At 48.1% G+C, this 56,704-nt stretch overlaps 5 protein-coding genes across 5 annotated transcripts; 3 read left to right on the top strand and 2 right to left on the bottom strand.

Annotated features, from left to right (window-relative positions):
• The first annotated feature begins 12,886 nt into the window (after positions 1 to 12,886).
• On the top strand, positions 12,887 to 14,579 carry LOC133913419 (uncharacterized). The gene has a single exon (XM_062356568.1). It carries the CDS (start codon positions 13,017 to 13,019, stop codon positions 14,325 to 14,327), a length of 1,311 nt encoding a protein of 436 aa, XP_062212552.1. The 5' UTR covers positions 12,887 to 13,016; the 3' UTR covers positions 14,328 to 14,579.
• A 7,329-nt stretch (positions 14,580 to 21,908) lies between these two features.
• Positions 21,909 to 23,663, top strand: LOC133913417 (uncharacterized). The gene is made up of 2 exons (XM_062356566.1): positions 21,909 to 22,084; positions 22,366 to 23,663. Exon 2 carries the CDS (start codon positions 22,380 to 22,382, stop codon positions 23,247 to 23,249), a length of 870 nt encoding a protein of 289 aa, XP_062212550.1. The 5' UTR covers positions 21,909 to 22,084; positions 22,366 to 22,379; the 3' UTR covers positions 23,250 to 23,663.
• A 2,373-nt stretch (positions 23,664 to 26,036) lies between these two features.
• Positions 26,037 to 28,391, bottom strand: LOC133913418 (cytochrome c oxidase subunit 6a, mitochondrial-like). Its single transcript, XM_062356567.1, has 4 exons — positions 28,201 to 28,391; positions 28,012 to 28,118; positions 27,878 to 27,920; positions 26,037 to 26,337 (listed from the first exon to the last, which is right to left on the bottom strand). The coding sequence occupies exons 1-4, from the start codon at positions 28,304 to 28,306 to the stop codon at positions 26,300 to 26,302; spliced, it is 294 nt and encodes a 97-aa protein (XP_062212551.1). The 5' UTR covers positions 28,307 to 28,391; the 3' UTR covers positions 26,037 to 26,299.
• Positions 28,392 to 30,404: 2,013 nt separating this feature from the next.
• LOC133913416 (L-type lectin-domain containing receptor kinase SIT2-like) lies at positions 30,405 to 32,602 on the top strand. The gene has a single exon (XM_062356565.1). The coding sequence runs from the start codon at positions 30,491 to 30,493 to the stop codon at positions 32,423 to 32,425; it is 1,935 nt and encodes a 644-aa protein (XP_062212549.1). The 5' UTR covers positions 30,405 to 30,490; the 3' UTR covers positions 32,426 to 32,602.
• Positions 32,603 to 39,506: 6,904 nt separating this feature from the next.
• LOC133913415 (L-type lectin-domain containing receptor kinase SIT2-like) lies at positions 39,507 to 46,510 on the bottom strand. The gene is made up of 2 exons (XM_062356564.1): positions 44,385 to 46,510; positions 39,507 to 41,531 (listed from the first exon to the last, which is right to left on the bottom strand). Exons 1-2 carry the CDS (start codon positions 46,328 to 46,330, stop codon positions 39,803 to 39,805), a joined length of 3,675 nt encoding a protein of 1,224 aa, XP_062212548.1. The 5' UTR covers positions 46,331 to 46,510; the 3' UTR covers positions 39,507 to 39,802.
• Between the last annotated feature and the right edge of the window lie 10,194 nt (positions 46,511 to 56,704).

The following is a 56,704-nucleotide window of genomic DNA, read 5'->3' as shown; positions in this document are numbered from 1 at the left end:
CAGGCGACATAGCGATATTTGCACCGCCATCTTTGTAAGGACATACTTGTACATTTCACACCTTGCCAACGCTATAAATACAAACCCTTGGCCCTCAGACCAGGGGGACCCATCCTTCTTTATCATCACATATCTAGTGTTCCTCCCTCTCCACTTCTTCTCCAAGCTTGACCACACTCCTATGAGTGTACTCTCGCCGCACTTGTTGGTGCAAGATATATTCTTACACCAATAGTGCGCCGTCCATAGGGATCTGAACATAGAAATACAAGGGGAGGTAGGACGCCAACGAAGACCACTAAAACGCTGGTGCAAGCAGACGCTTTATCGCCACACTCATGCAAGAATATGCATGGCAGCTGCAATCGGGCACTCTATGTGCCCTCGCCTGCTTTGTAGCTAGGCAGAACGGCCGCCCTTCGGCCAACGTCGACCCGATAGCCTAGGTTGGCACGGAAGCCCAAATCGATGTACAAGCTTTTCAGCAGTGGCATGGTGAGGACCTCACCGAACCCCAGGAGGTTGCGACTAAGGCCGCTACAAAACAGGCTGCCCTCCGGTGGTTCTAGGCGTTGGAGCCCAAGGGCACCCATGCCTGGGTCTAGCCCCTAGATCCCTCCTACGACGACGTACGCGGCACTTCCGTCGAGCCAATGTCCTCTGAGAGCTAGGTCATCCAGCAGCCTTCTCATCCCCCATGGGTGGAAGGAAGTTCAAGGGGACCAAAGGCTCCGGTGCGGGCAAATCCCACTGGCACTAGGGGCGCCGACCACATGCTCCGATACTATCAAATGAATAACATTGCATCTTGCACGGGGCCGGACATGGTCACAATACCGGTCACTGCGCTACCCTTGTAACCTTCCGGAGGAATACCTCGGGAGGAGGACATGACGCCTAGCGGAAGGAAAGGCTGGCAACAGGCGACCTAAGGGTCATGAGGCTGTAGCGGGCCTCCAGGCCAGAGGCTGAATCTTACCTAACTGAAACCTCGACTGACCTCACCGGACAGTTGCAACGTTTGGGAGGCTAGCTGTCCCGAAGGAGTGCCGGATTCTGGAAATAGGGCTCTGGATATTCCAGACTCCCGGGTAGCCCGGACCTTTCGACAAACAACCCCGGCCACGGCACCAACCCTTCCATTCCCTTTAGGCTACGAAGGTCCCCTGGCCGCTGACCTTGCGGTGGAGGCTCCATTTTGGCAAAGGTACGCTCGTTTACAGTCACCTAGCAATAGCTTATCCAGCTAGGTTATATGACAAAGTCGGCATACATTGGGAACAGCTAGCCTAGCCTATTAGAAAGTCGCTGCTACCGATAACTAATAGGCAGCAACAGGGCACTATAAAACCTAGGTCGCACCCATGCCCGGTAGTAGGTAGCTTTTACTCAAATTTGTTATCACTGTTCAACAGTAAAGTATGAAACTTAGCTTAAACAGTTTTTTCCTCCCTGAAAACACCATCCAGCATGCAACAGGAAAAAACATCTCCAGCAGGTCGACAGTGTAAGCCTCGACGCCGAAGGTGCAAAACCTTAAGTCTAAGGTTACATCTCAATCCAGCAATAGGTAGTAAGTCATGCCTTAGTTCGACACGTGCTAAAGAGTAGTTGTTTGACATAGTTACAACTTATGCTACCAATTGATTAGTTGCCAATACAAGTAGGGTACCAGACCTAGCTTAGGTCGCCCCTCTACCCGAACGGTAGACGGTAGAATTTAAAACATACCTCTACACCTAAAAGCGTTGTCTAGGTAGGAAACATGGTCTCTTGAGCAATGCTACATGCCTGGAGAGAAGCGGACCTGTCGGAGGATGAATTCCTCAAGCGAGGATCCGGAGAGACCCCCTTTGAGATTCGGTCGGGGGGGGGGGGTAATTCTGAATCTACCTCGTACGTGAATCTAATGCGAGTATGAGAGATGTAGATGGACGGATGATCGGCTGCTAGTGGGAGTAAATGCTCGAGGGATTTAGACAGGTTCAGGCCGCACAGGGCGTAACACCCTACTCCTGTGTGTATGCTATTAATGCTCTGGGAATGCCTTTCTCTGGATCTCTTGTGTTACACGATTTTTTGTCTAAGTCTAGAGCTTCGGTCTTCAAGTGCCGACCTCTAACTGTGTGCTAGAGCTTCTTCTTCTTCGATCCGTCAAAGCTTGTACTTCAGCTTGTCCGAGCTTCTCTGAGCCTTTCCAACTTCTAAAAACTTTTTTTCACCTTCTAAAACCTGTCTGAACCTGTTCTTCTCCGGGGTGCACCCCCCCCTTTTATCCTGTCGGGGGAGGCTTGGCGTGCCTAGAAAGGAGGGCACGAGTCACCATGAGCCATAAATGGAAAGCAAACATCATGGGGCTGCTGTTTGATGTTACAGGAGGTTGAAAATGCGCTCTTGGCCGGTCTTGTCGCCCATTATGCCACCTTTTAGCGGGTGCAGCAAGGAGGCCTACCGGGCAGCCGCCGAGCAACCCCGCGTGCCCACCCGGTTAGAGCAGGTCTGACACAGCAGGGCGGCAGGCGATATGTCTCGAGCCCGGCGACAATATCTCCAAGCCGCGCAGGGTGACGTGCGATGGGACCTGTCGCATTAAATGTCCCCACGCCTCCCTGTCAGGCGGTGGCAGGAACTGACAACAAGCGTGGGGGGGGGGAGTGGTTGGAAGTGACAGGCAACGCTCCCTCTTAAATGCAGCATCAGGCCTCTCACCAATTGACACTTCACCGCTGAGCCCTTGTGGGGTCCACCGGCAAGGGGCTTCTCAGATCCTCGGGGAACTTTGGGTGCTCGGGGACTACTGTTCATAGCCTCGAGCGCCCTCTCCCGGATATGTCTCTTCTCGCTCATCGGGGAACTCCGGGTACTCGGGAGCCACTGTTCATGGCCCCGAGCACCCCTCCCGGAATTGGCTCTTCTCGGGTGCTCAGGGAACTACGAGTACTCGGGAACCACTGTTTATGGCCCCGAGCACCCCTCCCGGAACTGTCTTCTCGGGTCCTCGGGGAACTCGGGTACCCGGGGACCACTGTTCATGGCCCCGAGCACTCCTCCTGGAACTGGGTCATCTTGGGCCTCGGGGAGATAGTCTCCGAGGGAAGGCGCCACGTGGCATTCTGCTGTCCTGGCCTCGGGATGCGGGGACCCCTGGTTCCCATGTCACCGATAGGACCCCTTTCGGTATTGCTACATGCCGGAGTGATGTGAACCCCCTCTGGCATATTTTTATACCAGGGTGACACAGCCTCTCCGGCATATTTTTATGCCAGGGTGGCACGACCTCTCCAGCATTGCTATATGCGTGGAGAGGAGCGGACCCCTTCTGACATTGCTACACGCCGGAGTGATGTGAACCCCCTCCGACATATTTTTATGCTGGGGTGACATGACCTCTCCAGCATTACTACATACCTGGAGAGGAGCGGACCCCTTCCGGCATTACTACATGCCGGAGTGGTGTGGACCCCCTCTGGCATATTTTTATACCAGGGTGACACAGCCTCTCCAGCATTGCTACATGCCTAGAGAGAAGCGGACCCCTTCCGCCATTGCTACATGTCACAGTGGTGTCGACCCCCTCCGTCATATCTTTAGGCCGGGGTGACACGACTCGATGACCATCGCGAGACTCCAGATGGCCCCGCCTCCAAATCCTCACCACGACTAAGGGCGAAGGGGGTCGCTGACTGTCCCCCTCGGCCCAGTGGTCAGCTTCACCTCCGGTAAACCGTCGCGAGACTCCGGATGGCCCCACCTCCAAAGCCTCGCCATGGCTAAAAGCCAAGAGGGTCGCAGACAGCCTGCCTTGACACAGTGGTCGGATTCACCTCCAGAAAACCGCCGCGAGACTCAGGATGGCCTTGCCTCCGAAGCCTCTCCACGGCTAAAGACCAAGGGTGTTGCAGACAGCTTCCCTTGGCTCAGTGGTCAGCTCCACCTATGGCAAGCCATTGCGAGACTCCGGATGGCCTCGCCTCCAAAGCCTCACCACTGCTAAAGGACAAGGGGTCGCAGATAGCCTCCCTCGGCACAATGGTCGGCTCCATCTCCGGCAAACCGTCACGAGACTCCGGATGGCCCCACCTCCAAAGCTTCGCCACGGCTAAAGTCCAAGAGGGTCGTAGACAGCCTCCCTCGGCCCACTGGTCGGCTTCACCTTCAGAAAAAGCATCGCGAGTCTCTGGATGGCCTCGCCTTTGAAGCCTCTCCACGGCTAAAGGCTAAGGGTGTCGCAGACAACCTCCCTTGGCCCAGTGGTCAGCTCCACCTCTGGCAAACCATCACGAGACTTTGTAAAAAGTCGAAGGGGTCGCAGACTGCCTCCCTCGGCTCACTGATCGGCTTCACCTTCGGCAACCGCCGCGGAACTCTAGATGCCCTTACCTCTGGAGCCTCACCACGGCCAAAGACCAAGGGGGTCACAGAATGCCTCCCTTGACCCACTCCTGGACTTCACCACCAGGCTCCGGACGGATTGCTTCGAGTCGGAAATTCGAAACAAATTTGGAACAGATTCTGTACCCGCCTGAGATAGAATAGAGAGCTCGCTGCTTCGGCTGCCAAAACAATGCGGCGGGCGAAGAGGCCAGGGAAGGCACCACTTGGGGGAATCAAAGGCATATAAATGTGTCTGGCCACCTATTCGGAGGATCACCCACATTCCAATCCATGAAAGACAATAAGCAGTTCTAGGGATTTATCTTCATTACTGATAACTTGCACATCCAAAAGATGTTTGCAAAGGAGGCATTGACAAACGAAAAATAGACCCAAAGGATGTTTCAATGGAGGCATTGACAAGCCGGAGGATGAGGAAGAGGACGGAGGAGGCTCCACCATGACTCCGTTTCCCTCCTCCTCAACCTTTTCATTCTTCGCCTCTACCCTCTCCTCCGAAGTAATCTCTCTCTCCGTGGAATCCCAGTAGACCTCCTATTCATCATTAGAGATGATGGTGGTCTCGACTGGAGCAACCGATTGAACCGGTGACCGAGACGTTGCAATGGGTGATGGCCCCCTCTGCAAGGAGGGGGCACAATGATCGCCGACTCCAACCCCGCAAACATCGGCACCAACCTTGCCAGCATGACCACAGAGTCGCTTGCACCTGGAGGTCCCACCACAGGCGGGGCTGGCACGGGCACTAAAGGTGACCTTGCCATCGAGAACATTGACATCTCTGACAATGAGGGGGAAGACGCCATACTCTAGAAAACCAAGGACAAGCACTCCCCTACTCAAGCCGCGAAGGATCAACTGGGTGAACCCTTATTTTTTAGCCAAACCAAATGGTTGCGGACCCCTAAGGAAGAAAGTGGAATCACCAGAGGTGTCGTTTTGCGGCAATGCCAATTACTCCCCTGAGGGGCCTGTGGCCACGCCCCGGCTAATTCCAGGCCATGTGGCATCATCTTGCGGTGGCACTCGGGCTTTTGCGCATAAGTCTCATCCCATTTATGAGACGAGCATCTTTCGGCGCATGCAAGAGTCATGGGTGCAGAGCTGCAAGCAAGACTATGCATGTCCCTGTCAGGCGCACCACCATTAACTAAAGGGCTTGTGACCGCACCCCGGCAGACTCATGCCCACATGGAGACACCCTTCCCACGCACACATCTCGTCGCGTTCATAAGCCGAGCCCCTTAAGGCTCATGCAAAATTCATGAGCGCAAGGCCCCAAGCGAGACTGCGCATGACCTAGTCAGACACACTGCCGTTTCCACGCGCCATCGGTACTTACGTCGAGGACAAAGAAAAAATATTGCCTCCATGCACGACCCCCGCTACAACGACTCAAGTGGCTAGAAGTATTACCATCAGAAAAGCTGAAGGGCTCATTTCGGCCACTGCACGAACTCCTAAACATAGTGCCTCTCCCAGCATCGCAACGGTCTTCGGCTTCAGCACCACCTACACCATCGAGCCTCTTCGTCCCCATCAGGCTCCGACATTGTCGCTCACAGTTATTACCAAAAGACTCCTATACGGATAGAGGCTATGACATGAGATATCTAGACTATAGGGCCGAGATAGAATTAATTCCTTCTACATCCGCTCACCCCCTCCTTACCTCGGGTCAACGAATGATGGGGTACTGTTAGGGGGAATACCCTAGCTCGTAGACATCACTAAAAGATCGCCCCCGAGAGCTCTGTTGGAACTCTTGGGTTTCAAATCCACAGAAGAAAGTCGTGGGCCCCTCCGGCTACTATCCCCAAGGCGGGAGAAGAAGCCATCCTCAGGGGGAGGGTGAGGGACTCAGCACTTTCAGAGCCACAGTCTCCTGGAGCCCAGCCTCTCGGAGCCTCAGTCTCCCAGAGCCCCGTCTTCTGGAGCCACAGCCCCCCCCCCCCGGAGCCCCATCTCACGGAGCCATAGCCTCCCGGAGCCCCAATCCCTCGGAAACCAGCCTCCCGGTACCCATCCTCCCGAAGCCCCGTCTCTAAAGACCCTCAGCACTCCTAGAGCCAGTCTCCCGGGGGCTAGTCTCCCGGAGCCATAGCACTCCCGGAGCCCCATTCTCCCGGAGCCCTCGACGCTCCCGGAGCCACAGCCTCCCGGAGCCCTAGTCTCCCGGAGGCCCGTCTCACGGAGCCATAGCCTCTCGGAGCTCCCGTCTCCTAGATCCCAACCTCCCGGAGCCACAGTCTCTTGGAGCTCCATCTCTCAGAGCCACGTCTCTAAAGAGACTCAGCACTCTCGGAACCACAGTCTCCATGAGCCCTCGACGCCCCCGGAGCCACAGTCTCTCGGAGCCCCAGACTCCCGGAGCCACAGTCTCTCAGAGCACCAGACTCCCGGAGCCTCGGTCTTCCGGAGCCCCGTCTCTCGAGCCACAGCACTTCCGAATCCCCAGTCTTCTGGAGCCCTTGACAGCCCCGGAGCCCAAGTTTCATGGAGCCCCGTCTCTAAAGACCCTCAGCACTCCCGGAGCCACAGTCTTTCGAGCTCTTGACACCCCCAAAGCCACAGCCTACCGGAGCCCAAGTCTCCAGGAACCCTCGACACCCCTGAAGCAGCACTCCCGGATCCCCAGTCTCCCAGAGCTCTTGACACCCCCGGAGAGCCACTACCTCCTGAAACCCGTCTCAAGGAGCTATAGCCTCCCGGAGTCCCAGTCTCCCAGACTCCAAATCTCGTGGAGCCCTGTCTCTAAAGAGCCTCAGCACTCCTGGGACCACAGTCTCCTGAAGCCCTAGTCTTCGAAGCCAGAGCCTCCCTGAGCCCTAGTCTCCGGATCCATGTCTCCTATATCCTAGGCTCCTTGGAACCCGAAGGGAGGGGCCGTCTAACCTGGAGAAATATCAACCAGAGGGAGCCCACTAGCTATCCTCCTCCGTCAAGGAAGTGAACTGCATTTAATGCAACACAAGTAAAAATCATCATGACATCTACAGTGCAAGTGAAGGCCATCCTGACATCTTGGTAGTGAGACGCCGCAATTGACGACTGGTTGTGCACCATGCCCTGGCCGCTCGCACCTTTGTGTCACCATAGTAGAAAATATCTTCTGATGAGGAGTAAGTACATTCCGCCTAGACCCAGGCAACATAACGATATTTGTACCGCCATCTATGTAAGGACATACTTGTATATTTCACACTCTGCTGGTGCTATAAATACAGACCTCTAGCCCTCAGGCCAGATGTAACCATTCTTATTTACCATCACATATTTGGTATTACTCTCTCCACTTCTTTTCTAAACTTAAGCACATTCCTAAAAGTGTACTCTCGCCGCACTTACCGCACTTATTCATACGAGACATATTCTTACACCAACACTGCACTTTGCCATGATCCATGCAATGCAGTGTAGGTTGATCGGTAACCAGGCGTGGCAAGAAATTTTGCTGTTGTGATCACGACTGGCCCTGCGGCGAGCCCTTGTTCAATCGCACACCTACAGCTTCTCCGTTTGCAGCAGTCCACAGGTCAGGAACCGGCGAGTGGCGAACGGCTTGTAGCCCGGGTGGCTAAAGCTCTCGGTCGATATCGATACAACCCGTGCTCGAGTCCGTTGGTGCGAGCCCCCACCCGTGCATGTATAGGTGGTGTGCGTGAGTTTGTACTTAAAAAAGGGAACCGGTGAGCGCCCGGGACAGTGGGAGCAACCCTGCATGGAGGTGGGGGTAAGATCATCCCTGACCACATTCCTTTCATTTCGTTTATTTTTCGGTTCTCTTTTTCAATCCTATTTCCTTTATTTTCTCTCGTCTACAACAGGTTTCCTTCAAAGGGAATCGCGAAGAGAAAGGAAAAGAAAATCTCGTCCTGAAAAGAATGACTCTAGAAATCCCGTCCTAAATAGAATTGTGAAAAAAAACTATTAAAACGTTAAAAAAAACAAAAATTACTTCACGACAAAATTTTCGTCCTTCGGGCGGCGCGGACGGCTCTGCTCGGCTCGGCTGGCACGCCACTGCGGCACGCAGGCCAGCCCGACGCGATCCGTCCAATTGCCGCGAAGAATTTTATTGGGAGCAAGTTGGAATCGATCTGAAGCGGACTAGCAGCCACGTAGGGCCCCAAACCGTCCCCACCTGGTTAGCTGTTGCCAGCCTGGACGAATGGACTCCGACGAAAAAGCACACGACTCTATTCCGAGTTCAGATGCCCTCACTGACCTCTGGGGTCCCAGGCTTGTCTGGGCCCACGGAGCTGGCAAGTTGAGGTGCCGGGCTTTCTCCTCCCTGTGGGCGAGCTGAGCTGGCTGGGAGAGGTCAGAGATCGGGATTAGTTAGTTAATGGCAATTGGGGGACGGAATAATGAGGCTGTTTATAATTGATGGATACGTGCAGGCCCCCCAACCGTGCACAGCACAGCATCCGCCTTAAACTTTTCCCCTTTTTCAAATTTAAAAATCACAATTAGGGGATGGAATAATGAGGCTGTTTTTTTTTAATACGATTTAGTTTAATAGTTACAATACTTTCTATATAAAAAATATGATATATTAAATACGGTTTCCGTATATAATTTGTCATATATGAATATACTTTTTGGTTGCAGGTTTTATATTTTTATATCATGTGAACAACAAATCGTTTAACGTGTGTGGTGGGAAAATAATGCGTTTAACATGTGTGACCAATATCGCCGTTTTTCTCTCCAAAGTCCAATGGACGGTAGTGACGAGAAAAGGATAATAATTAAAAATAATGGTAAATAAAGAAGTTTATTTTATAAATTAGTAAGTAGAAAATTAATTAATCTTCTGATAGCAAATAAGGAATTTTCTAAAATAATTAATGAATGAGAGCAGCCCCCCTACCGAGCACAGCACAGCATCCGCCTTAAATTTTTCCCTTTTTCAAATTTAAAAATCACATAGTCATACTTCCCCATGTCCTCCTTTTTTGTTGGGTGTTTTAACTCTAAGCACACAGGTTAAGGGACATTAAAACTGAGGAGACAACAAGCTAAAAAAAGAAGACCGTACTAGCCTTGCTCTTCCGCTGCAGGAAACAAAACGAGCAATCAATGTCGACTCTTTGCTGCATGCATAGAGAAAAAACACCAGCTGCATGCATAGAGGAAAAACACCAGCTGCATGCGAGCGTGAAGGGCAGTAATCAAACGGGGGCAAAATAGGAAGAAAGTGTTGAATGATTGCTTGGAAATGTGAAATCCTAAGACGCCCAACAAAGAAATGGGGGTTCACTGTCCAGTCTCCGTTCCAGCAGCGATTCCCATCGCTGCGCCTGCGCCCGTGCGTGCCGTTCATTTTCTTAATCCTCATCGGCACAGCGCTCACATGATAAATCGGCCACTCTGGATTAGTAATACCATACCAGTATTAAATTAAAAAGGACGAGTGGATGAGGGCACCAGCTGAGCCTGAGCAGAGCTGAGCTGTGGCGTTCCAGCATTGGATTCCTCGAAACATTCCGAGAGTGCAGCGCTCGTGCAGCTGGCCGTACCCGCGCCGCGCTGGCTGCTGGCTGGAGGGTTAAGAAACCGTCGGCAACCGTTCAAAAATCACGGTTACCGAATTTTTTAGTTCGGTCCGGTTTCAGAAGTCGAACGATAACTAAAATTTGAATTTAAAAAATTCGAAAAAATAAAAAAATTTAAAAAAAACTTAAAAAAAACTAGACACAATTCTAAGACTTTCTATGAAAAACAATTTCAAAAATAATGTCGTTTGCATCATATTCTATAGGGAGAAAGTTTGAAAAAAAAATGAAAAAATTGAAACGTGCAGCTCAATTATTAACTCACGTTAAGAAAAAGTGTAACATATAAACACATATTTTTCTTGTATAAAACGTATTTTAAGAGAATCTTTAAAATTGATTTCACTTTATTTAGAGTTTTATTAAATTCTCTATAATTTTTACAAAGTTCACAAACATAAAGTGAATATGTTAAGAAACAGCACTGTAATTAATTTTTTCATGTCTACTATTATTTTTTCTACGTAAATACTAGTATAAATAAGCTAATGAAAGTGGTTTCACTAATTTTTGAGGTGTGATGGGTCAATTATGAATTAATCTAGTCGCAACACATTTACACAATCATGCATGTTATGATAATTAATTCATGAGTTCATGTATTTTTAAAAGATATAGGATCATGTAAGAAGACTAAAAAATCAGTTTCATGATTTTTTTTATTAGCAAAGAGTAAACTATGCATTTAACTTGGTTTAACAAATAAAATTTCTCACAGAAAATTTTGAACTTTTTTATGAGTATAAATACTTTTATCATGTAGATCATATTACAAGGAAGCCAACAAAATTTGTTTCACTTGATTTTAAGCTCAGATGAATTAGTTATTGATTTTACAAGATTGAGCCCTTTTTAGGTTTTTTTTGTTGAACTACGCTAAAATTCGATAAAACCGCTCGATAAATCGAGAAAACCGAGCGGTTACCGACCCAAACCGCTTGGTAACTGACCAATTCAAAAATGCGAGAAAATCGCTCGGTAACCGATCAAAACCGAGCGGTTACCGAACAACTAAAATTGTATTTTTTTTTTCAAAATTCAAATTTTGCCAAATAAATTTTCTCCGAATTTTTTTAAATCTTTGACCGATAACCGCGGTTATCGCGTATTTTCGGTTACCGTCGGAGCTCGCTACATAAACCTTGCCTGGCTGTGCTGCACATGACAGCTCCGGCTCGCTGTTGCTTGCTGCTCGATCGGCAGAAATGGCAACTCGAGGCACCGGAGAGAGTAAAGAGACCAACGTGCCGCGCCTGCAAACTAAGCTGCCGTGGCACACGACGGAGTCAAATTACCATTAGTGCTGTTCTTGGACACAGCAGTATTACCAAAAGCTAGTAGTCTAAAACGTTAAGAACTGCTAATCCTGTGATTTGTCAAAAAATGGTTTCCTTTCACATTTTTTTAGATGGTATAATCAAGGACGCACGCGGCTTACACACAACACACGCATGCACATCCCCATACACACGCTCTAGAAAGAAACGAATGTCTAGTGTGCGTGAAACACATAGTACTACTTAAACGTACATAATATATCTAGGAACTCATCTTAGAAGTAAAACCATCTAGGTAATAAATTCCAAGTGGCAGAGTGAGCACCTGCGCCGAGCAGAGCTCAAGCACAGGTAGGCTCAAACACGCACCTGACATGCTTGCCAAACGACCTATGGCTCGTTCTTTGTTTCCTTGCGCCTTGAATATCATATTACCAAATATTACATATATAAAGGATACTGAGTTTATGCTGGTCGATCCATGTATCTATCGTATATCAGTCTCTATTATATAAAATATGAGTTCATCCCTACGTCTTTTCCTCCTACTCTTCTCACATCTAATTAAAATCCCTAAAATTTGATTAATTTATATATTTTTACCATCTACCTTCGTCCTCTAGGAAACTATTTTACTAATAAAAATAAATTAAGAGAGAAATTAGCAGATAATCTCGTTCTTTTTGGATCGTATTTAAAATCAAATTACGGTATCACTCCTGACGTATTTATTCAACGATGCTCCTATAGCTCGTACAAATCTTTATATCTTAATTCGTACTTAATATTAACATATTCAATATTTATATTTTTATTGTAACATGTGAATCTTTAGAGCACCAGAACTTTACATGTATCGATCGTTTCATGCTGAGTCTATAGAAAGTACGTTATTGATCTTCGAAGAAAAAAAAGTACGTTGTTTCCTTTGAGTTTTTTTTCCAACATTCCTAAGAAATTCATGTGTTACATGGAGACATTCTTGTGAGTGATCTTGTGTTAGGATTATACAATAGTTCTTTTTTGAAACCATGATTATACAATAGTTATTAATCTGTGGAGTTTGAACAAACGAATCCGACCGGCTGATTCGCACATCGTCTGCCAGCTGCAAAAGTGCCGCCCGGTTATTCGCCCAGGCCAGCACATCAAATCTATGGCCGTTACAAAACGGAAAAACTACAGCAACAGCAGTCGCCTCAGATCTCTCCACGTACTGGGCCCACACATCAAATTGACATGTGGGTCCGAGATGCAGTTCAGTTGTGGGCCCACCCCTTCTTATTGGCTGGTGGAGTACGAGTTGTAGCAAGCTAGCTAGCTGCAACCAAAAAGGAAGCCGCAACCAGCCGAGATCCCCACGCTCGCAGGCCAGGCCAGGGCACAGCGCAGCGTGCCCGTTCGGATCCGGCTCGGCTCCAGCTCGCCACCCCACGCAGGCGTCCCCACGGGCACCACCGCACCAGCTATGAAACCCACGCACCGTCACTGACACGGGGGCCTCGGTGGCCGGGCCCGCGGGCCAGTGAGCGATCCCGAACAGCAGCGAAAAAGTGGCCGTGCGCGGATTGGTGTCTCGCAGCCACGGCTCGCCAGGAGCCAGCCTGGCCCCGTTCCCCACCCGATTCTTATACCACCCGCCCAACTCTTCCTCCCTCACCCCCCTCACGCATCATCGGCCATCGCCCTCGCATTGCGCCCGTCGCCGCCAGTCCAAGCGGAGCAGAGCAAATTCCGCGCGGATTTCGTGAGGTGGGAGTGGAGGTGTGGTAGGAGAAGCGCCATGGACCCGTGCCCGTTCGTGCGGGTGCTGGTCGGGAACATCGCGCTCAGAATGCCGGTGGCGCCGCCGGCCGCCGGCGCCGGCGCGGGCGTCCACCCGTCCACGTCGCCGTGCTACTGCAAGATCCGGCTCGGGAAGATGCCGGTACAGACCGTTCCGGCGCCGCTCGTGCTCCTCTCCGATGGCGGCGAGCAGGTGCCGGCGTCTGGGGCCCTGGCCGCCGCGTTCCATCTGTCGAAGGCTGACTTGGAGTGGTTCAACGGGAAGCCGTCGCTGTTCTCGTCGCGCGGGGAGGCGAGCCTGAAGGTGGCGGTCTACGCCGGCCGGAAGGGGAGTACTTGTGGTGTCAGCTCCGGGCGGCTGCTGGGGAAGGCAACCATCCCGCTCGACCTCAAGGGCGCCGAGGCCAAGCCCGCGGTGCTGCACAGCAGCTGGATCTCGATCGGAAAGCGCGCGGGCAAGGGCTCGCCTGCGGCCGCGGAGCTCAGCCTCACCGTCCGCGCGGAGCCCGACCCGCGATTTGTGTTCGAGTTCGACGGCGAGCCGGAGTGCAGCCCGCAGGTGCTGCAGGTGCGGGGCAGCATGAAGCAACCGATGTTCACCTGCAAGTTCGGATGCCGAAGCAACAGCGACCTGCGGAGGCCGGGGATGCAGCCGGAGCGCGAGGGTAGCGCGGGGAAGGAGCGGAAGGGTTGGTCCGTGACGGTGCACGACCTGTCTGGCTCCCCCGTGGCGATGGCGTCCATGGTCACGCCTTTCGTGCCCTCGCCGGGGACGGACCGTGTGAGCCGCTCCAACCCGGGCGCGTGGCTCATCCTCCGGCCTGCCGGCGACGGCGCGTGGGAGCCCTGGGCCCGCCTAGAGTGCTGGCGCGAGCGCGGCGGCGCCGGCGCGTCCGACAGCCTGGGCTACCACTTCGATCTCCTCCTCCCCGGCGTGGACCACGCCGTCCCCCTGGCCGAATCCTCCATCCCGGCATCCAAGGGCGGCAAGTTTGCCATCGACCTTACCGCCGCGCAGCCCCTCAGCCGGGGCGGCACACCGGGGTGCAGCCCGAGGGGCAGCGGTGACTTCACCAACTGGCCGCTGGGAAACTACCGCGGGTTCGTCATGTCGGCTGCGGTGCAGGGCGAGGGGCGGTGCAGCAAGCCGACGGTGGAGGTCGGGGTGTCGCACATCGGATGTGCGGAGGACGCGGCGGCGTTCGTTGCTCTAGCAGCAGCCGTGGACCTGAGCATGGACGCGTGCAGGCTCTTCTCGCACCGGCTGAGGAAAGAGCTCTCGCACCTGCAGTCTGACCTGCTCCGGTGACCCGACCCGACCACCGGCTGCCGCCGCGACTCACGAGCAAACTGTACAGAAGTAGTTGAGGCAGATGTGTGCTTTAGTGTTTAGTTTGTTGGAGTTGTTCGATTCCGGTGATCGATTAGTTGATCAAGATCACCTTTTTTGTGAGCGCGATTGTGGTGTGGTGTGATTTTTTGGTTGGTTCTTTCGATTTAGCCATGTAGGGTGTCCTGTTTTTTGGATCTCTATAATTGAGAGCAATTTGTGATCTAGAAATGTGATTTGAGTGTGCTTGATTTTGTGTTCCGCAAGAACTTGGAAAGCTTGTTCTTTCTAAGCTCCATTTCCCTCTCCATGTCGCGGCAAATGCAGGGAAACAACAAGCTCTCCTCTGCTTTTGCTCGGAAAATTGCGGCCTTTTTAGGTGCATGCGACATTGCCTCGGCAAAGGGGTTAGTAGAGCGGCAGATCAACTCAAGCAACCGAGCTTGGGAAAAAGACCTTCGAAAAGAGAGGAGGAGCGTGAGAGGCAGGGCAAAAGGACAGTAGGAGCTGTGTCTGTGGAGGCATCGGGCATGGGAATGGCAGAGGGGAGGTGGTGGGGGAGCACGGCGCGTCGCCCTGCCCCTCCGGCGTGGGCTGGGCAGTGGGCACGCCCACCACTCGTTCGCTGGAGTGTGGACCGCGCGAGCCGGGCAGTGGAGTGTGGACCGCAGCAGACGCTAGTGAGTAGTCTAGTGCTGGGAGGATTGCCGCCCCCCGCCCAGCTATTCCATTTCCTTTGGCTGTCTGCTGCTGCCGCCCCCGCTGCGGTGGCGCTGGGTCCGCCCATTCCGGGCAAGAAGGAATCCAACGCAACCAGCTTCGGTACGATACTAGCTGGAGTACGAACAAATGAAGACAGCGAAGCGAAAGCATGATGAAGGGGTGGAACCAAAATCGTCATGTTTGTTTATGATGATCGTTTCTAAGAGTTATAAGTCAACCCCTAGCTATAAGAATAGTCTGTATCATATGACACAATAGCTAACATTTCTAATAAACTACTAGCTATATTGTTCTATTAATTTAATATATTTTCATATGTTATTGATATTAAAAAATCTACATACATATTGTAATACGTTATAGGCTGACTACATGTTAGTAATTAGCTTTTTCTCCTCTTCTTATATTAAACATTAACTCTCTTTCATATAGATAAAAATATAATATCAACATATTTACAGCTAGCTGATATGGATAGTTAAAGACACCTTAAGCATACATATGATGCGAGGACAGCATGACAGATAATCTTTAGCATGCATTGCCTTTTAGTTGCTGTTTATCCCTAACCGTCATACACACCACGCTGTACATTTTGTCTATTTTCGAATCCATCCCTTCGTGGAACTTTTAATTGACACTCTAGCACAGAGGAGGCTTAATTCTTCATGCCTTTTCTCTTCTCCATATCAACGGAAAGTCATCTGAGATGCGGATTGTTTAGGTGTAGAATTACTCACTGTTTGTCGTCTCTGTCAGTGCACGAAGACCTGCATCATTAGTTTTCAAAAACACATAGCCATGGCTCGTTATAATTCCCCGGAATAACCTGCTCCGTGCGGGAACGGCGACTGCCAAGGAAAACGATGCGTGCTTCCATGCCCTTGATCACGGAGAAAACGATGCGTGCGCTGGAGGCGGCCGACGGTCGACACTTCAAGGCAGCCTAATCTGACAACTAAGGTTTATCTGGTCCCTTGAAACACACCCAAATCACGACAGCTCACGCTCGCCTGTATCATCTTAGCTAGCGACCCACCCGTAACGAAGAAGCCGATGGAAAAAAAACACACCCACGCAATGTACAATAGACGATCGACGGGTCCCAATTCGGTCCGACTCCCGACAACAAGGTGCACTAAATACCGATTAAATTTTTATTTTTTAGTAATTCATTATATATTATATATAGTTGATATGGCATTTTTTAGCTTAACAAATAGATTTTCAAATCTCTAGACCAGTCACTATATTAGGTTTTTTTTTGTGGTCTGCCACTGGACAAAGATTTGACTCCACACGCCGTTTTGCAACTGACCATTCCACGGCCAGCGGCGTGCAGTACGTGAGATGACCAGGGCTTTCAAGCCGCGCTAGGGCAGCTTGGCATGCGACAAACATGCGCAGCAAATCGTATGGCTGTCGTCAGCCCCGTATCGCGTACACGTCTCTCGCCTCGGTCCCTCGTGCCGTACCTACGCAGGACCGTCTGTGCTGCTGTAAGCCGCAGCGGCCCCACACGGCCACCATAAAACCACCTTTTGGTGCGGGTGGCGGAGGCACCAGAACTTCATTCTACCGTTCAAATTCTAATACGTATTTTATAAATATATAGAGTTTTCAACAATATTATTTTAGATGGGATACGGATACATTCGTGTATATAAATATGGTGTGCTTATATAATGGTACGTATATGTCATCTTGTAATTATAAAAAAATATAATGATAAAACCACTTGCATCATAAGAATCATATATAGACACTAGTGAAGGTAATACATTCTGGGACAACCAATGAAGAAGTTAGTTTCGGAGAAGACTAGAGTCAAATGTCTAAGCAAACATCATGTATATATGCAAACAAATTGCTCTATATGGCATGTTCCATCTTCCATACCCTATTTTCAAGTTAGAATGCAAGATTTGAGGCATATCTTTCAGAAATTCAACTTTAATCTTCAGTTGTCTTTAAATTCATCAGTCAATAATCGTCATATCAATTTGAATTATGTACCTACAAAATAAAATGACAAAGCAATCAAAACATTAAGGGCTCAAATTAGTAACTGCTTTCACTATTTCAAATATCAGAACAAAGCAGACATTACGTTTAAGGGTATGTTAGGTTGCACATTTCTCCCATCCTTACCCAATGATTGCGTTGAATCTAGAAAAGAAGCTCTTTCAGTCATTTGGTTGTCTACATTCACTATTGCAACCTAGCCTAGTAGGTACAAATATACACTCTCATACTGACTCAAGAGTGAAGCTTGAGTCGAGCTTCACTATGCAGTCTAGCCCGACGGATACAGACTCTGCATCTACTCATGTAGATGTATCTATTTGTTAATGTCACAAAATCATCTTCATACAAGTAACTAATCACAATCTTAACTCTTGCATCCGCTTATACAGACGTATCCACTTGCCAATGTTACAAAATTATTTTCATACGAGTAACTAATCACAATCTTAATTTTGCATCCTTTTATGCAGACTCAGATTCAGTCAACCAAACAGAAACTCAGCTCCGCCTATCTTACAACCAAACAAACACTATTCTTTTCAATAAATATGACTTTACTTAATCTATTTCAATGCCAACTCTATAAAATATGGTCCGGAGAATAATCACACCTAAGTAGCAGTCTAAAACACAAAGTGAGAAGAGCACACACCAGACACCTGCAACTGCAATAAGAAAACATACAATAAAAATCGATCTACTCAGCACAAGCACTCAAACACTAGAGCCTAGCATTCAGCGTCTAGTTGTTCCCTGGCCACCATCGACCATCAGTGACCTTGACGCGATGCCACCTGACGACTCACTAGACCCACCCACGCAACAAGGCTTGCCGCCTCGGCTACAAGGGCAAGCATATAGATCTCTCCCAAAGGATATATAAGTCTTGTTGATATGTGTATAGTTTCTTGTACCGAAAAAGTAATTACCTAAACAAGTAGATGATAATTAAGTGAGATTTGATGTTCCAGACCTAGGCGGTGCTAACAACCTTAAAAAATGGGTAATACCTGTTTTTATAATAACATATGAATTGTAAAGAAACGATGAATTTCTGATGCGTCTTCTTTTGTAAAAAAAGATGTGCTTTCAGACCAATAATTTTTCTTGTTAGACAGAATTAACTGAGTGGCGTTAAGCAGTTTTAAGCCGCATTTGGATAGGGTTTTCTTCTTTTTTATGTTGAAAATTATGCAACAAACTTTTCAGAACTTCTAAAATTTCTGGCAATTCAAAGAGACTCATAGCTTCTCTATCAGCAGCATAGTAAAAATAAAGAATATTTTTTTTATTAAAAAGTGTGTCTAGCTCGCAAGATTAACAAACCGAACCTACTTTCTAACTGTTAACATAACAAGCCAAGCTGAGCTAAGCTGAGTCAGCTCATTATGATAACAAGCTAGATCGAGACGGACCGAGCCGAGGGCTCATTATCCAGGCCTAGTCCGGAGCCACACGCATCAAGACGGAGATGAGCCTACAAGGATGGCATCGAGGAGAACTGGATGGCGTGGTGCGGGCGCACAGCTAGTCAACTCCACAGCCCATGGGCACGGCCGCATGCGCTTGGTTATGAGGCCGTGCCGTCTAGTCTATTTAGAGTTTTTTTTAATATTTTTATATTTTTAATTAAAAATTTAAATAAATAGATTCCTCGTCAAAAAAATTGCACCAATAGACGCCTGCAGCAGAGGGCTGCAGCCCTCTGAGAGAGCGGTTAGGCCTCCTTACTATCCCCTGAGAGGGCGGGTGACCTAACCGCCCCCTCAGAGGGTGGCTAGAGCCTGCCCGTCCGCGCGGACCCCTTACCGCCCCCTGAGAGGGCGGGCTGTGCGCCCGCGCCACGCCCACCTCCCCACCTCCCCTTAGGGCAAAAATTGAGGGAAAATCCTCATTTTAATCAAAAAAAGAGAAAGCTCTGAAGAGGGAGGAGAGGAGAAGAGAGGAGAGGAGAGTAAGAGAGCGCGGTGAAGCCCTGCTGCATTTGATCCGCGGATTTGAAGATCATTTTTCGGTAAGTTCTTGTATATTTTTATTGTTGTTGATAAATATAGTAGCACTATACGATATAGGGTTTAGAAAATGCTGTATTTAGTAGAAAATTATCAATATTACTTACGACATGGTAGGACAACAATTAAATACAGAATATTATTTGTAGTATGATACTTTTGAATATGTAGATTGTACAGAGTAATAATTGTAGGGTAGCATTGTGTGATATAGGAATTAGCACTGTATGATAACGGTATGACCTAAGATTTAGGGTTTAGAAAATGTTAGTATACTGTGAATATTAATTCCAATATGATAGGATAGCTATTAAATGTGTATACATCAATAATTCTTCAAGATGAAATTCAATGCTCCTGCCAACTTCTAAGCGCTTCCACTCACTCTTTTCTTCAAGAGGGAATCCAATGCTCATGCCTTCCTCTACCATAAATTGTCCAACCTCCATACATTGATGCACCACTCATTTATCAGATCTCTCAAGTGCAATGTCTTCTTCAGCTCCACCAAGCGCACCAAAAAAACATTGGGGATTTTCATCCCTCAAGGGATCGAACCACCGATGTGCTTCTGTGGTGACCGTTGCAGGCTTCGCGAGTCGCAGAACATCTCATACACATATGGGCTGCGCTTCTTCATATGTGCTAACTACCAATATGACAAGCCTCAACACGGAACATATGAATATCCACTGGTATAGCAACAAATATCAGCCACATCTTTGTCGATTTCACATCTTGTTCTATTTGTTCAGTCCCCTCCACCGCTCTGTGATTTTATTCAATGGCTCGACATTGAGCAAAATGAGGAACAGAAGTAGTGGGTCGACATGACCATGAGGTGGAGAAGGGAAGCTTACACACGTCGGGAGTACGAGCAACAGCAAGAGGAACTTCGCCTGAAGCGGCAGGAAGAAGAGCGCATGAGGAAGGAAACACACGACCATACCGCGGCTCAAGCTCGGGAGGTTGAGAGGGCAAGGAAGTGGGAGAGAGCCCATCGCGCTAAGGCGGCATGTCCCGATGCTCTGCGAAAGGGAAAATATCCTAGGTGCACTCAGTAGAGAGTATCTAATGTAAATCGACATGTTTCCACTCCCTAAGGTATGTTATGATTAGGAGCGACGCACTAATAAGTAGGTCTTTAGGAGCAATGCACTAATAAGTAGGTCTTTGTGCGAACCGTATATGCCACCTTTTTTTTTCTCGTCATGTCGTTGTGGTTACAGTCTCGTGTAATGTTTTTCACCATATGTTTAATCTTATGTTTGTCGCTATTCGCAACCTCATACCCACGTAATATGCTACGAGTGCTTCACATATACAATTTATTCACAAATATTGATTTTTTATCCTCCTAATAATACGTAATCTACTCCAAATTCTCGCTGACTCAGTATACCATTTTCAGTACTCCTCAACCATTTTAATTCCAAATTTTGCAAAATCCCTATTTCAAATTTTGAGCAAATACAGTAAATTTTGCAACTTTTATAAAATAATATGTCATAACCGCCCCTTGAAACGGCGCCAAGGCTGCTAACCACCCTCCTACTGAGCGGCAGGCCTTCCCGCCCCCTCAGAGGGCGGTTAGTAGCCTTGCCGCCCTCTGAGGGGGCGGTTAGGCCACCCGCTCTCTCAGGGGACGGTAAGGAGGTCTAACCACCCTCTCAGGGGGCTGCAGTCCTCTCAGTGGGCTGCAGTGTCTATTTGTGCAATTTTTTCGATGAGGATTCTATTTATTTAAATTTTTAATAAAAAAATAAAAAAAACTCGTCTACCTATCCAAACAGGTCGTGACTGCTTCGTCGTACACTTCGAGCGGCCCTTCGCGTCGTGGATCCCCCCACTGTCCTCGCTCGACGATGACTTTGCAAGCACAGGCTAGCCCATCCAAGGTCCATCAGCATCCAGGCCCATGTCTTCACGGCCCATGTTACCTTACTAGGCGTCCAATTGAAAATAAAAAAATTACAAAAAAGACATTCTTTTGAAAAAATTACAAAAAAACTATTATTGCCAGTGGGTTTAAAAAATAAATATATCACCTATCCAACGGGTGACATGTTAAAAAATAAAATACGCCGTGTTCCATTGCTCTCAAAATCAAAGCAATATTGAAATGGTCATGAGATTTTTTGAAAAAAAAAGTTGTATATTTTTATTTTTCAAACCTATCATCCGTGGGAAGTGTAACATGTACCTGTTGTCTTTCCAAGATATGATAATAGCTTATTTTTGCATTTTTTAAATAGACATCTATTTTTTATTTTCGAAATATAAAATAAAAAATTCACCCGCGAAGTACAGCTTGGGGAAGGTATCGTTTATCCAAGCAGCCAAGAGATCATGGTCTTTTCACTTGTGGAGCTGAAAGCTGTGACATGCCATTAACAACTCGCATCGAGGCCACGAAACAGTGGCCTCTCTTGCTCGGCGTCATGGCGGCCACATGACCGCCGGTGCAGCACCACCACCGCACCACCCGCGCTGCCTGCTTGGACAGTTTGACCGAGACACGTCACACGATCTGCTGCGTCGCGTGCCTGCTCAGATCAACAACGCCTGTCGAGAGGAGTGGCTCTGACACTCACCTCGCGATCAGGTGGGCGATGGCGAACATAGGCGCTAGTACCGCTGGTTTTACTCTGACCGTCGTCTTGGCTTTGTTGCAATTTATGCTCCGTACCTCTCTCTCTCTCTCTCTCTCTCTCTCTCGCTCTCGGCATTCATGGTGCCTTGGTGGTCTTCGTCCTCTCAAGTCCTTCCGAAACCGACAGCGCAAGAGAGGCAGCACTAATTAGAGCGTAAACTCGTGAAGGCGGTTTCACTTCAGGTTTCGCAGCGGCAGTGCCCTTGCGAAGAACAGCAAGGGACGCTGTAGCTTCTTCCTCGCATCCGCAGTTCCGCACCGCGCAGTTCTCCCTCTGCAGCGACCCGGGAAAATAAGCTTCCGGGAGTCCTTTCCCTCTGGTAAACACTCTCTCTTGGTGATTTTGTTTCTTGCAACTCTATGCTTCATATTTTCTTTTTCACTTGAACATAGCTGTAGAAGGAGGTGCACTTTCCATACTTCCTTGTTCTCCTGTACTCCTGTTTAATAGCCTGAACATTGTTCATCCTGTAACTACTAATTCACCTTCACAGAAAATTGATGTTTTATATGCTCGGCAATTCTCTTGCCATCCTTTCCAAAAAACGAAAAATTGATGTTCTTAAAATGTTTTCTTGGCGTCGTGCTACTGGTTGCTTAGAGCCAGCACTTCACATGGTCACCATGTTGAGGCTGCCATCCAGTAGGAACCACGGAAGCAAGAAGCTCCGGCCAAGGCACAGCTTCCAGGTCTTCCTGCTCGTCGCCGCCGGCGTCTGGATCGTGTACCAGCTGACGCATTCTTACAGCAAGCGTCGGGCAGTGGTTATGGAGACCGACGACAATAACGGCATGGACGGCGGCGAGCCGGCACGGCGTAGTCTGGGCAGGAAGGGCTTCGTCGACTTCGCAGGCCACGCGTCTGACGATGACACTGTCGGGATCAGAGGCGGGAGCGACGCCGGAAGCGAAGGCTTTGAACGGGGCGGCGCCACGTCTGATAATCCTTTGAGCAAGGCTGAGAAGGACCACGAAGGCGATGGCAGCGATATGGACGACGAACAGGCTGACGAATATGATGGTGTTGATGATACGGACGACGAACTTGCTGCTGATGAAGGGGAAGATGACAGAGGTTTCCAGTCTCAAAATGGCAACGATGCGGATGAACTGAAGACCGTGCATGGCGATACTCCGAATGGATCGAACAGAAGCATTGCTTCTTCGGTGAACGCCACTGACAGAATGCAAGACAGTGTTGTTGTTGTTCAACTGGCGAATGCGACTGACGGCTCTGCGAATGGCAGTGCTACGCCTCTCAAAGATTCTGCTCTGAAGAATGCTTCACCTCTGTACGAGTCGCTGCGTGACAAAGGAAGGCCTAGTGATCTTGCTAGGGAAGTGGTGCTTATCGATCTCGCCGTAGGGGCACCTGGAGCAGAGAACAAGAAGCTTACCAACAATTCGTCCGCTGATGAGGACCGTACGATGATCAACCAGAACGGGACAGCAGACTCTGTTACAGGGCATGGTATCTCGAAGTGAGAATGTCGCGATGCTACCAGGGAGAACTCAATTCTTACTGCAGATTAAGAGGTGTGCTCAGACAGAAAAACTGGTGTCTGTCTAGTTTTTACAAGGCATTAGGTTAGCCCCTGGTTCTTCCTGTTCAAATGTCCTGTAAGAAAGTGTTGTCACCAGCTTGTGTCTAAGTGAGGAAGATGCTACTGCCCGAAGCCTTGTTTTCTTGGTGCAGCAATAGGTTCCCGTAAAAATCTCGCCATTCCGGAACTACAGGTGACCTGAGTTTTATGATTCATTGCTAGCAATAGCAATCAACATAAAACTTGGGATTCACTAACACTCAGAATACACCCCCCACCCCCAAATGAACTTAAAACTATTTAACATGGATCCTCATTTTGGTTAGAACATAACCAATTATGTTCCGCCTTGACAACAGTGACGTGGATTTTTTTCACAAGCACAGGGCACAATCTGAAGCCACCAGAATATGTAACAAGGTTTTGATGATAATGATACCGTTTCCTGAAACTTGGCAAGACAAAACAATTGCCTTGCTTGTGACTATTGATTTTGGAGAAAAAAAGGACAAGGCATGTAACAGCTAATAACACAGTTAAAACCTGATTGTCAACACAAGAGTTTTGTTATTCTTATTTCCTGTTGCAGCAAATAGGTCTTCATGGAAAAGAAAATCACTGGAACAGCCAGATAATGTTTCAAACCATTGCACCGACTTCTGATGGCGTGCTATTCGGTAATGGTGGTCCTTCTTCTCAAACAGCCCGTCGGGACCTGCATTACAGAATTGTATGATGTATCAGAAACTGAAACAACAGAATAGTCATAATAGATAACATGAAGTGCTCTGACTCCACAAACTAGTCCAAAAATCAAAATAACGTTTACTGTTTCCAGCAAACTTATATGTTACAAAAGAACTCTTTGATTTTAAAAGCATATTTCTATCAATACATACAAGACAAAGCTGCAATGCTTTATGATGTATTATCTACTATGGTGTGAATGGCATCCGTTGCATACAACATTTGAACAGATAACTAATGTGTGACAGATGGTGAAATGAAAGGCACACCGGACACTTGACACTGCTTGTTTGAACCCCACAATTCTTAGTTCTTATGGGAGAGCACATGACTGCCAGGCGGAATGCCTGTTCTCATGGGCCATGCTAGACATGAATGGATCAAATTAAATCAAACCAAACATGAAAGAGACTAGCTCAACTGTTATCTTTTTCTACTGTATTGAGTACGGTGGCAATTCAACAGAGCACATCACCATCATGTTGGACAAAAATGCAAGAGAACTATCACCTAATAGGCCCACCAAGTGTTTAGAGCTCTCACTGCCTCACGTCTACAACAAAACAATCAATGATAGCGAAGAACAGAAGATACCAACGTTCCTCCAGAATATTAATCATCAAGCTATCAGACAGATGTATCCAATTAGTTGAACAAACCTGTAGTCCTCTGGGGAAATGACGAAATCGGTCAAATAAATGCTAGGTGATAATGTTATGAGGACCCTGAATTGAAATCTATTACACACTAAAACAATTGCTCTGCATTACGAGATATAATGCATGTATTAAACCCTAACGTCATTTCAATGGAACCATATCCGAAGGGATCGAATCAAAGAACATCAAATCAAGCAAGGAACCAGATCGAAACGGGATAGAGGTAAACAATCCATACCCCAGGGGAACTCCTTGTTGCGGATGTGCAGATAGGGGTATACCTGCACTAGCACAAGCAAAGACGAAAATCTACGCGTCAGATTCAGGCCACGGCACCTCCCAGTGGACCGACCCTGAGCTCCGCGGGTGTGCTCCGCCTCCAAATTGTCTTAGAGAACTGTCTCAATTCTGTACTTGTTGTCTGTGCAAATCTTGTTCATTCCAACTACTCCATATTCGTCGCAACTTATTTTTCTTTTTTATTTCTCCCACAGGCCACGGGGTAACAAGCTAGGGACCAAAATACACGCATCAAGGAGATTGGGAGAATACAGGGTCCCTGCTTTATTAGAGATTTGGAGCTCGAAGGTACCGATCTCTGTTGTGAGCTATGTCTTTTTGAGACGAGCAAGAGCATTAGCCAACCCCGTTGAATCGGTCCAGCCAGTTAAGCCCATCCATATCCAGAGCGATGAGCAAAGGACGGCAAGGTTTGGTTGCTCGGTGACTATCGGTGGAGGCCGGGGACCAACAGCCTCGAGAGCTGAGCTGATCATCCTCAAATCGGCGTGGCGGTGGCGTTTGAGACCTGAAATAGTGGCGCGCTCACGCCCCAGGCCGTGGTTGACCAGCGGGCTCGGATGGCGCGCACGGCCACGGCACCTCCCGCTCACCCTCAGCTCTCGCTTCAGGTTCAGGCTCTTCGTGATCACGTGCGTATGATTCCCGAGTCGTTTCACGTTACTCCGAGTTGGACGCGCACACGGAGCCCGGCCGCCCGAGGCCACGCTTGAGCGTGCATATAAAAGGCGAAGCCTACCACCAGCAAATCCATGGAACCCTCAGAATTGGGATTCACTGACACTCAGAATACCCTCAGAATCCATGCGAAGCCTACAAGCGGACTACAAGCAATCAACAAACAAATTGGGATTCACTGACACTCAGAATACCCCCCCCCCCCCACACGCACACACACAAAACTTAAATGGTTTAGCATGGACCCTCATCTTAGTTAGAAAATAACCAATTAGATTCCGCCTTGACAGCAGTGACGGGGCGGAAATTTTCCACAAGCACAAGGCACAATCTGAAGCCACCAGAATATGTAACAACCTTTTGATGACAATGATACTGTTTCCTGAAACTTGGCAAGACAACAATTGCCTTGCTTGTGATCATTGATGTTGGAGAAAAAAAAGGACAAGACATGTAACAGCTAATAACACAGTTAAAACCTGATTGTCAGCACGACTTTTGTCATTCTTATTTCCTGTTGCAGCAAATAGGTCTCAATGGAAAATAAAATCACTGGAACAACCAGATAAACTGTTAAAGCATGCACCGGCTTCTGATGGTGTGCTATTCAATGGTGGTCCTTCGTCTCAAACAGGCCATTGGGACCTGCAATACAGAATCGTATGATGCATCAGAAATTGAAACAATACAATGGCAATAATCGATAATAATGTTCTGACTCCAAAAACGAGTCCAAAAAATTATAATAATGTTTTACGGTTACTGTTGCAGATAACTTATATGCTACAGAAAAAAAACTAGTCCAAAAAAGCATATCTCTACCAATATATACATGGCAAATCTGCAATGCTTGAAACCTATATGCTTGAATGGCAATTGTTGCATACAACATTTGAACAGATTATGACAATTTTTGGAGTGAAATGAAAGGCACACTTGACACTGCTTGTTTAAACCCCCACAATTCTTAATTCTTATGGGAGAGCACACGACTGCCAGGGCAGAATGCTTATACTCATGGGCCATGCTAGACATGAGTGGATCAAATTATATAGAACCAATTAGGAAAGATAGTAGCTCAACTGTTATCTTTTCTACTATATTGTGTACAGTGGCAACTCAACAGGGCACATCATTGATGATGATAAAAACAAATTATTGCTGAACCATGCAACATAACCAGCATTCAAGATTGAGTATGCATTTCCAAACTGTATACAATGAACAGATCCCAAAAGAACTAGGGTAAGGGGTCTATAGCAGTTCATATGGCCTATGAACATTAAGGGCCTATTTGGCAAAGCTCCAACTCCAAGAATTCTTGGAGTAGGATATTCCTAGCTCCAGAAAGTCATGGAGCTAGAGCTAAGGATACACTGAAGGTGTTTAAGTGAGTCATCTTATTTACATTCTAGATTGAAAATAGATACTTAAACCACTTTATATTAACTTATAAACACCAGATCTGAGGTAAAGTTGGGAGTTGGAGCCCTGCCAAACAAGATCTAAGAACATGATGCATGTGCAATCAAGTTCAACTTCTATCCAAATCACAGTAATTTGTTTTGAAACATGGAATCATGTGACGATCCCTTTCTGGAATGTAAAAAATTTGCCAACATTCAAGATTTCCAGCTAAGCAATCATTTTTTCCCTCTTTTTTTGAGATGAGCTAAACCCATTTTATTGCCACACGCACGTCATATACGAACGGACAACCTCTTGTACTGTCATAAGGGAGAAACTAAGGTACCTATCCATTCAACCTATTTATTCCCTACTAGAACAACGTTATTATCACACGCAAGAGAATGATCGCGTAACACACCCACCTAGCGTTTAGACCTCTCATTGCAATGTTGCTCTAAAACAAAACAATCAATGATAGCAGAGAACAGAGGATACCAATGTTCAGGAAGCTATCAGGCAGATGTATCCAAGTAGTTAAGGAAATCTATAGTCATGTAGGGAATGACGAACTTTGTCAAATAAACGCTACGTCATAATGTTATGAGGACCCTGAAATGCAATCTATTACACATTGAAACCAATGCACTGCACTACGAAATCAAGTATTAATCCCTCACGTCATTTCAATCAAACCATCTCCGAAGGGATCGAATCCAAGAACATCAAATCAAGCAAGGAACCAGATCGAAAGGGGGCAGTGGTAAACAATCCATACCCCAGGGGAACTCCTTGTTGCGAATGTGCAGATAGGGGTATGCCTGCACCATCACAAGCAAAGACGAAAATTCTACGCGTCAGATTCAGGACATATCTAGCTCGGATTCAAAGAACTCAGGAGCAAGATCTAACCGGCGGCTCATCGAAATGGGGGTGGCCCTTGGAGAGGTTGTACGCCGCCAGGAGGGTGCAGGTCACGATCCCAGCGTAGGTGATCTTCTCCCACTTGGCCGTCTCATCTGCCCAAACCCAAATCAAGAACAGATCGGGAATCGCAAAGAAAAAGAGGACAACGGGAAGGCGAGAGCGAGATGTACGCACGGGCATCGTCATGGACGGAGGAGGACATGCGGCGCCTCGCCGGTGCGGCGACCTTGACGCGCGCCGCCAGCGACCGGAGGCCGGATTTCGCCGCCGCCGAAGCCATGGGTGGTGGCGCCGCTGGTATTGGAGAACGGGTGGAGAGTGGTTGACCTGGTTGATGCCCACCTTTTTTTCTTTAATCCGCTGGTTTTGGTGGGCTTCGCCGTTCGGTCACTTTTTGGGCTGTGGGCTTCATATTCGTCGGCTCTGCGGAAGTTTTAGTTCCCTCAAATTTTTAAATTTTTCTAATTTTTTTCCAATCTCCGTTCCCGATCGAATCAGTTTTTTTATCCATCCTAATAACGTAGCTAGCTTATATTTTATTACAGTAATTTTTAATTAATTGTATTTACATGAACTCTTCATTTAGGTATTTGATTTTTAGAATAATTTTTCTAACACTATATTTGATATGATCATTCTTTTTTCTATTCTAACCAAAATTTTAATTATTATTTATTTTATTTTATTTAAATATTTTACTTCCCAAGCTGCATGAAAATCAAACCGATAATTTTTCATATTTTTAATTCTAAATTTAGCTATTTATTAATCATATTTGATATAGTAATTTTATTGTCTTGACAGCAAACATATAACACTCAAATAATAATATAATCTATAATATTATCCCGGCCTGTGCATCGCTATCTCGGACACGAAGTAGTATTGAAATCTCAAGGGCTCTGTTCCTGGCAGCAATTACAACCCGTCCAACTCCGAACAACATTAGCACAAACGCCGTGGATTCACGGCTGCTAGCACCCGTCAAAAGCCTCCACGGTCCATGTCGCTCGTCCTTGTCGATTACACGATTACACGGCGTCGAACAACATCCTTTTCGTGGCCTCGAATCAACGACCTTTTTTTTAACTCGAAAGGACGAATCAACGACTTTCCAGAGACAAATTAAGGCAGTAAAATTCACACTTAAGACAGTTACAGTAGAACCCTCGTCCGAAAAATTAGTTCTCAGTGTCCATATAGTTAAAGGCATCTAAGAATCTTAGACGTTTATTATCATAATCCCCACAGATGACGTGAAGTATCAACGATTGATGAACTATCAATCTTACGAATTTTTAAAATAAATAAGATATGTTTTAAATAGACGAATCAAAAGAACACACGGATAAATTTTTATACATGTTCGGATATTATTTAAGTACCAATCCTATATTTTGTTTATCTTCTATTGATTTGAACTTGTTACGAGTATATATGTGACTAATTTACATAGATTTATTCTAATCGGTGACTTCCTTTACTCAGTTACATGTGTCTTCTGGCTTCTAATGGCTTGTTAGCTCCTGTAATAGTTTTTTATCTGCAAGATCCCTAAGTTTCGTATATATAGGAGGACATATGTTCTCTGAAGTCTTTCTTTCCGTTCTTGAAGATAAATTTTCATGTTTACGAGATATCTTAGATTTCTACAGGCGATTTTGTTTCATTAACCGATGTCCTTCCTAGAGATAAAAAATTGCTCCAATAATTACGAAAACCCTAAGTACCCTAATACGATAATTATCCAGTAGGTATTGTCAAAATAGTATTGAAATATCAGGGGCTCTGTTGCTGACAGTCCAGACAGTGATTACACATGTCCAACTCCAAACAACGACACAGTGGATCTTTCTTTGAAGTCACGGTTAGAAATTAAACAAGATACATCGAACATGAGATATAATTTTTACATAAAAAATTATTATGGACAAAAATCATGGACATCAAACGATAATATTTGTTGTATGAGAAGTTGTGTATAACACAATAGAATTAAAATGACCATCTCAATTTTCTATGCGGCATCAAACGATAATATTTGTTGTATGAGAAGTTGTGAATACTAAGGATTGAACAACAACGATAAATCTAACACGAATTATTTCAAAACATGAACCTATAACGCCTCTTGTGTGACCCGATTAGAATTCAGAATCAAACCGCCGCACTCTACAAACAAAGCCTTAGTATTCACGGCTGCTAGCACCCATCAAAATCATTGAACTCTCCACGGCTCCATGTCGCTCGTCCTTGTCGATTAGACGATTACACGGCGTCGAACAACATCCTTTTCGTGGCCTCCAATCAACGACTTTCCAGAGACAAATTAAGGCAGTAACATTCACACTTGTTAGTTTCAGGAGCCGGACAAAGGAGGGGGGTATCATGAGAAAAAGGTAATGTAGCATTCCGTGCTGACCAGGAGATCACAGCAGCGGAGACTGTAACCGCCTATGCGACCATGCCCGTCCTTGCACTTGTGCTCCTCCTAGCTAGCCTTCAGCACGCGGCGTCCAGCGGCGACGGGCAGTTCGCCTACGACGGCTTCGCCGGCGAGAGCCTCGCCCTCGACGGCGCCGCGCGGGTCGCGCCCAACGGACTCCTGGTACTGACCAACGGCACGGTGGCGATGACCGGCCACGCGCTGCACCCGGCTCCCTTCCGATTCCGCGAGCAGAATTCGGACGGCACCGTGCGGTCCTTCTCCACGGCGTTCGTGTTCGCCATCGTCTCGCCGCACCTCCACCTGAGCAGCCACGGGCTGGCCTTCTTCGTCTCGCGCGCCCGGAGCCTCTCCAACACCATGCCGTTCCAGTACCTGGGCCTCCTCAACACCACCGACGGCGGAGGGTCAGCGAGCAACCACATCCTCGCGGTCGAGCTCGACACGGTGCTCAACTACGAGTTCGCCGACATCAACAACAACCACGTCGGCATCGACGTCGACAGCCTCAGGTCGGTCGCCGCCGCGAGCGCGGGGTACTACGAAGACGGCGGCGATTCCGTGTTCCGCGACGTGAGCCTCTTCAGCCGCGAGGCCATGCAGGTGTGGGTGGACTACGACGGACGGACCACGGTCCTCGACGTGACGCTGGCGCCCTTGGGTGTGCCCAAGCCCAAGAGGCCTCTCCTCTCGCGCGCTGTCGACCTCTCCGCCGCGGTGCCCGAGGAGGCGTACGTCGGCTTCTCGTCCTCCACGGGTGTCATGGCGTGCAGCCACTACGTGCTCGGCTGGAGCTTCGGCTTGGATAGTGCCGCGCCACCCCTGAATGTCTCCCGGCTGCCCGACTTCCCACACCCCAACTCGAAACCCAAACGCAAGCTGTTGCCCATCGTGCTTCCTATAGCCGCCTTCGCGGCAGCCGCTGTCGTCGCAGTCGCCGCTGTCCTGGTGTTCGTGCGCCGGCGGCTGGACTACGTTGAGCTGCGCGAAGACTGGGAAGCCGAGTTCGGCGCGCACCGGTTCGCGTACAAGGACTTGCACCGTGCCACCAATGGCTTCACAGACAAGAGGCTGATCGGGAAAGGCGGGTGCGGCGAGGTGTACAAGGGCGTGCTTCCAAGATGCAAAACAGAGGTTGCGGTGAAGAGGGTGTCCGGCGAGTCGAGGCAAGGGATGATGGAGTTCGTCGCCGAGGTTGCAAGCATGGGCCGACTACGGCACCGGAATCTCGTGCCGCTACTTGGCTATTGCCGGCGCAAAGGGGAGCTACTTTTGGTATACAAGTGTATGCGAAACGGCAGCCTTGAGAAGTTTCTGTATGACCAAGGGAAGATCACATTGTGTTGGGATCAAAGGTTTGGCATCATCAAAGACATCGCATCAGGTCTATTTTACCTGCACGAGGAGTGGGAGCAAGTTATCGTGCACAGAGACATCAAACCAAGCAATGTGCTTCTCGACGACGAGATGAACGGTCGACTCGGTGACTTTGGCCTTGCAAGATTGTACGACCATGGTACCAATTCATACACCACGCGTGTAGTCGGCACCACAGGGTACCTAGCTCCAGAGCTAATGCGCACGGGAAAAGCAAGCCCGGCGACAGATGTCTTCGCCTTCGGCGCGTTCCTTCTAGAGATCGTGTGTGGGCGAAGGCCCGTTGAGCAGGGCATGGAGGGGGAGACCTTTGTGCTCGAGGATCATGTCCTTGGGCACTGGCACAATGGATCACTCATGGAAGCAGTGGACTCAAAGCTTCAAGGCGACTACGGCGCCGAAGAGGTGTGCCTGACGCTGAAGCTGGGGTTGCTTTGCTTGCACCCACTGCCTGGTGCGAGACCAAGCATGCGGCAAGTTGTGCAATATCTAGATGGTGGTGCAGCGTTCTCCGAGTTAGTACTGACGAATCTAAACGAACGTGCTCACCTTGTCTCTGCAAACAAAATTGATTAATCTCATGCAAACATATACATGTGATTCGGCTAGAAGTTGTATGAACTACGAAGCGATTCAATTGAAGTGTGGTGTTTTTCGCACTCATCGTTTTTTATAGTTTTATTTGAGCATGTGCAGGATAATTGTTGTCACACACGGTTTTTAAAAGAACAAGCCAGATGTATTTCATAGGTATATTAGGATCAATTTCATAATATATATAGTGACATTATTAGTGATAAATAGTATTATATTATATAAAAATAATTTCATTGAAACAAATACTAGAGTTTTAAATAGCGAACGAAAACTTCAAGACGCACCACAGACAATCAACTGGGGGCCACATGACTTAGGATGCTCCGTCTTTATTACAGTCTTCAGCTTTCTTGATCTTCGTATAGTCTTCTCTAACTTAACAATATTTATTATTAAAAATAGCAAGTGTGAGTATATATCGTACTTCGCAAGTGTGAAGAAGTATAACATGAGGGCTTAATATAAGAAAGACTTTGACTCAAGTTTACTGCATCTATGTCATCATATACTATGACTAAAAAAGACTTAGCATTCCTATACTATGTGTGACACTAAGACTTTACATGATACATCTCATCGAATTTTATCCAACTACTAAAACTCACCAGATATTCCATATTCAACTACTAACTCATCGGATAACAACACCCGACTACCAGAACTAACCATCTAAAATCTCCATTAATCATGAAGAAGTCCAAACCCACACTTAACTATAAGCACGACTAATATATTAGTTTTATACTTTGTAGAGATTGCACACTTTATCCACGAGTCGAGATTCTCGAGTTGCTTCACACTCCTGAGGTGTAGAGCCGGGGTCTCACTACAAGGCCTTTACAAAACGCCTCCAAATCTGTATACACCAACTAAGGTTTCACTGCTAATAGGGATTACATCCACTGTAGAGGCTCCCTCTTGTGTCACTCAACAGCCAACTGATGCGTGTACAGAATAAGAAGGATATCTAATTAATTGGCTAGGGCATACCAATATAAGCCTCGTGGTTGTGCTGTTGTGCCGAGTTGCAGACTTCACAAATCGGTTCTTAGGATCTAAAGCAGGTACTCGTACATGACCCAATGCGCACATAGCAGCCATACCAACCAAATCAACCCGGCTATATCCCTATAATCCATTTTGCTACAAAAGATTACCTACACCAGTTCATATTGCATAGACCATTAAATAGATTAACATTTAAACCACTCGACTTGACAGCAAGACTAAACATTTCTACCTTAACACCCAAACTACAACACAGACGACAAGAATAATCTGGAAAGTATTAGTAAACCATAAACATGGGATTCATATTGACAGCATGCAAGTAGGAATAAAAGATACACTTTCCTACAATAGGGTCAATATGATCAAGGACACTTACCTCCGAAGTGTTGCTTATTGTTGTCGAAATCTTAATCTTGAAGTCTCTCAATCTGTTCTAGAGCGTTATCAACTAAGCGCGGGAACTACCGACAAATAACACAAAGAAAATACTGAGAACAACAAACCAAATAGCAGCAAGGTGCTATAAAAAGTCTACTAACAGAAAGAACTCGCTACTACGATCGCGTGAACGCAAGAATCACCTAAAACAGAGCTTGTATGAAAAAGTTATAAATGTTTGAAGTTACAAAGGTCTTTTTGTAAAAAGGCATGGGCTAGTTGGTAAAAATAGAAAAGTCTAAGGGCTTATTTGTAAAGTTTTAGGGACTTATATGTAAATAAATTAAACTATAGAAGGCTAAATATAAAAATGGTAGCTGACAATGGCCTTTTTGTGAAAACCAAAAAGTATAAAGACCTAAATACAAAATTACCTAATTAAAAGAATTAACAGATTAATTTTTAATTAGAAAGCCCTATCTATTGCGTCAGCACGCTGACGGGGCTCAGGCGGCTGACGTGGACTGCCATGTTGGACAAAACACTGGCGTGGTGTGCTAACGTGGCTCTCAAAGCTGACTAATATTATGGTGACACGTGGCGACTTCCTATTGGCTCGCGAGGGGTATCTCACCTTTTAATCTTGATCGTTTATCTACGATTGGACGATGGAGGGCAGGTTTCCTCAGCTTCGGTGTGAGAGCGACGGCGACGAGGTCGGGATGACGACGCAACACAAGAGGTCGTTGAAGTTGAGCTCTGGTGGATGGTCTTCGACGGTGAGGGGCAGAACGTAGAGAGGAGACGACGACGAACCCGTTTGAAGCACACTAGCATGTTGGGATGGCTCGATGAGGCTCAACGACGACGAGGCTCAACAGTGGAGGTCCGGTAGCCTCTAGAACTCGAAAGTGGTGGTGAAACTTGACGGGGGTTGGTCGAGGACATCAACGTGCTGACGGTGAATACATGCATGCACTCGGATGGTGTCACAAGGGGATGCGGTGGAGCATCGGCGGCAGCAAGAGAGCTCTCGGGTGGAGGAAAACCAATGGGATTTGAAGGCTTAGGTGCGGTGGAGCGAGAGAAAGCTTGATCGTGGAGAAGCGGTTGTGGAGACCTGGTCGTGGCAGCGGTTTCCAGCGAAGTGGGGGAAGAAGGCAAGAGGTTGAGAATGATGGCAGGGCCCATATGAGAGAGAGAGGAGGGAGGGAGAGAACGGTTGTCACAATTGTGCTGTGTGCTATACCACGGTTGCCATAAACTGAAGTAAATCCCGTGACTAAAGTATTGGGAAAATACCGGTAAGATGTATTACGAGATCCAAGTCACATAGGACGTGTTTGGATCGCTGCATCAGCTGGTGCATGCATCCGCTGGTCCTTGCATCCGCGTATACGATGAAGTGGATGGACGTTTGGATCGCTGCATGCTCGGGTGACGCTTGCATCCGCCGATGCAGTTACACGAGCGGAAGCAGGATCGAAGCAACGCGGGAATCGGCCGTATGTCTCGTCCTGGCTCGCCGGATGCAGTACTGTAGAGCCGGGTCCACTCGTCAGCGACAGTGAGTTTTCTTATGCAGCCTCAGATTCAGTCTACCAAACACAAACTCAAATTCAACTTGCATCCACTCGTCCAACCAACCAATCACTCTTCTTTTCTTAAATACAGCTTCCCCATCCTGCTTCCCCTCATCCAGAATATACGATGCAGCTATATGAGACACCATACATGCAACCAAACACACCCATATGGACGAATCAGATTTCAGACTGTAGTCTGTAGACACATGCATGGGTTGAGAAGAAGCTTCAGAGGTATAAAATTTGGTTCCAAATAGCACTAAGTACAGCGAAATAAACACTTTTACACCAGTATTCATACTTCTAGAAGATTGATAATGTTTACATGCCATTCAATTCGTCTAGTCTTGTTCCAAGTCGTCTTTGAACAGAAAAGACGTAAACAAGCTGGTACAGAGACTGAACCATCTTAAATTGGCCGCAGACTCAGTCAATATCTCAAGGAAAATATTAGTATTTTTCGAGAACACTTCAGTCTGTGAGTGCAGCCGCCCAGTTTTTGGGTTGCTCCAAGACAGGAGCGAACCAAACGTCTAAAACGTAAAGTTGGGTTGAAGAAAATGGTTTGTACGATTATGTAGCCACTCAATACAATGAACTTTTTACCTCCCAGGTTGTCAATTGTCTACATGAAGTTGTAGCTAAAGTGCAAGCCCGTGTGACACCAGAGATGAAAGATTCAATAATGTTCGAATATACCGGAAATTTTGTTTAAATTTTTTTGGAGACCATCGGTGGTCGAGTCAAGGAGGAGGTACTTGCGGTGCTGAACGGGAATGACATCCCAATTATTGAAAGAGTTGCGGCCATCAAGTCTCTGCAATGTTTTTGTATAAGATCATCTCTAAGGTGTTAACCAACCGGATTAAAGTATTTTTAAATGACATCATATCACCCAACCAGAGTGCATTCGTTCCAGGCAAACTGATAACGGACAATGTTCTCGTGGCATATGAGATGACAATCAGACTGAATCACACGGTCCAAGCACAGGAAACACTGTTCATGTTCCGATAATGGGAACTAATTTTGCTTGGAAGAAAATTTGGGACCTAAACTGTCCAAATAAGACGAAAACTTTTGTTTGGAGACTTGCTCATAATAGCCTTCCCATGAGGAAAATTCAATCGCGGGGAATCGAGCTTGATACAAGATGTCCTATGTGCTTTCGTATAGATGAAGATGGGGTCATCTGTTATTTAAATGTAAATACGCTCGGGCAGTTTGGCGAGAGCTGATGATGGAAGATCACCGTGCTACCATGTCAGCCATGCAGTCTTCAAAAGAAATCCTAAGCCATGTGTGGAGTATGCCTGATGAAGTTCAGATAAAAGTATTCACAACTCTCTGGATGATATGGACAAAGAGGAATGCTGTAAATGCAGGGCAGACCAGCAAACCATACAACCAGGCATACTGTGACGCCCGTTTTCTTGCCGCGGCCCAGCCCAGCCTTCGCCCGCTTTCGGCCCAGTCGCGCGCGCGTCGCTGCCAGAGGGGCCCGCCTGTCAGCTCCATCGTCCCCGCCGCGCCCGCGCCGTATCCGAACTGAACTCCGAATCCGCCGCACCGAACCTCCCCGCCGCGTCCGAGCTCGCCGCCAGCTTCGCAGTAGCGGGAGGAGCCCGTTTTGCGACTCGCCGACGCCTCTCCGCCGCCGGACCGAGTCCTCTCCGCTCGCCGGTAAGCACCGCCGCCCTCCACCGTCGCTAGCATCGCCCGAAGGTCCCCGCGGTCAGCTAACCCCTTCTCCGGCATCGCTTGTCTTCCAGGAAGCTCCTGTGCCTGCCGATTTCGCCTCTCCGCCGTCGCAGCCGGGTCCCCGTCGACTTCCGAGCGCCGCCGCCCGCCATTGTCGTCGCCCACCGCCGTCAAGACCTCCCCGGCCGTCGACAAGCCCCCGGTGAGCTTCCCCGTGCCCTCCCCGTTCGGTTGCGCCTTTTCCCGAAGAGTTTGGCGGTCGGTAGCGTTAGATTGCCTATCTCCGACAATCCTTCGGCGAGATCCGAGGCGGCGCCGCCGTGTTCCGATCGCCGCCGGCCTGTTTCCCCCCCAATCAACCTCAGCCGTCGGATCTTTGTTGAACGCTCCCGATTAGATCGCAAAATACCCCTTCGCTAGCCGTCCGGATTGCGCCACGTGTCCCTCTTAAACCCAGTCAGCAGCAGAGACACGTCAGCGCGCCATGTGGATGTCCCTGTCCTACGTGGCAGAGCCCAGTCAGCATTGGATGCCGAGTCAGCAGCCCAGTCAGCCTGTGACGTCAGCATTGCGCATTAATCAGGATTTTCAGTATGAAAAGAATTACTCATATTCTAGGAAATTAGGGAGATTTGCAAGGAAACCCCTAGGCTTCACTGTTTTTGCATATAGCCCTTAGATAGTTCTGGATAATTGCAATTAGGCCCCTGGATTTTAGGGTAATTATGTTTAGGTCCCTGAACTTTGCACTTAAGCAACTAGAACTATCTGTTTTACATTTTAGTCCCTGCAAACTTCCAGAAAAGCCCCTGTAGAGTAGAATTAGTGTAACTTTTCCATACGACCTCCGATTTAGGTGATTTTCGCGCTCCCGAGATCGTAGCAGCGTGTACTTTCCGTTCTTAGCCTTTTTAGAGTTAGTTTCTCCTGTTTAGTGTGTTGTATTTAGCTGTTTTGTTATTTCTTTCCGGTGTGTGCTTCGGCTTTAGGAGGAGAGCAGAGTGCCAGCATTCAAGACCAAGTTTTCGAAGATTCTGAGAAGCCAACTTACGAAGGCAAGTGTCCTTGATCACCTTGATTTAACCATAGATCATTATAGTTTACTTTTCCTTAGTTGCATGCTTGTCTAATTTTGAATCCCATGAATAGGGTTTACTAGAATTTGTATGGCCATTCCTTGTAGCCTCTTTTGGGGTTTTTGGGTCCTGTAAAAGGGTAGTCATGCTAGTGCAGTCATGGATTAGAATTATTATGAACTTTGATTAATAACTATGGAACAAGTACTTGGGAGAATTGATAATCTTGTAGTAACTTGAATTTAGGGATCCCAACTGGATGGCTAGTATGTGGTGGAGCTACACAGCAGGGTTTGTGTACGTTCCTGTGTGGGATCCTAAGGACCGGTTCTTGGAGCCTGTAACCTGGCAAAACAGCACAACCATGAGGCCTATATGGGTACGGCCTGGCTAAGTAATTAGTGTTCTTCGCATTCTGTACGCACCAATGGTTGGTTCAGTGGCACAAAAGGGGGCCTCTGCAGAGGATGGGATCCCTGTTAGTGGTGAAACCTCAGTGGGTGCTTATAGATGTGGAGATACTTTGTAACAGCCTTGTAGTGAGACCCCGGCCATACACCCCGAAAGTGTAAGGCAAAAAGGGAATCACGACTCGTGGGTAAAGTGTGCAAACTCTGCAGAGTAAATAACTGATCGATCAGCCGTGCTCACGGTCAAGAGCGGCTTGGACTTCTTCAGGATTAGATGGGAACTTTAAGGGTTGGTTTGGGTAGTCGGGTGGTGGTACTCCCGATGAGTCGGTAGCCGGATATGGGATATCTGGTGAGTCTGGTAGTCGGATGGAATCCGATGAGTTATGTTCTTAAACTGTTGGAATAAAAATCTAGTAAATAGTATTGCTAGGTTGTTTGAGTCTGATTTAGCTGAGCATAGTCGCAGTAATCCTCAAGTTGACTTTTCCTTGTCAATAGCCTGCATGTCATATTTTTTCTCCACTTGCTGAGTACTTTATGTACTCACGCTTGTCTTTTCCCTACCCTCGGATGCTGCTCAGAAGGTGAAGTCTTCGAGGAAGTCCCGGGCGAGGACACTGATTTCTAGAAGGAAGAAGGCGTTGATTGAAGACCATGTCCTAGGCTGGTGTTTTCCCCGAACAACGTCTGTGGATGGATGGGTATTCCGCTGCCATTTGAAGATTTATTAGCTTTTTCTTTCAGACCTTCGGGTCCTTTTGTAAGGATTGTTTACGTTATTTAAGACACAGTTTATGTTATCACTAATAACGTCGCTGCATGTATGTAAAACTTGATCCTGACATACATGTGAAATACATATAGTTGTTTCCTTTAAAACCGGGTGTGACACGTACTACCAAATTCAGAGACATGTTACTGACTTTATTGAGTTCTTTCAGAGACCGGAAGTTCAGAGAGTTGCTTCAGCTAAGAAATGGCAGAAACCAGATGGATTTATGAAGATCAATGTTGACGGTGCATTTTATGAGCAGGAACGTTCAGGTGGTTGGGGCTTCGTCATTAGAAATCATCATGGCTTGGCCGTCGCGTCGGGAGCAGGGCGCCTCCAGTATTTCACTGAAGCTCTCCAGGCTGAAGCAGAGGCATGTCTACATGCTCTCAATTTTGCTGCGGACGCAGTCCAAGATGTCATCTTCCCCCGGAGAGATCAGACACCGTGCCGTAGCTTCCCCTGGACTCTGCCGACGACGTCGGATACCACATGGCATACGAGTCGAACCCGTCGCTCTGCAGCGAAGCCATGGTGCCGAAGTCCGGCGGCGTCAGCACGGGCGGTTCCGGGAGCCGCAGGATGCCGTCCATGTACTGCACGACCTGCGCCATGCTCGGCCTCGCGACGGGCGAGACCTGCGTGCACAACAGCCCCAGCTTCAGCACCAAGCTCACCTCGCCGGCATCGTACTCCCCGTCGAGTCTCGCGTCCACGCTGCCAATGAGCGACCCGTTGGACCAGCGCTCGAGCACCCAGTCCACGAGCAGGGCGCGGTCGCCGCGTGCGTCTTCCTCGATGGGCCGTCGGCCACACGTGACCTCCAGGAGGAACACGCCGAACGCGAACACGTCGGTGAGCGGAGTAGCCTTGGAGGTGCGCGCCAGCTCGGGTGCGAGGTACCCGAGGGTGCCGACCACCCGTGTCGTCCGCGGGTTGGCGCCGTGGTCGTGCAGCCTGGCGAGCCCGAAATCGCCCAGGTGTCCACCCACCTTGTCGTCGAGGAGAACGTTGCTCGCCTTGACGTCTCGGTGGATGATAACTTGGTCGCAGTTGTTGTGGAGGTAGAAGAGGCCCAGCGCAACGTCTTTGAGGATCCGAAAGCGCTTACCCCAGTCCAGAGTAGGCTTCCTCTGATGATCATACAGAAATTTGTCGAGGCTACCATTGGGCATGTACTCGTAGACCAGAAGAAGCTCGCCTCTTCGCCGGCAGTAGCCGAGCAAGCGCACAAGGTTCCGGTGCTGGAGGCGCCCGATGCTCGTGATCTCAGCGACAAACTCTTTGATCCCTTGCCTCGAGTCATGCGACACCATCTTTACAGCTACCTCGAGCTTGGAACCGGGGAGCACTCCCTTGTACACCCTCCCAAACCCGCCGACGCCGAGCAGATGCCTGTCGGTGAACCCGTCGGTGGCATGAAACAAGTCCTTGTACGTGAACCGGCGCGGTCCGAATTCGTCTTCCCATTCCTCACGCAACTCGGCGTACTTGACCCTTCTCCACCCGAACACAAACACACTGGTGACCATGGCCAGGATGAACACCACGATTCCAATTGGCAACACTGCCTCCAGGACCTTGTGCTGACCTCCACCGTGAGCTACGGGCAGCCTGGGCAACTTGGAGTAATCGAGAGGCGGAGCTGATCCGTTCAAGGAAAAGCTCCAGCCAAGAATACAGTGCCGCGATGACATGGATCCCAGGGAGGCGGCAAAGCCGATGTACGACGTGTCCGTAATCACTGTCGAGAGGTCGACGGCATGCGAGAACAGAGGCTTCTTGGGCTTTGGCACGCGCACGGGAGCCAACGTCACATTGATCTCCATGCTCCGGCCGTCGTAGTCCACCCACACCTGCATGGCCTCGCCGCTTATCAGGCTCAAGTTACGGAACACTCCATTGCCATCGTCGTCGTAGTAACCAGCCGAGGCGGCCTTGACAGACTTCAGCCCATCGATGTCGATCCCGACGTGGTTGCTGTTGATGTCTGCAAATTCCACGTCGAGCAGCGTGTCGAGCTCGATGGCGAAGATATGGTTGGTGGTGTTCCCGACATTACTGGTGTTGAAGAGACCAAGAAATTGGCTCGGCAACGTGGCCGAGAAGTTCGTGGTCGGGGCGACGAAGAAGGCGATCCCGTAGGCGCTCAAGTCGGCGTACTCGGAGAGGATGGCGAACACGAAGGTTGTCGAGAAGGAGAGCACGCCAGAGGTTGGTTGCGCAGAGCGGAAGTGGAGCGGGGCTGGGTACACGCCGTGGCCTTTCATCAGGTACGTGCCGTTCGTGAGCACGAGGACGCCGTCCGGGGTGACCATGGCAGAGTAGTCGACGGTAAGGTTCGCGCCGGCGAAGCCGTTGAAGACGAAGTCGATGGCATCGCCGGAGGAGCACACCAGGGTGAGGCTAAAGAAGAGGAGGCACGCAAGCAGCGTCATGGTGGCTCCGTGGCTATACAGGATATGGCTCTAGCTTGTCTAATCCCAGAGAAATCTTGGTGATTCTCAAGACTGGTTTGAACCAGTTTGTAAGCAGCTGCTGCTATCAGCAGTTGAAGGTAATCCAGGGCGCGCTCGTCTGAATCCGATGCGCTGACGAGTTCTTTGGATCGTGCTGTTTGTCTCTGCTAGGAAGCATCGATCCGTCCTACGCTGGAGTGCTGGACAAGTGGACAGGACCAATCATTCGGTCCATTCAGGCGTTACTCCAAGTGGTTGGTTGATTGACTTGGACTCTTCTTATTCTCACTTCTAGATGCCGAGAAGCATAGCATTTCTCATTTTCTGAAGCTCAACAGTTCACAGCTTCTTCTAGGCAAGCATCCAGACAGTCACAAACAAAGCTGTAACCAATATTCCATTCACATCTGACAGTTCTGGTGAGGCTGAAGTAAGGACGATGGCATTTTTGTTCGGCTGCTATTTTGGACTAAACGTATGGGAGGTGTCTCTTTCACCAGTTTACAGATTTTCCAAGTATTCTGCTAGTATGCTTCCCTCATGCGTTCCGATTTCTAATGTCCAGAAGCAATCGGCGTTTGATTTTTCAAACGATGGCATTTTTGTTCGGCTGCTATTTCAGGCTAAACATATATATACTCAGAAATTTATCACAGAACATAAACAAAAATAAAAAAAATACAAACCCATAATTTGTCTTAGAAATTTGTAAGGATGGTTGCACAGCTGATGGCATGGGATTTGATTCGGATGAGCTTTCCGCAGGCATGGAATCTAAACCCATAAGTCTAGCCACAAAAGTGGGTCACCTCCTCACCTGAGCTTCTTCATCGATCACCGAAGATGAGCAACTATGCTCACTGCTTTCATTCAAGATCGGTGCATCTTCGAGGATCTGCCAAATGTCAATACAGTGATACACACAGCTTAGTCATTCAAGACATTAAGCAACAAACTGAACTACACCCGAAAAAAATGTGCGCAAGAGCACGCACCGAATTCGACCGTACACTTGGTGTACCACCATCAACTTCCTTCTTACCTCCAGTATTCCCTCCACGATGGTTAGGATAGAAGCACAGCACGTCCCTTGTGAAAATGTACCCAGATTATAGCAACCACTCGACTCCTATTTCACATTTGCTTACTTGAAATCGGAGAACTGCTCCCGCTTCCGCTGAGTAGCCGCTTCTTAGACTTCTTACCCCAATCAAACAGGCCAAAAAATCCATGCCCCTTTGAAGCAGCTTTCTCCACATCCATCTCTCCTCACTCTACACCTGCAAATAAAATTGCTCACGTAAACACAACAAATCAACAAAAAGTACAAAGAGACCTAAGCATATTTAGCCCAAATGCAGCTAAACTCACTAATCAACAGAGCACTAGCACCGAGTCCCCCAAAACCCAATCTTGATCCCAAATTTGACCTCGCACAAACCAAGAGATTCCGACAAAGAGTTGAGCCCCCGCATCCTACCAACAAGCTTCTACAATAACCAGAATGGGGGTAATCCCCAGCCCAAACCACTCCAAGAAACCTCAAGTCACCCACACCCATAGCACAGAATGTCATAAAGATCCAACCTTTCCGAGGCAGCACGGGTCAACGGCGCGGGATTCACCAAACCAGCACCCAATCCGAGCCGAATCGCTGAGCAGACGAATACGGATCGAACCGCTTTGGGCCATGCCTCGCCCGGGAGTTCCCAAAGCCGCGATTTTTTTCCGCGCGAACACCTCGCGCAAACGGTGAGGCGCGAGGAGGGCGTCACATTAGGGTTGCCGAGGTGGGGAGGAGACGAGGGTGGGAGGCGGCCGCGGTTGCCGAATCCATTAATGCGGCGAGGTGCATGTGCCGTCAGGTGGTGGGGAAGATTCAGAGCGAGGATCAGGATTGGTTGCGATCGAGGAGGCGTCGTGGCTAGTGGGGAGGGTGTGGATCAGGTGTGCTAGGGTTGTGGCAGCGTGGATTGGAGTGGGAGAGAGCTGGATGGACGGGGATCGTGGAAGGAGTGGGCGTAGGAATCAAGGATCGGCGGGCGGCGCGTTTGTGTGGATGGACGGTGGTGGCATAGTTGTGATCGCGGTGTGGGTGCAGGAGGAGAAAGAAAGGGAGGTGACTCGAGGGAAGTGGACCACAAATCAAAATCAGGACGTGGAGAGGTGGATGTCCTGTCTAATTAAAGACTAATTACTATATATTTTTTAAGTAGTATATATATATATATATATTATAGTTATTCGTCGTACTTTAGATAGTACAAGCAATTCAAACTATTGCACAGATTTACAACCAACAGAAGAAGAATTTTAGAAAGAAGCTATCAAGTAGCTAAGGGCAGGCTACTAGAACTGACTAATGCTTTGCTACACTCATGTCTCATGGCATACTCATGTGCATTCACACCCAAGTTCTAAGGATTCACAATAACACCGAACACAGCGCGCACGTTATCTCCCTCCGGAGAGGCCAGTCATTGTCCCGATACTCATCGCCGACGATGACGGATGCGACGCCGACAGGACAAACGAATCAAACCCTTCGTTCTGCATCAGAGCTAGCATACTGAAGCTTAGGTGCGACGGTGTCAGCTCTGGGAAGGGCATGTCCCCTTCAAGATATTGCATCACTTGCCGCATGCTTGGCCTCACACTGGGCAATGGATGCGAACACAGCAGCCCTAATTTCAACGCCAGGATCGCCTCATCGGCATCGAATTTACCCTGAAGCTTTGCATCAACCACCTCAGTGAGTGATTCTTTCTGCCAGTGCTCAAGCACCCAATCGACCAGCATGAGCTGGTTGTCTTGCATGCTCTGCTCCACAGGTCTCCGCCCGCAGGTGACTTCAAGGATGAATGCTCCAAAGGCAAACACATCGGTGAGAGGGGAAGCTTTTCCTGTTCGTGCCAGCTCTGGGGCAAGGTAACCCATTGTGCCGACGACGTGAGTTGTCTGCGGGTCAGCTCCATGATCATACAATCTTGCGAGACCAAAGTCTCCTAGCCGTCCGTTCATCTCACTATCGAGGAGGACATTGCTCGCTTTTATGTCTCGGTGGATGACAACTTGCTCCCAGTCTTCATGGATGTATAGCAACCCTGATGCGACACCTTTGATGATTCGGAACCTCTGTGCCCAATCCAAAGTGGCCTTATCCTCATGACCGTGTAAGTATTTGTCAAGGCTACCATTTGGCATATAGTCATAAACCAAAAGAAGTTCACCTTTCCGTCTGCAATAACCGAGCAACTGCACAAGGTTGCGGTGTCTGAGACGGCCGATACTGACAACCTCCGCGACGAACTCTTTTATACCCTGCCTTGATTCGTGCGACACCCTCTTGACTGCAACCTCCAATTTTGATTTTGGAAGCACTCCCTTGTACACTCTTCCAAATCCTCCAATACCAAGCAACATCTTGCTCTTGAATCCCTCTGTTGCCTGAAACAAGTCCTTGTACGAGAATCTGTGTGGCCCGAATTCAACCTCCCAATCTTCTCGCAGCTCGGCGTACTTCAACCTCCTCCGGACGAGCGAAATCACAACCACGACCACGCCGAGGACGAACGCCGCGGTGGCTATTGGCAACACAACATCTAAGACCTTGGACCGTGCCTTCGGGCCAAACCTTGGCAGCTTCGGCAGGCTGCCAATGTTGATGTCCGGGGCAGGGCCGTCCATGGCAAAGCTCCAGCCGAGCACGTAGTGGAGCGACCTGACGGTGCCCGTCGAGGACGAGAAGCCAACGTACGCCGGCTCCACGAGCACCTCCGAGAGGTTGTGCGTGGCCGACACCAAAGGCTTCGAAGGCTTGGCCATCTTCAGGGGAGCCAAGAACACGTTGATCTGCATGGTCTCGCCATCGTAATCCACCCAAACTTGCATGGGCTTGCCGCTAATCAGGCTCAGGTTCTGGAACGCACCGGTCTTATCATCGTAGTAGCTGGCGGTTTGAACACTGACGGACTTGAGGCTGTTGATGTCGATGCCGACGTGATTGTCGTTGGGGTCCTTGAACTCGGTGCTCTGGATGGTGTCGAGCTCGACGCCGAAGATGTTATTGGTGGCGTTGCCGTTGTTCTGGGGGTTGAGGAGGCCCAGGTACTGGCTCGGCAGCGCGGACGAGAAGTTGTCCTTCCCGACGAAGAAGACGATGCCGTGGCCGCTCAGGTCAGGGTAGGGAGGGATGATGCCGAACACGAACGACGCCGAGAACGAGCGCACGGGACCGCCCGGCGTCCTCTGGAACTGCAGCGGCGCCGGGTGGACGGCGTGGCCCTTGAGCTGGGCCGTGCCGTTGGTGAGCTCGAGCAGCCCGGTCGGCGTGATGACGGCCGTGCCGTCCAGGGAGAGCGGCGCGCCGGTGAAGCCCGTGTAGACGAACTGGTGTTCACTGTCGTCGCCGGCGCCGAGAACGGCCGCGACGAAGCCAGCGAGGAGGATTCCCCGGAGAAGGGAGCGCGCGCGCCTCATATCAACCATGGCAACTCACAAGCGAAAAGCTCTCGAAATTCACATCTGCCAAGCCAAGTGCCAACTTGAGATTCGTAGTATGTGGCCTGTGGCGTTGCCGCTTTGGTGCGCTGCAGTGCTGTCGCGCTCCGGCGGCTCCGCTTGTAGTTTTATAATCTGAAGCCAGCTTGGAGCAAGAGCCGCCACTGCTAATCAGTCCAAACTAGTGATGTAGAATTAATGAAGACAGGCGTGACTTGGTTGTTGGGGTCTTCCTGCGCCAAATCACGCGCGTGCTGTCCTGTTCGAAGCGATTAGAACATGCCATCCTCTCCTCGTTGGACTATAGTAGTAGGTATACCCGCCTACCGGCGCAGTCCAGCTTGGAAACTTCCGAGCCTGTTGTTTACCTTGGAAACTTCCGAGCCTGTTGTTTATTGCCGGTTTTGCACACTTGCCGCGCAGCGATGTGGACGTTTCAAGAGCCGAGCGCGCCGATGGCGTGATCGATCGATGGCAACGGGTCAATCTTCGCTGGGAATCCTCGTCCCTATTTAGTCATTGCTAAAAAATTTCTCCCATCTCTATTTTTACAAAGAATTTTATAAAGATTGGATCTTAAATAGGATGTAAAATTAAATTATAGTTCATTATTTCTATATATTAACAATATGTTCATAGTATAAATAAATAATTTTTTATACGTACGAAGGTAATTAATATAATATGGATTAAATATCTTAAATTAGACAAAAAATATATATGTCACATTAGGTTTAAAAAAACAAATCAAATGCATTTTATATATATGACTAGATCAGTTTTATCATACATGTACTGGTATCATTAGTGATAAACAATACTATCCGTATAAAAACAACTTTATTGAAATAAATGCTAAAGTTTTAAACAACATAAAAAGAACAAGAGGAAATTCCAATAAAAGCTTCAGTGCACACCACATGCAATCGACTGGAGGCAACATGACCTAGGACGCTCCGTCTTCATTATAGTCTTCAACTTCATTGATCTTCACGTAGTCTTCTCCAACTGAGCATCATTTATTATTGAAAATAGAGAGTATGATTACATATCATACTCTGCAAGTGTGAAAAAGTATAACACGAGGGCTTGAGACAAGAAATGTTTAACTCAAGTTTACTGCATATATATCATCCTAACTTAGGACTAAAAGACACAACAGTCCTATTTACTATGTGTGATAGTACCAATATTAAGAGAAACAGCTGATCGGATTCCATCCAACTATCGAACTCATCAGGTATCCCACAACCTAGCTACCAAATCATCGGGTTACCACCACCCGATTACCAAAACCAACCATCCAAGGTCCCCCTCTAATCATGAAGAAGTCCAAGCCCACTTCTAACCGTGAGCACGACTGATATATCAGTTTTACACTCTGCAGAGGTTGCACACTTTACCCATGAGTCGTTATGTGACGCCTGTTTTCTTGCCGCGGCCCAGCCCAGCCTTCGCCTGCTTTCGGCCCAGTCGCCCGCGCGCCGCTGTCCAGTGGGACCCGCCCGTCAGCTCCATCGTCCCCGATTCCACCCCGCGCCCGTATCCAAACTGATCCCGAAGCTGCCGCGCGCCGAGTCCGATTTCACCGCGCCGTCCGCCCTACGCGCTGCGCCCCGCAACAGCCTGCGCCGCCCTCGCCTATATATCCCCAGCAGCGCCGCCCTCTTCCCCCCTGCACACGCGCAAGAAAAACCGAGCTCGCCGAGCGCCATAGCCGCCGCCGTCGCCGAGCAATCCGCCGCACCCGAACCTCCCCGCCGCGTCCGAGCGCGCCGCCAGCATCGCCGGAGCGTGAGGAGCTCGTTTTGCTGCTCGTCGAAGCATCTCCGCCGTCGGAACCAAGCTCTCACCTATCGCCGGTAATCTCCGCCGCCCTCCTCCATCGCTAGCATCGCCCGAAGGTCCCCGCGGTCAGCTAACCCCTTCTCCGGCATCGCTTGTCTTCCAGGAAGCTCCTGCGCCCGCCGATTTCGCCTCTCCGCCGTCGCAGCCGGGTCCCCGTCGACTTCCGAGCGCCGCCGCCCGCCATTATCGTCGCCCACCGCCGTCAAGACCTCCCCGGCCGTCGATAAGCCCCGGTGAGCTTCCCCGTGCCCTCCCCGTTCGGTTGCGCCTTTTCCCGAAGAGTTTGGCGGCCGGTAGCGTTAGATTGCCTATCTCCGACGATCCTCCGGCGAGATCCGAGGCGGCGCCGCCGTGTTCCGATCGCCGCCGGCCTGTTCCCCCCCCCCCGAACCATCTTAGCCGTCGGATCCCCTTTGAACGCTCCTGATTAGATCGCAAATACCCTTTCGCAACCCAGTAGAAAGCCGCCACGTGTCCCTCTTAAACCCAGTCAGCAGCCGAGACACGTCAGCGCGCCACGTGGATGTCCCTGTCCTATGTGGCAGAGCCAAGTCAGCATTGGATGCCCAGTCAGCAGCCCAGTCAGCCTGTGACGTCAGCATTGCGCATTAATCAGGATTTTCAGTATGAAAAGAATTCCACCTATTCTCGGAAATTAGGGAGATTTGCAAGGAGACCCCTAGGCTTCACTATTTTTGCATATAGGCCCTTAGATAGTTCATAATTGCAATTTGGCCCCTGGACTATAGGATAATTGCAATTAGGCCCCTGGATTTTAGGGTAATTATGTTTAGGTCCCTGAACTTTGCACTTAAGCCCCTAGAACTTTCTGTTTTACAATTTAGTCCATGCAAACTTTCAGAAAAGCCCCTGTAGAGTAGAATTAGTGTAACTTTTCCATACGACCTCCGATTTAGGTGATTTTCGCGCTCCCGAGATCGTAGCAGCGTGTACTTTCCGTTCTTAGCCTTTTTAGAGTTAGTTTCTCCTGTTTAGTGTGTTGTACTTAGCTGTTTTGTTATTTCTTTCCGGTGTGTGCTTCGGCTTAGGAGGAGAGCAGAGTGCCAGCATTCAAGACCAAGTTTTCGAAGATTCTGAGCAGCCAACTTACGAAGGCAAGTGTCCTTGATCACCTTGATTTAACCATAGATCATTATAGTTTACTTTTCCTTAGTTGCATGCTTGTCTAATTTTGAATCCCATGAATAGGGTTTACTAGAATTTGTATGGCCATTCCTTGTAGCCTCTTTTGGGGTTTTTGGGTCCTGTAAAAGGGTAGTCATGCTAGTGCAGTCACGGATTAGAATTGATTAATAACTATGGAACAAGTACTTGGGAGAATTGATAATCTTGTAGTAACTTGAATTTAGGGATCCCAACTGGATGGCTAGTATGTGGTGGAGCTACACAGCAGGGTTTGTGTATGTTCCTGTGTGGGATCCTAAGGACCGGTTCTTGGAGCCTGTAACCTGGCAAAACAGCACAACCATGAGGCCTATATGGGTACGGCCTGGCTAAGTAATTAGTGTTCTTCGCATTCTGTACGCACCAATGGTTGGTTCAGTGGCACAAGAGGGGGCCTCTGCAGAGGATGGGATCCCTGTTAGCGGTGAAACCTCAGTGGGTGCTTATAGATGTGGAGATACTTTGTAACAGCCTTGTAGTGAGACCCCGGCCATACATCCCGGAAGTGTAAGGCAAAAAGGGAATCACGACTCGTGGGTAAAGTGTGCAAACTCTGCAGAGTAAATAACCGATCGATCAGCCGTGCTCACGGTCAAGAGCGGCTTGGACTTCTTCAGGATTAGATGGGAACTTTAAGGGTTGGTTTTGGGTAGTCGGGTGGTGGTACTCCCCGATGAGTCGGTAGCCAGATATGGGATATCTGGTGAGTCTGGTAGTCGGATGGAATCCGATGAGTTATGTTCTTAAATTGTTGGAATAAAAATCTAGTAAATAGGATTGCTAGGTTGTTTGAGTCTGATTTAGCTGAGCATAGTCGCAGTAATCCCCAAATTGACTTTTCCTTGTCAATAGCCTGCATGTCATATCTTTCCTCCACTTGCTGAGTACTTTATGTACTCACGCTTGCCTTTTCCCTACCCTCGGATGCTGCTCAGAAGGTGAAGTCTTCGAGGAAGTCCCGGACGAGGACGCTGATTTCTAGAAGGAAGAAGGCGTTGATTGAAGACCATGTCCTAGGCTGGTGTTTCCCCCGGACAACGCCTGTGGATGGATGGGTGTTCCGCTGCCAATTGAAGATTTATTAGTATTTTCTTTCAGACCTTCGGGTCCTTTTGTAAGGATTGTTTACGTTATTTAAGATACAGTTTATGTTATCACTAATGACGTCGCTGCATGTATGTAAAACTTGATCCTGACATACATGTGGAATACATCTGGTTGTTTCCTTTAAAACCGGGTGTGACACGTTATTCCCGTATTGCTTCATACTTTCGGAGTGTAGAGCTAAGGTCTCACTGCAAGGTCTTTACAAAGTACCTCCAAATCTGTATGCACTCACTAAGGTTTCACCGCTAACAGAATCCAATGCAGAGGCCTCCTCTTGTATCACTCATCAGCTAACTGGTGCATAAAGAACAAGAAGGACATCTAATTAATTGGCCAGGTCATACCCATATAGGCCTCATGGTTGCATTGTTGTGTTGGATTACATATCCATGAACTAGTCCTTAGGATCTAAAGCAGGCACTCACACGTCACCCAATGCGCACACAACAACCATAGCAACCAAACTAAACTGTTTAATCCCTATGATCTATATTGCTACAAAAGATTACACAAATCGGTTCATATTGCATAGACCATTTAACATATTAACATTTAAACCACCTGACTCGATAGCATGATTAAGCATTTCTACCGGTGACATCCAAACTATAACACAAGCGACAAAGATAATTGTGGAAGAATATAGTAAACCCTAGCATTGAGATTCATATTGACAAGCATATAAGTAAAAGTAAAAGACACACTTTCCTACAATACAATCAATGTGATCAATAACACTTGCATTCAACAACGGGTTGCTCAAACTCTTCAAAAGTCTGGTCCTGCAGGTTCACAAGATGCTCATCTCCTATTGCATTCGAGAACACCGAAAACAAGCAAGTACAAATATCTAAGAATAGTATACTAAACAGTAGCAAAAGGCACAAGAATCGTCTAAAGCAGAGCTCGTATGAAAACGTTATAAAGGTTTGAAGTTATATAGGTCTTTCTGTTAAAGAGTGAGGACTATTTGGTAAAATAGAGAAGTCTAGGGGCTTATTTGTAAAGTTTTAGAGACTTATATGTAAATAAATAAAAATATAGGGGCTAAATGTAAAAACGGTAGCTGACAAGAGCCTTTTTGTGAAAACCGAAAAGTTTAGAGACCTAAAAGCAAAATTACCTAATTAAAAGAATTAACAGATTGATTTTTAATTAGAAAACCCTATCTATTGTTTCAGCACGCTGACTGGACTTGGGCTGCTGACGTGGATTGTCACGTCGGACAAAACACTGGCTTGGCATGCTGACGTGTCTCTCAAAGTTGACTGGGATTATGGTGACATGTGGTGGCTTCCTATTGGCTCACGAAGGGGCATCTCACCTTTTAATCTTGATCGTTGATCTATGATCAGACGAGGGAGGGCAGGCTTCCTTGGCTCCGTCGTGAGGGCGATGAGGTCAGGATAGTGGCGTGGCTCGGGAGATCACCAGAGTTGAGCTCCGGTCGCCGGTCTTCGACAACGAGCTACGGAACGTGGAGAGGAGATGATGACAAACCCGTTTGAAGCACACAAACATGTCAGGGTGGCTTGTCAACGGTGAGGCTTAACGGTGGAGGTCAGATAGCCTCTGGAACTCGAACGTGGCAGTGAAACTTGACGGGGGTTGGTCGTGGATGTCGACGTGCAGATGGAGAGCATGGGCATGCACTCGGACGGTGTCACGGAATGCTGGAATGACCCAACAATGGTGATGAGATGCGGCGGAGCTTCGACGGTGCACAGGAGCTCTCGGGTGGAGGAAAACCGACGGGATTTTGGCGCTTGGGTGTGGTGGAGTGAGAGGAAGCTCGGTCGGGGGTTTGATTTGGGTTTTATAGCCATTAGGAGGAGCGGTTGCGGAGACGAAGTCGTGGTGGCGGTTTTGGGTGAAGTGGGGGAAGAGGGCGGGAGGTTGAGGATGATGGCGGGGCCCACATGAGGGAGAGAGCAAAGGGAGGGAGAAAATGGGCGTCACAATATAAGATTAATTTATTATTTCCCCTACATAATGTTATATTTGTATATTTATATATTAAGAAAAACATATATATGTGTGATACCAGAAATATAGCGGAAGCGAGGATGGGGAGACGTCTCCGTCCCCATATAAATTTACGAGGATCAAATTTTCTCATACCCATTCCTTAATAGGGGAATACTTCGTGGTTTACTGGGGAACGATGCCCCATTGCTATCGGTGTATAGAATAGGGGTCCCCTATTCTAAAGGCTCACACAGGCCAATACCAGTTGATGGAAGATTTTTTTTCAGTCTAGGGTCCCATCGCGGGACTAGTTTGCATCTTCACGACCAGGATCCTTACCACATAAGGGATTCTCATGACCATCTTTCGCTGGTCACGGGACAGGTACATATCTAACCACTCTATTCTCATTAAATACATTCCACTCAAGTGTTCTCCTTCTCTAATCACTCCTCCCCAGCGGACAGGTCATGGCCGTCGCAGTGATGCCATGCCCTGTCTCGTAGCATTAAGCGTTATGTGACGAGCTCGTAGACGTGTCATACTGCTTTACAGGCACACGTGCGAGATCGATGGTGGGATGAGGCGCACCGACTGATCAAGACGTGGAGGTGTCCAATAGATGGGATGTGCTCATCTGTTTTATCAGAACAAAAAGGGCACGTGCGCCACCCATTTTAAATAGCCTAGGGGTGAGAAGTTTAGCTAAGGTATGGGTCAGCGGAAAATGGGCCACTTGTAAGTCTCCTTCTCTCCGGTATATAAAGAGAATATGACCTGATTTGTAAAAGGACGGAGGAGGAGGATCCAGAAAATTTCTCTGTAACCAGTTCACAAATACTGATAACAAAATACATATGACATAGGGCTGCTATCCTTATGGATGTCTGAACTTGGATAATTTATGTATTTTTGAGTTCATCACAAACACACACACACCATAAGCATTGTTCACACGCCCATTAATCGGTGTACCTAAAATTATTATCAGAAATTAACCCTTGATAATTCCCATCCCTAATCAAGATAGCATGGTAGAAAAAAAAATAGGAAAGGCTATATTCCAGACCTTTGAAAATTGAGGCCATCTCGGCCGTTTGATTCATCTTCTATCTCCCGCAATTGTTGCCCTTCTTCTTTCTCTTAGCGTCGCTGCTGCTATCAGCTCACCGTGCTCCATGTCTTACCCTCCTCCTTCCGTCTCCATCCGTCAGATCCGCCGCCACCAACCGCTCTCGCGCTAACCTGGTGGCGCCTCATCCGCACCCTGACCCTCCCCTTCCAGTTGTCCTTCATCACCTCGCCTCTCATGTTGGCCACCACCGTTTAACTAGCATGCCTCTCAATACCCTCCTTCCAAGCCAGATGATGACGAATCCTTCTCTAGAGCTAACTAAACCCCCTTCACTAACCCCGTTGTCGTCACATTCACACGTGGTAACTTAGAGGAACAACGATTTCAGGTTTCTGAACTTTAGTATATGTGGGAAAATTATGGCAGCCAAACTCCGGTTACTGGCGGTGACTCGAATGGTTTTCTGGGTTTCGTTCGTGACGAGGGCGTGTTGTGAAATGTCATCCGAGCAGAACAGGTCCGATAATTACCTAGTCTCTGTGCCCGTCGCTGCCGCCGTTGGCACGGGACACGCGTGCCGTGGCGAGCGGTGGCTCGTGGGGACCGGTGGACGGACAGATGCTGATTGGGACGCGAGAGCGATGGCGGCGATAATAAACAAACGATGACCTGTGGTGGTGTGGACGTCGACTGTTAATCGATGTCGGAATGCGAGTTATCCAGTGGTGGTTCCAACCGTGTGCGAGTGCTAGCGATGTCGCCCATCGGCGGTTGACTGCCAGCCAGGGCCGCTACTGCCCGCCGAGCCGAACTAGCCCGACTCGAGGGGCTCCTGGTACTGTTCCCTCATGTAGTCGCGGATCGGACTGCCAGGAAGGAAGGAAGGAAGGTCGTGCTGCAAGCCTGCAACTACAACCGTGTCCCGAGCCTGTTTTCGCTGGGCCTCCGTGAAGGAATCGCTAGCCCGGCTCCATAGTCATACCACCGAACCTTTTTATTTTTTATTTTATTTTCCAATATTTGTAAAAGTACATATCTATTTTAAAATATTAAACATCTTGAACTATTATCTTCTTTTGGTTGGATGACAACAAAGTGTATCTTATCCAACGGATGGCACAGCTGAAAAAAATAAAATAAAAAACACAATATTCTATTTCTCTCAAAATTCAAAACACTAATGAAATAATTTTGAATAATTTTGAAAACAAATGTATGTTGTAGAGGATACTATGATCTAACTCTAAAAATATTTAGACAAAAGTATGATTTGTATATTAAGAAACAAAAAGACAAATTTCAGACAGAGAGTGTACAATGAAATTTATCTTTTTTATTTCTCATTGTGAAAGTGTTAGTTTGAGTTGAATTTTTTGGAAAGATAGATTATAGCATTCTCTACAATATACTTTTTTCAAAAAATTTATGACTATTTTGATAATGTTTTGAATTTTAAGAGCAATTAAACGTATTGTTTTTTATGTTTTAAGTTGTCGTTCGTTGGAAGGGTGACATATTTATTTTTTAAAAGTACCGCTAGTTGTAAGACAACACCTTGCTGCCGCCTACTAACGGGTGATGGTATTTTACAAATATTGAAAAATAAAATTAAAAAATCCCACCCCAGCTCGCGTGGGCCGCGCGCGGATGCCACCTGCGCTGCGCGAGGCGGGCGGGTTGTTTCCCATGCTTTTCTGGCCTCCAACCTAATCTGGGGCCGCTCGCTCGCGACCCACGGCACGCGGCCCGGTCACGCCACCCGGCAGCGATTTGGTTTGATCTGAGCCCTCCGCCCGCTCCGCTCTTCAAGTCCGGATTCTTTAATCTGCGGTTACCCCCTCTCTCTCTTACTTCCTCTTTTTCAAAAAGCATTATGCTCTCTACGTGATTTCAAAAGGCATTCCTCTTTAATGCATGTGCAACACCATTTCATTCTTAATTATTTTCTTCCCTTTTTTTTTCAAAAAGCATTCTGCTCTCTACGTGAATAGTTCCATTCGCGTGCGAATGAGCTATGGTGTTGTCCAAGGTGGGCCCACCCACACTCATTGTTTTTGGACTTTTACCGGTGTGAAGCCTTGAGTTGTAAGCTCATAGCCTTTAGTCGTAAGTTGAAATTCAAGAAAAATGTGGAGATCCATGAATCGTAAGTTACATATTACGAGTCAAAAGTTGGAAGCATCGAGTTACAAGTAGAAAGTCCTAAGTCGTAAGTCAAAAGTTGTAAGCATCGAGTCAAAAGTCAAAAGTTGGGAGCCCTCAATAGTAAGTTAGGTTTTAGAGCATCTTCAAGAGATATTGAAAAATTAGTTTCTTATGTCCTCGTATAGGGAGGGTAAAGATTGCTAAATAGATGGTTGGATCTAACTCGGTACGGTATGAGTATACTGAGGCATAATTTATTTAGGTTCGTTAGCTAAAAGGGTCGTACCGTGTCGGTCCACGTGCCGCGACTCCAGCTCAAGCACGATAGGCCAGATGATGTTTTTTTACCCGTCAGTCCACGAAAAATTAGAAAACATCGTAAAACTTACTTTCACTCGGAATCGAACACCCGACATTCTATTTGGGAATCAAACACACCACCATTTCATCACATATCCTATATGGTATTAAATCTAAATAAATTATATAAAATACTAAAAAATATGAACAGTTAAACGGGCTGTGCCGTGCCACGGCTCCGGCTCAAGCACAGCCCAAGTCATCGTACCGTGCCGTATCTGGACCCGGCCAAAATAGTCGTGTCTCGTACCGATCCATTTAACCCGACCCACTTAGCCATCTTTAAGAGAGACATTTCAAAAAATTTACCTCTCTAAAATCTTTCCTCCTCTAACAGATTTCTAATTTATAACTCCTCATATTCTAAAATTGATCCCTAGGCAACTACCAACAACTTCTCCTGCACGGGCGTTGGAGGAGGCACTCGCGAAGCATTGGCATGCGATTCCGGTTTTCTCCTGCACGAGCGTTGGAGCCAATCACGACGCGTGGCCACTCCTCCGTGGGTGGTGTCGGACGGGCACGGTCGCCGCTCCTGCGTGCGTGGCGTCGGACGGGCCATTCGTCCCGTGGCCGGTCCCGCGGCGTCGGACGGCCCTGCGTGCGCCGTCGTTTGTGACAACTGCGTGTGCCAGAGATCCACTGGTAAGTATCTTTTGTTGTACATGTGTAGC

The sequence above is a fragment of the Phragmites australis genome, chromosome 3, assembly GCF_958298935.1.
Source record: "Phragmites australis chromosome 3, lpPhrAust1.1, whole genome shotgun sequence".
Taxonomy (NCBI): domain Eukaryota; kingdom Viridiplantae; phylum Streptophyta; class Magnoliopsida; order Poales; family Poaceae; genus Phragmites; species Phragmites australis.
Note: the sequence above shows the minus strand (reverse complement) of the source record. Positions and strands in the feature narration are given on the sequence as shown.

Bases quoted from the DNA above. Each gene is read 5' to 3' on its own strand.
- LOC133913419 (XM_062356568.1), top strand. From the start codon at position 13,017: ATGGACCCGTGCCCGTTCGTGCGGGTGCTGGTCGGGAACATCGCGCTC.
- LOC133913417 (XM_062356566.1), top strand. From the start codon at position 22,380: ATGGTCACCATGTTGAGGCTGCCATCCAGTAGGAACCACGGAAGCAAG.
- LOC133913418 (XM_062356567.1), bottom strand. From the start codon at position 28,306: ATGGCTTCGGCGGCGGCGAAATCCGGCCTCCGGTCGCTGGCGGCGCGC. The intron at 27,921-28,011 runs GTTAGATCTTGC...GTGATGGTGCAG, and splicing joins CCCATTTCGATGAGCCGCCG to GCATACCCCTATCTGCACAT. The intron at 26,338-27,877 runs GTATGGATTGTT...TCTGTATTGCAG, and splicing joins CAACAAGGAGTTCCCCTGGG to GTCCCAATGGCCTGTTTGAG.
- LOC133913416 (XM_062356565.1), top strand. From the start codon at position 30,491: ATGCCCGTCCTTGCACTTGTGCTCCTCCTAGCTAGCCTTCAGCACGCG.
- LOC133913415 (XM_062356564.1), bottom strand. From the start codon at position 46,330: ATGGTTGATATGAGGCGCGCGCGCTCCCTTCTCCGGGGAATCCTCCTC. The intron at 41,532-44,384 runs GTTTGATTCGTT...CGCCGACTTGAG, and splicing joins GCTCTGATGCAGAACGAAGG to CGCCTACGGGATCGCCTTCT.